The sequence below is a fragment of the Gastrolobium bilobum genome, unplaced genomic scaffold (assembly GCF_033153095.1).
Source record: "Gastrolobium bilobum isolate Gb01-03AN ecotype WA unplaced genomic scaffold, APGP_CSIRO_Gbil_v1 utg5155, whole genome shotgun sequence".
Lineage (NCBI taxonomy): Eukaryota > Viridiplantae > Streptophyta > Magnoliopsida > Fabales > Fabaceae > Gastrolobium > Gastrolobium bilobum.
Window position 1 is genome coordinate 384996 of NW_026899054.1, and position 60948 is coordinate 445943.

General features: G+C 34.3%; 6 protein-coding genes and 1 pseudogene across 6 annotated transcripts in view; 1 reads left to right on the forward strand and 6 right to left on the reverse strand.

Annotated features, from left to right (window-relative positions):
• LOC133286656 (protein REDUCED CHLOROPLAST COVERAGE 3) overlaps nucleotides 1-2768 on the reverse strand; it is a 15315-nt gene extending 12547 nt beyond the window's left edge. Inside the window, exons 1-6 of the mRNA XM_061484096.1 lie at nucleotides 2754-2768; nucleotides 2425-2511; nucleotides 2251-2315; nucleotides 2078-2170; nucleotides 1905-1977; nucleotides 1-248 (exon numbers count right to left, since the gene is read on the reverse strand). The exon at nucleotides 1-248 is cut by the window's left edge and continues 82 nt beyond it. Coding sequence (XP_061340080.1) covers nucleotides 1-248; nucleotides 1905-1977; nucleotides 2078-2170; nucleotides 2251-2315; nucleotides 2425-2511; nucleotide 2754 — 567 coding nt within the window. The 5' untranslated portion in view covers nucleotides 2755-2768. The remainder of the gene's footprint in view (nucleotides 249-1904; nucleotides 1978-2077; nucleotides 2171-2250; nucleotides 2316-2424; nucleotides 2512-2753) is intronic.
• A 7934-nt stretch (nucleotides 2769-10702) lies between these two features.
• Nucleotides 10703-15828, reverse strand: LOC133286639 (uncharacterized). The gene is made up of 11 exons (XM_061484076.1): nucleotides 15514-15828; nucleotides 15201-15276; nucleotides 15008-15093; nucleotides 14564-14657; nucleotides 14400-14476; nucleotides 14066-14193; nucleotides 13334-13405; nucleotides 12703-12773; nucleotides 11973-12048; nucleotides 11092-11235; nucleotides 10703-10996 (listed from the first exon to the last, which is right to left on the reverse strand). Exons 1-11 carry the CDS (start codon nucleotides 15766-15768, stop codon nucleotides 10957-10959), a joined length of 1119 nt encoding a protein of 372 aa, XP_061340060.1. The 5' UTR covers nucleotides 15769-15828; the 3' UTR covers nucleotides 10703-10956.
• Nucleotides 15829-16737: 909 nt separating this feature from the next.
• LOC133286613 (putative pentatricopeptide repeat-containing protein At3g15930) lies at nucleotides 16738-18909 on the reverse strand. Its single transcript, XM_061484046.1, has one exon. The coding sequence runs from the start codon at nucleotides 18907-18909 to the stop codon at nucleotides 16738-16740; it is 2172 nt and encodes a 723-aa protein (XP_061340030.1).
• A 2342-nt stretch (nucleotides 18910-21251) lies between these two features.
• LOC133286634 (uncharacterized) lies at nucleotides 21252-24878 on the forward strand. Its single transcript, XM_061484072.1, has one exon. The coding sequence runs from the start codon at nucleotides 21252-21254 to the stop codon at nucleotides 24876-24878; it is 3627 nt and encodes a 1208-aa protein (XP_061340056.1).
• Nucleotides 24879-31013: 6135 nt separating this feature from the next.
• LOC133286661 (zinc finger BED domain-containing protein DAYSLEEPER-like) lies at nucleotides 31014-34952 on the reverse strand. The gene is made up of 2 exons (XM_061484106.1): nucleotides 34764-34952; nucleotides 31014-33171 (listed from the first exon to the last, which is right to left on the reverse strand). The coding sequence occupies exon 2, from the start codon at nucleotides 33153-33155 to the stop codon at nucleotides 31119-31121; it is 2037 nt and encodes a 678-aa protein (XP_061340090.1). The 5' UTR covers nucleotides 33156-33171; nucleotides 34764-34952; the 3' UTR covers nucleotides 31014-31118.
• Nucleotides 34953-39413: 4461 nt separating this feature from the next.
• LOC133286652 (signal recognition particle subunit SRP54 2-like) lies at nucleotides 39414-47542 on the reverse strand (annotated as a pseudogene).
• A 9001-nt stretch (nucleotides 47543-56543) lies between these two features.
• Nucleotides 56544-60077, reverse strand: LOC133286655 (PTI1-like tyrosine-protein kinase At3g15890). The gene is made up of 4 exons (XM_061484095.1): nucleotides 59753-60077; nucleotides 59108-59255; nucleotides 57482-57744; nucleotides 56544-57406 (listed from the first exon to the last, which is right to left on the reverse strand). The coding sequence occupies exons 1-4, from the start codon at nucleotides 59788-59790 to the stop codon at nucleotides 56758-56760; spliced, it is 1098 nt and encodes a 365-aa protein (XP_061340079.1). The 5' UTR covers nucleotides 59791-60077; the 3' UTR covers nucleotides 56544-56757.
• Between the last annotated feature and the right edge of the window lie 871 nt (nucleotides 60078-60948).

The window sequence follows — 60948 nt, forward strand, 5'->3', positions numbered from 1 at the left end:
GCCCACGTTATCCGAGATCGGCGATGCAGGCGGCTCCGACGACGGTGACCCGACCCGGGATTCCCCATTGGGTGTTGCAGGTGGGCTCAAACTGGTCTTATTCTGATGTTGGGCCTTGCCGTTCTTCTTGGGCTTTGAGTCTGGGCTTGACAAGCCTCGTTTGGGCTTCCCGAACCTGGTTGTGCAGGCCACAATGTCCAAGAGCCTCCGCACGTGTGCCACTGCCTGGGCTTCCTCTGCGTAATCCTCTGTAATACAGTGCCATGAACAAAAGGCTCTTTAGTGTTATCAAAGAAAAATTTAAATGATGGTTTTTAATCATTGTATGCAATTTATTTTTCCAATCAATGATAATTTTATAATATTTTTTCAATGGCTAAATTAATTTATCGAAAGATTTCCCAAGATCAAAAGTCACTTAGCTAAAAAAAAAAATAAAGCTAAAAATATTGGATGGCGATGGGAAAAGAAAAGTGGGGTTTGGTATTCCACCGAGATTCAACTTGAATTTGAATAAATGACAACAATTATCGGCAAAACCAATGCGTGTATCCACACAAAATTAAAAATATCACCGACAATGAAAATGACAATAATATTTCTCTGTTTAAAATATTTCTAAGAATGGAAATATAAAAATAGTGTGAAAGAAATAATTATGGACGCAATATATGTTTTGATGCATTGTTGTTTTCGCTTGCATTAAACGCATACGAAAGGTATAAACATATTGGTAAAAACAGACACACGTTTTCTAATAAATGAAATATTTAAATCGAGATTTTGAGCATTAATTTTTTCTTTTCTTTTCCAAAGCATTTATTTGAACAATACATCAATGCTTTCTATGTGTTACTATAGGCCCCGCAAAAAAGTTAATTTTATTTGTCATAAGATCTTTTCTAAGGTACAACCGCGTTGTGTCTCCTCCAATGTGGTGGTTGGTATTAAAGAGCACCTCATAACCATAACTTCTATGTCAGGTTACTCACATGTCATTTTGCCAAATAGTAGTTACAATGACAAAATATTTAAAAAAATATATTTATTCTTTTAAATCACACAACTTGTTTCATTTCACTCCTATAAAATAACACACTTTTCCCAATATTTAAAAGAATGTATATATCTTTCAGTTTAAGGAACAATGCACAAATGACAAGTCAATAGAGGGTGTCAAAAGGATCAACATGACACGAATTTGACATGACATGAATACACGCAATACAAACAAAACACGAATTTTTATTCGTGTCAGAATCTTCGACACAAACACGACACACAAATTTTGGAGGTTGATACGACAAAACATGAATGATACACAAATTATAGGTCAAAACGATAATTGACAAACAAAAATTAAAAAAATGGGTCACAATAAAAAAAATATTCAAACCATTTTGACATTAGTGACCATGGACAAATAAAGTTTTACAGCATGAGAATCCACACAAATTTGTTGGTTTTCCGACCTAATGCCCTCTTGCATTCTACTACCTTTTTTTAATTTATTCATTTATTTGGTACTTCAAACTTCTAAAGATACCAAATATTTCAGCTGAAACGAGAGGGCAGCATTAACAACACAACCCAAATGATAAAACCCCATTACTACCCAGGACTAAAAACAAAATTTCATTATTTATATACATCCCCTCAGCTGTTCTGTTAGCCTTAAAAATAAAAACAATGGGTTTATTTTTCTTCAATGAATAATTTGTACTGCATCTGCACCCCCCTATAGGCCTATAAGCTTATTGTCCTTTTTGCTAAAATATAATAATATAAAGTACATTACAGTTGCCAAAATATACCTACAAATGGTAGATTCAACTAAATACACAAAAAAACGTGACACAAAATGGTAGTTGATGCTGGATGATAAGTATGCAGGATTCACCTACCTTCAACCATTCTCAGAAGACATGGCTTTAGGGTAACAACTTCCACTCTGTCATTTAATCTCTGACCTTTGGCCTAGAGGAAGAAAAACATTGAAATCAGTTGAGTAGCAGAATAGGTTGGCATATACGGAATAAATTATTGATATCAAATAATTAATCAAAAAAATGCAAACCTCATGAGATAAAGAATAATTTGTAAAATGGCATGTCTCTGCCTTCACAGCCAATAGTCTTCTTACATCAAGTATCTTATCAGTAGAGATACCCTTCAGAAAAATTCCATCAGAAACATAGTTAGTGATATGAAACCGCATTTTAGGAATGTGAAATACAGATATGCATGTACCTTCAAGACAATCTGCGAATCATAGGGAGTGAACACAGTGATGTCTACAAGAGTAGGCGCTGATGCTAAAAACACATAATAAACAAACGTAGGAGAAAAAGGCATTCTAGTCAGATTTTTTAGTGCAAAAAAAGGGAAGACAAGTAAATCAATATCTGATATTCTTTATCTGACCTTTTTCTTCCTTTTTCTTCTTCTCTGCCTTAGCTTTATTTGATTTCCCTTTCCCTGACCTTGGGGCCATTACTTTCCCTCTTGGCACTGCCACAGAACAAAAGGTAATTTTGGACAGAAAGTTCAGAAAAACCCACTTCAGAAAATCATCAACAATAATCCAAATTTTATTGCTGATAGAAGCACTAAAAGAAGAAAGCAATCACTGAGTGAATAATGGGGAAAAAGGGAGAAAGAAAATGAAAGGGAAAGACTATTATTATAAGTTAATATGAGTGTGAGAACTGAGAATTGAGAACAGAGAAATTTTATGTTGCTGAGAAGAGTACTGTTATATATATATGTAAATTGTGTATTGAAGAAGATAGGGATAAGGGTCTCTTCAAGTTTTAACCTTTTTCAAGATTTGAGAGCAATCCTGGCCTCACCTTGTTGCTAATAAGCTGATAACACACACACACACACTTACACACACACACTCTCTCTCTCTCTCTCTCTCTCTCTCTCTCTCTCTCTCTCTCTCTCTGTGTGTGTGAGTGGAACCATGTGAAGAGACTTATAAGGATGCAAGAGCGACCCATGCACTTAGGCTGAAGCAAAAGACAAAACAGGAAAGTTGTTGGGGGAAGCTGACCGTTGATTGTTTTCCACGTGGCAGAGAAATGAGTGGCAGATGGATTTCTGTTTTATCATATGTTTGGACCTTCAATTGTTCCTCCAGTGAGGAGTAATAATGGACCGTTGATTTGTTTGTTAGGGAAAAACACAAGAATCTCAGGGCCGAAGTCCCATTATTGAACCCACAACTAGCCCAACCTTGTCATCTTCTTCCCAATTGCTAGTACTTGTATTTTCTATTTAGTAAAAGTTTTGCATTTCGTATTTTTTTATTTTTTTTCTTCTTCTTAAAAGTAAAATATTAGTCAAATATATTTTTATAAAAGTTCTTATTATAATTTTCTTTTAACTATAAAGAAAAAAATTAAAAACTCTCGAGAGAGAAGTTTTTTTTTTTAAGATGTGTGCTAGCTTTTTTGACTCTCATATTAATTTTAGAATTACACCGTCATTCTAAACTTGTATTTGTAATTTTTATTCTTTATCATAATAATTTATTCTAATAATAAATTATTTTATTTTTCTTTCTTCAGAACCATCAAAATACCTTTATATAATTATTAAATAACTTTTTTTTTTATTTTTTATTTTTATTTTTTAAACATTAACTTAAAAATAACTTTTAGTTTAGAAAAAGAAAAGTGTCAAACATGCTCTTAGTCACTCGGTTGTGCTCCCGCCTATGTTTGGTGTCCTTTAGTCGAAAGAAAAAAGATACACTATAAGAAAACATGGAAAGATAAATAATGCCCATAAATTCTCTTAAGTTTCATTTAATATGCTAATCTTAATTGTTAGTAAATAAATCAAGACTAAAGAAAAAAAAAACATTAGAATTAAGAGACTTTCTCACTGAACACGATTACATTATATAAATACACTATAAAGATAAAAAAAGAAAGAGATTTTTCTTTAATTTGATTTGACTAAAAAAAAAGGCGTTTGAACAAAAAAATAAAATAAATGATAAGATTTACAAAAATAACTTTTTTATGTTAAAAGAGAGAACAAAAAATATAAGATTAATGTTATTAAAATGTTTCACTTTAGGGTGGATTTATTAACATTCCGATATATTTATTTAAACACTTTACTTTCAAGTCTTTTTTTTTAAATTTATCCTTATTTAAATTTTTAAAAAGTTATTTTTATCAATTATCTTATTATTGTTTCCATTTTTAAAATAATTTTATTTGCGAAATTCTTCTTTTATTACACACTGGAACTGTTCGTCGCTTTTCCAAGAACATTCATGTTTATGTCCTAAAATTTGGTTTAATTATTGGGTTCATTTTTCTACAGTTAATGTAGATAAGTTATTTACATTGAGCCTGAAATGATGTCATTTTAGGACAAAAATAAGATATTTTTGTAATTATAATTTATTTCAGGGTTATAATAGTCTTTTTCATTACAATTTTTTAATCTTTCAACCCAAAACGATACCATTTTGAGAATGAATATAGATAACTTCTCTACATTATAAATATTAAAGCCTTAATTATTTTTAGAAAACTAAACCAGCATGAAAAATGAACTAAATAGAAGTAATTTAGAGAAAAAAAAAATCAGAAGCAAATGAAGGATTATACCATAGTTGTAAAACCCGGCCCGACCCGGCTGAGTCGATCCGGAACTCGGTGAATCGGTCATCAGATCGGTTCGGGTTAAGCATTGGACCGATCATGTATCGATCCGTTCAAATCCAGTCAAAACTCGAACAAAATCGGCCAAACTAGGTGACCCAGTGACCCGGTCGGGTCATGCATTAAAAAAAAAAAACCAAAGAACCAAAATTGTTTCATCTTGTCAAAAAAAATGTAGAACTCATTTTAAAATATTTTGTAATTTTATTTGCTAGTATACTCTTCTACAATGATCTCAAATTTTATCTTCTAATACTGAAGCAATTTGTAAAATAATAAATTAAGAAAATATAACATGTCATTTTAATGTAGTTGAATTTAAAAAAATATGAGTTCAATGTCATTGAGAGGTATGTTTATGGGGATTCTGAGTTGCAATTTAAATTGACATAGTAATAACATGCATTTTTATTTATTTATGCTTCTTGTTTTTGGATTTATTTAATGAACCTTGTTTAATTCATTTTAGATATGAATGATATAATTGAATTTATATGTTCGTATTTATATATATTTTTATATATCTATATATATATCCGGGTCAACTGGTCCAACCAGTGACCCACCGGTCCGACTAGTAACCCAGTATCTCGACCGGATCGATGCCTGGATCGAATTTAATTGCACTGGATTATACTATGGGATAAAAGAAGAGATTTGGAAATAAATTCATTTTAAAAATATGATTAAATAATAGATTAATTAATAAAAAAGTTATCTTTTTTACAAAATAAATAAAAAAATACCATTAAAATTAGAAAAATGAGAAGTGTATTAAAACATCATCCCCTCAATCATTATTTCGGCGTTAAATGACATACCAAACGAAGCGTTAACCTCAACTTCACAGTCAAGTCTGATAGTGATGCTACTCATAGTAATTAAGGTTCATTTGACTTCAACGATTACCGTCCAAATGTTTCCAAAAAAAAAAAAAAAACGATTACCGTCCAAATTATTAATCAACGAAAATGTATTCGAAAAACGTACTGTCAAACAGAAACAAATAAGAAATAAACAATTAAAAAATTCCTATTATATATGTCAAATAAACAACTAAACATATATAAATTTCGACAACTACACTTTCACTGCATATATTATTTTGAATAATTAATTTTATTCAAGTTAATTAAAAAAATATAAAATAACCTAAATCATATATTTGTCAAGGTACTTTATGCATTAAATGAGATACAATTGACTACTTTACTTTGTTAGCATTTCTCTTAATATTTCTTTCAACCTTTGCCCCACTTTTGCTGGTGACTTTTTGGCAAAATGGGAGTAACACGAGCTCAAACATGTGTCGTTTTTTTTCTTTCGGTAAACGCTCAAACATGTCTCTATTGGAAGTGCAACACCTCCTACCTCATAGGTTTATGTTTGTGCCTTGTGTTAGATAACAATAACATCCCATTTTTTTTTTTTATTGTACCAGAAAAATATTTTCTAATTGTTGTGACACTATATAACCTGTCTATACTAATTAAGTAATTATAAATATTAATATCCGTTTTTTAGTTTCTTTTTACCAATTAGCCAAAATTCACTCTTTGTTAGTATGAGAACATCGTGCTGGTGAAAGGTAAATTAAATTATTAGTCAATTTTTTGACTTGTCTTTCTGTTTTCCCAGGAAAAGAAAATGACAAGGCAGATCACGTGTTTCTAATGTGTGAGAGAGCATGCCGTGTATCTCGTTAAAAACTTATAAAATATGGTTGTAAAATCCTACAAGATACCATATTAATTTTTAAATCTTATTTAAAATAAGAATTCTAATGAGATTCTAGTGCCGCAGATATAAAATAACATATAAGATAAAATATTCTTAAAATTATACAAAAATCAAGTTTTTTATTATATCTGAAACACATCATAATCCACTGAACTCCGTGCAATTTTCAAAGATTTTAATCAGTGATTTATCCTACTCCAATGCTACACATATTGTCATGCTTACTTTCTGGAAAAGTTAGCACAAAAACAAACACACGTAAGATAAATATCAATAATATTGAGATTTTTGAACTGTAACCAATCTAGTCACTTTAGTGAAAAATATCATTCTCTCAAATATGTTTGTAATAAGAAAATAATATCATGAATAATAAATATAAGCTCAGATTTTTGTGGGTTCTTCATGCAGACATACACAAACTTTGTGGGTTCTACCCAGTCATTTGTGGGTTCTACATACAAACACACCCAAACCTTTGTCGGTCTCTATTGGACGTTTACCATGACTTTAAAGACTTTTTTTTTAAAAAAAAATTTGCAATCAAAATTTAATAAGATTAGATTTTAAAGAATTTTAATATAATTTATAAGATTTAAAAAGACAATATGGATTTATAAAATTTTAAAAAATCATATGAATTTTTTTAACAAACATTTAAAATTACAAGAGTCAATAAAAAAATAACAAAAAATACAATGATACTAATAAAATAAAGTAAAAACTAATATGTTTTTCTTAATGAGTAAAACATAATATAGTTTTTAACAAACATTCAAAATTATTAAGCAACGGCTCTCCACATATCTAAAGCTATACTAGTCCTCCACGCATTATCATTTTCTCGTTTCTGCTCTTGGATTTGACCAATGTGTTGAAAATTATCTTCTTCATTTGGTAACAAAGCTATGCATATATGACTATAAGACCCAATTTTGTTTATTTATTAAAGTAATTCTAAATTTGGATATAAAACCTAAAGTTAATGATAAAATTTCGTTTGAAATTTTTTGTAATTAATCTTGGAAACGTTGAGGTTTTTGTTCTATGGGGTGAGAGTTTTTTTTTTTTTTTTTTGGCATGCTTTGTGAGAGTTTTCTAACCATATATCATGTACATGTTTTCATTGAGTATTCTAAGAAAATTTTGAATCTGAATTTCTGAATTTTATTACATGAAAGTTTAAAAAATTTCTCAAATTATTTTCAATTGAAATCTTAAATTGCTTTGGGGCTTTTAAAAAACAAGTTTTTAATTATCTATTGACACAAAAATTGTTTTAAATCGTTTCCTACAGCGAAGAAATTTTGTTCTTGAATATATTGTTACGAAATATAAGGTTCATATTATGAAAGTTTCAATTTTTCTTTAAATTGATATTGTTACATTGATGTAAAACGAAAATTGATTTGAGGGTTTTAGTTCCCCTGTTGTTTTCCCACTGTTTTATATTGCTTTTAATACAAAATCATAATACAAAATCATACATTCTTGTGCCAAGAAAAATTGCGACCTATATCTTGAAAAATTATTTTTTAAACTTTCAAAAGCTATTAAAAATCACTAAGAAATCTGTTGTTTTTGAGATAGATTATATTAAATTTTGTTGGTTTGTTGTTTCGGGGTTGTTTTGTGATAAAAATCGCTCAAAATTATATTGTTTTTGAGCTTTGACGAAGCTTCCGTTGCGAAATCTGATTTCAAGTGGGTCAAGGTCAAAAGGAAGAAAAAGACACTGCAATAGAAAATATCAAGAAATCCTAGGAATTAGGATGAGATTGTGAGAGAAGCATCATATTTATATTTCTCACTAAAAAGTCTCAAGAAATTCACACCAATAAAAAAGTCCATTAAAATCATCAGATTTTTGAATACCACAAGATTATTTTTTCTTTGTTTAAAATCCTGATTGAATACCAACGGATTTGGACAGACTCTAAAATAATCTTTTAAAATCCTAATCGAATATCACGTGACTTTTTTCAATCATCTAAAATTCTAATTGAATATCAATGGATTTTTTTGTCCAGAAATAATTCATTAAAATTCTTTGAAATCTCAATCCAATACACACCTCTAAATAACGATTACTTAGATAAAAATCTAGTAATTTGGGCTTGCATGATGTCTCCATAGTTACCACGTTACGCGTTACCGGCGCCATTATAGCGCTATATACCTCCGTCCTTTCTCTCTCCCTCTCTTTTTATGATTGTGGCGCTACTAGTGTCGGGCCAATTTTTTTTTTTTTTTTTTTCTGTTACGGCAAGAACTAAATTTGAATTTTACTTTCCATTTTTATGAAATAGAATCATTGATTAACTGAGTGGGTAAGTTTAATTATAACTTGTAACTAAAATTTTTTACTTTACTGAAAAATTCGTCAATATTTTTTCTTTACCATTAGTTTAATATATTGACTAGATTTTCTTTTGAAAATTTTTCTCATATTTTCCAGGCATGCTAGATAATAGCAAACCAGGCATCAATTTTTAATAAGACACGATAAATTCATGTTCGCATCGACTCAATTTTTAAATTTATATCGTGTTCTAATAACAAAAATTAACCAAAAAAATTATATCATTTTATGTATTAACCTGCAAATAAAATATTCAACTACTTTAATTTTTTTTTTTAAATTATTCGTATTGTGTCAACACAATTTTAATGTTAACTTACAAATTAAATAGCTCACTTTAGGTTGACAAGTCATTCAAAATAAACAATTTGTATTAAATTTTTTTGACATAAATCTTAATTCATATTGTGTTGGTATCAAATATATTCATTTTCATTTCCAATCTTGAGGTCAATATGAAGACGACGTGTTGATACAAATTGCCATGCCAATACCAACTATAAAACGTTATAGCCACCTCCTTTTTCTCTAGGGTGTCTCCCACTCTCACTTATAATTTATAGAAAAGTAAGAGATTTTTTATTTTTATTTTTTATAATAGGGAACAAAAGAAAACATGTACAATAGATAAAAAAACAAAACTAGCTATAGCTATAGGTTCTGAGGCAACACACGCCCACCACATCATTCATCACAAAAGGAATGCACTCCGAAGTGGGAGAGATATACTTCACAATCGCTGTGTCCTGAACACGAGCATGAGAACCAATATCTGTTATTTTGGTTCCTTTATCTTATCCTCATATTACCACTTTTTTCGCATTATGAATTCATTACCTTTTTAATTATTATTAGATTAATATCTTTTCTGTGAAAAGTTTCTAAAAAAAGAAAAAATAATAATTTTAATATTATAACTATAAATTTTCCAGAATATATAATTATAATAGATGATAATAAAAAAAAAGTGATAATATAGATATCCTACTTCTTAATTATAATAGATACGGACACCATATTTTTCATTAGCTTTTCTCCCTTTTTTTTTCCTCGCTCTATCGTTTACGAAAACCTTTCATTGACTTTATAGATTAACCCCTTTTCTTATGATGTCTTTTCATGAATATCTAAAGACTGTCTCGGATTGTTTTTTTTTCTTCTTCTTCTCATATTATGGAATTATGCATGCAAGTGTTAAATATAGAATTTAAATTTGACCCACTGTAAACGTAAAAGTTTTTACATTATTAATCGATGAGGTGTTGATACATCATTCAAAGAATTATATTTTCTAAATAAATATTGCAAATATCAAATTTCCGTAATCACTTGAAAAAAAATAATTGGATAATAGTACACGTAAGTTTTACTCTAATAATATATTAAAATTAAATCATAAAAAATATTACATGTATCACTAATCACTTAATAATAAAATTATTAAGATTTTTACAAAAAAAGAAACTATTAAAAGATTTAATATCTCCTTATTTTGTTTATATTTTAATTGAATACAGTGAACCAACCAACAGTTGATTGATTGATAGGTTAAAATTATAATAAAAAATACTATAAAAAAAAGTAATTGATTAATTGGCATGTCTCCATAATCTTTAACACTAGGTGACGTAAGGAAGTGAAAGAAATATTAATTTATCTTTTATTTCTTCTTTTCTTGTGCTACCTTCCTTTCATTTTTATTTTCTTGTGTTACCTTTCTTTCACCAAGTTCTTGCCACATTAAATTATCATCGCAACCATTACCCTGCAACCAACGTTCAATGTCATCTGATTCTTTGATGAAAATGGAAAGTGTGGAAATGGATGGTAGAATGTTTGGTTTGATTGGCAGGAGCATTACTTCTATCTCATCTCATAACTTCTATAATGAAATAGAAAGATAAGACTGGCATCTTCACTTGTCTACAACTTGTGTTTGTTTATACATTTCCTGATTATTATTTTTTAATGAAATAAAGGACAATAATAGTGGTCATTTCTGCTAAATGGAGAACATATTCATTTCAACAAAGCTAGAATTTTATTAGTTGACCATTGTAAAAAAAATGTAAGACATACTAAATTTAAAATGTAAGGAAAAACTAAGGAATGCCCTTCGAATCAAATAAGCATTTGGATGATTGTAGGGTCAGTTAGTTGTTGAAATCAGAAGAACATTCTCAAAGCATCAACAACTTTCTCAGGCCTGTCAGAAAGTACAAAGGGTAAAATTTTATAAGAGGTTGGATGAAACATTCTTCTATGCACTTAAATAATGCTACCTATGTTGAAGTTACTCACCAGTCCTCTTGTGGCATATGGCCAGCTCCTTCTACCAATTTAAGCTTGATGTGTGCTGGATTTCCTTTCTGAAATTCTTCTGCCACAGATTGGGGCAAGTACTTGTCTGATAATCCCCAAGCAAGTATTACTGGTTTGTCCCATCTGAAATACAAAATTCAAAACAACATTTATCAATTCAGGTTCAAGGTAGGATTTTGATTTTCTATCCCCTTCCCATAAATTGGAGTTGCACATTGAACACTGAATTCATGGCATAAAAAATGATGGAAAGTATGTTTATTCTACTAATCAAAATTCATGTTGCAAAAGCTTTATGCAACCAAGCCTATTAAGTTAGTATTAGTAACAGCAGGAACAGATGCAGGATTGTACCAGGGAAGGAAACCAAGGATTGAGGAACAGGAACATCATATACATTATTTTGCTTCATAACTAATAAATATCAAATCTTTAAAACAAGACTTCATCTCGAATAGATTAAAAAAATAATACTGGAAATGGATTCAGTAAGAGGTGAAATATACTGTATATGCTACTTATATTAAAAATATTCCAACTTCCAAACTTAAACTAACAGTAAACTTCATTATCGGGTAAGGGTCACTATTGCCATTTAAGTGTTGTGTTCCCCAGCCTTATCTATCAAGCTCAGCTTATCAATTTAAACCACTCCCCGTTAAACCCGACTAGCGATTGTGAGGTGGAGGTAATCCTTATACGCGGCCTTACCCTTGCATAATTGCAACGAATCCATGACCATTCGGTCATGAAAGAATAGTTTTACCACTGTTCTGGTTCGCCCCCTTTAAGCTTAGCTTATCAATTAAAAAAAAATAAAAAATCATGAACTTTTGAAGCCTCAAATTCAATAAATATACCTCTCAGTTGCAAATCCTTCCGCTATTTCACTGAAAGTACCTCTGAAATTAGCTTTTCTCGCAGCTTCAAGTAGAGCTGAAACCCAACATCAGAAACTTGATTATTACAAAGTCAGCAAAATTATTTTTACTAGCATTCATTACATAAATTTGTCGTGAATATTTTTACTAGCATTCATTACATAAACTAGAAACTGAACTGAATATATCAAATATGTTTTCATGGACACCGGCTGTTAGAGAATAATATAAACCATTAAAAATGCTCTCACCTAACACCTTCAGATTTTGGGTTGAAGTGGTTCTTTATATGGTATCATAGCTTCAGTGATCACAAGGTCACGATTTCGATCCTTACTACCCCACTTTCTAGTGGAATTAAAATAAGCGCAAGGTAAATAAAAAAATTGAGCCTGTGCAATATCCACACTTCAAACTCAAAGGACTCTTGTATGAGGGGGTGTATTAGAGAATAATATAAACCATTAAAAAGGCCCTCACTTAACACCTTAAGGTTTTGGGTTGAAGCAGTTCTTTATATGGTTCTTTACAGGAGAATTTAAGAATTGCAAAATCATTGACATAAATATGAATTTAGCACCAAGTATTTTTTTCCTCTATACCTCCACATAATACATATATATAGGTTCTATCAGCAATTTTTTTTTTAATTGTATTTTGAAAACGAATACATGAAGAAAATTGAAGCCATCAAAATGATGTCACTAACCAAATCCAGGTCCACCGCTTGACAAATAAGGTAGCCGGTACACATCAGCTTTTTCATTTTTCAGAACGTAACTGCAAAATAATGCATTTATAAGAGCAAGCCCCCCCAAAAAATTATAATCTGAGGAGGTAATTATATCCTGTCAATTCTTATTTTAATGCTTTAACATGAAAATTTGGGAGAGATTTTATTCCAATGGATTAGTGAAAACAACAATGAATATGGATGCTCTATGCTCCATGCTTCATGCTCTAAATTTGCAATATGACTTCCAAGTCTTGGATCAATGCTTTAATTGAAGGACCAGGACATTTGCAGATAGCTTATCACTTATCAGAAGTCTAGCCCTTACTACTGAACTGTTAACACAGTGCTAAAACCTAGTTTGAACTTGCCAAGGTTTACAGTATAGGAGCAACATGTTTCTGAAGTAAGACATAGGAAGGGCAACATAGAGATGCAAAATCTTTAATTTATATGCCTAAGCTATTTAAATTGTTTACTTTAATTTGAATTGCAAACCTACTCAAGAAATTTTTAGTGTGGTAGAAAAGGATATTATAAGTTGCAGGTTACAACTTCAACTCATAAAATTAAAGGCCAATAGTAAAGTACACTTTTGGATACATACGGGCTACCTGCTTGAATAAACCGCTCAGCAATAATAGCATTCTGGCATGTAAATTCACCATACAGAGGAATTCTAGAAAGAAAAGAAAAGGCATCAAGGGAGTTAATATAATATAAGAATCAAGATTAAACAACCAACATATCTAAAAGACAAATTAAGCTGCTTAGTGACATGTAGAACATAATTATGACCACTCATCATTTAACAGCAAAAATTCATAGCTAAAAATATTATAGAACATTCTTATACTTATTCACTTATACTATCACACTCCCATTTCTAATACATCATATATCAGGAATATGATCACATCAAAAATCCATCAGGGGTGCTGAAACTATCAGCTTTATGTAGATTGCGTTCAGCAGGAATCCAGAGACCACATTTCTGGAGAGTAATTCTGCACAGAAATTGACTAAACTAAAATTTTCAGGATCCATAAAGTTTAGTGACTCTTGTCATTAAGAGAGAACAGGATAGCAGAGGTGTGGCAAAGGTGATAGATCTATACAGAATGCAACTGAGAATCCATGTTCACTCTCATTTAACTTCTTTTAAAGATTTCTATAGTTAATTTAATGCAATAGGAAGGTGTTCTTAAGTTGGAGGAGGGACTATTCAGTTACTGAACTCATGTTATACTCTTCAAGTGATTAAAATAAACAAATATATTTAGGAAACTATGGTACAGAATTTTTGGCCATGAATTCATTGGTACTATAAGAACCAAACCTTAGCTGCTGAAAAAGTCCAGGAATGACAGATGAAACTGTTAACGGACTGTTTAGTATTGCTAGTTTTGATATCCTGCTTGAGTTCTTCAGGGCCCAAGTTATTCCATATGAACCTACAAGAAATCCCTTAAGAAGAAGTGTGACCATGTGTTAGTATTTAGTAAGGAGTTCACAAAAACTTAAAATGCAACTAGAGTATACACTTGTCTGTTAAGTGGTGCATACCACTACCAGTGATGTGTATGTGAATGTATTGCATTATTTCACTCAATTCAATGAACTTTCAATACGAGAAATGCTAGCATAGGTTGGATTCTTCATTCTTTAGATACCTGAACAACTAGGAAAAAGGGAGATTTGACCCCCAACACCTCAAGCAGTTTATCCAATGCGTCATGGAACTCCTTTTCTATAAGAATTGAAAGAACAACATCTATAAGTCTGAGGTTTCTGCAGAAAAAAATTGATCATGATATAAGGTCATTCCTAATAAGACCTGTGTAATCAAAACCATATCCTGGCTGTGGTTTGTCACTGAAACCAAATCCTATCCAGTCAGGTGCAAAGCAGTGGAACCCTGCATCTGCCAACTGTTTGGAGGAAGAAAATTAAAATAAATGTTAATAACTAATGAGCAGATGTAGAATAAAAATTGAAATAATAAATACAGAAAAGATGTAGCACCAACTATTAGATGTTACATGACATGTAATGAAGGTAAAGTCACAACATAAAAGCCAGAACAAAAAATGTTAAAATTCATTAGAGAAACAAATTTTGGCCAGCTAATGATCTGAAGAAAGAAGGGAACAATAAGTCCTCTAAGATTGCTTTGAGTTGCTTAAGCAAATAGGTAGGCTTTCTAGTCAGCATCAACAAAAGATCATCATTGGTTACCAATGAGTTTAAGGGCTTTCAGAATTGGCTTTAGCAAGATAACCTGAGACATAACAACTCGATAGCTAAAAGATTGCATTGGTGCCCCGTGAAGGAAGACAATTGTTCCTCGTCTGCTTTGTGCTGATCCTGCAAAAAAAAAAGAGGGAAAAAAAAAAAAGCATATATTTTTCTAACCATTTTTTAAACTTGAAAATGAAAACATAGAAAGTATTTTCTTAGAAAAGAAATATTACCAGTTTCCCTCACAAACCATCTTAACTTCTCAGATTTAACGTATGACCCGAATTCCTTGCCCATGTCTTCTATCCTCTAGGAACACACAAATCACAAAACTATTACTAATCTCCAAATTAATGAATAGCATCATGTCATCACTATTCAGAATCAGACATAATTCGTTGTGGCATTATACAATTGCACAAACAAACATATATAGTTGCAGAACTATAAAGCATAAACAAAAGAAACTCTTAATATCAAGACTCAAAAGAACAACCCCAGGTGAAAAAAACAAGAAAACAATAATCACAAACAAAAAAAGTTTACATAAAGCATTTGTCCAACGTTGCCATCCTCAGCAGGGTTTTGAGGTAGTTGAATAGCACTGCGGCTTGAAGGGTTATCAGTGACGAAGCCAAAAGGGTTGAATGCTGGTTCATCTTTGTCATTGGATTCACCCTTCTCTGTGGAGCTAGCTCTTACTACCACACTGGTTGTGGTTGATGGTCTTCTTCTATAAAAGTACGTAGTTGAAGAAATGCCAAGGTTGAGAGTGGGAGAGAACATAGCAGAAAAAGCCATGTTTTCAACACAAAGAGCTTCAACGGTTCGAGTTGAACATAACCAACAAAACTAGTAAGTAGTAGCCACTGTTTTTTTTTTTTTCTACATTTTTTGTTGCTTCATAAATTGTGGTTGATGTCCCTACTTCAACGCAGTCCTCATATTTTTCCACATAAGACATGGCATATAACTAATATCTTTTACTCCATCATTTGTTTTTTAATTTAAAATAAAAAACTTTTGCTCTCTCATCTCATTTCTTGCTCTCTCTTATCTCCAAATTGTCTTTCCTGAAACATTTTTAAATACAAATTACTTTTTTATAAATCAAAGTGAGAAATAGACTATGAAAATAAATTAACAAAATGATGAAAAAAGGAAATAAATTAAGGAATTTTATTAAGTATCTTTTTGAAGAATAAATTTAAATCAATCAGCTTTGCAATTGCAATGCAGGCTTCCTGTACTTGACCAATGTTCTTTTTGAATTTCGAACCTTTTTCACATTTTTCAGGCTGTAATTGTAAATTCTATTGTTTTTCCCAAGCTTAGAGATTAAATATAATGTGTATCACAATTGCTGGAATAAGCTCTTATGCACATACATTCAACATTTATGGTTCTGCATTGCACATGAAATATTTATGTGATAATAAATAGAAGAATTCTGGTTATCTTTAATTTTATTTTATTTTTTACACTTACCTTTGATTTCTTAACTTAATCTGGCATGTAATTCAATTCAAGAGTGGAACAACATGTTTATGTACATTAGTATTAAAGATTAAAGCCCTTCAAACTTGGCAATGGAACCTCGGTTATTGTTTTATAGACCAGCTCCATCAAGATTAACATGTTTCTTGACCTTAGCAAGTAACAAAATGAATATAATACAAAATATTTCAATTTCTATAATGTATATTTCAATGTATGTTAGAACTTTGCTACTTGTAGCTATTCTTCTCGATCTTTTTATATGTTAAAGTTTTACCAAAAATTATTACAAGAACAAGAACCATGCCTGAAATGATGGAATCTAGTTCTATCCCTAATTATTAGTTCTCTACTGTAAGCCTCTGAGACCAGCTTTGCCATTTGGTGACAATCAACACACATTCTAAGGTTCTTCACTATTCTTATGGTAACTCCAGGTCCTGAACTAATAAGGGCATAGGCAATAGCCAACTTCTCGCTATGCCTGTAAAGTGAAGTCTCCTTATCCTCTTCCCCTATATCAAGGAAAACCTCTGATGTATCAGGTGAATACCCTGCATATATCAAGTCTTGCATCATGTTTTCCAACTTTGCATATATCTCTTTAGATTGAGGATGCGACTGGTCCCCAGCAACAAATTCATAGACAATGCCATTCAACTCCATCAAGCTGCAACCTGGTGTTTTCTTAATTCCCCTCTCCATCATCATTTTCCTGACTTCACGCAAGTTTTCCCATCTCTTGCAGGCAGCATATATATTACATAACAAGACATAAACAGCCCCATTTTCAGGCTCTAACTCAAGAATTTGTTTAGCTGCCATTTCTGCCAGCTCCACATTTTTGTGAACCCTACAAGCACCAAGAAGCGATCCCCAAACAATTGAATTTGGTTTTACAGGCATTTTCTTAATGACTTCTAGGGCTTCTTTTAAACGCCCAGCTCGACCAAGGAGATCAACCATGCATCCATAATGTGTCACATTAGGCTTAATTCCATGTTGGATGGTCATGCTACTAAAAATCTTTCTTCCTTTCTCTACCATTCCTGCGTGTGTACATGCACACAAGACACCAATATAGGTTATCTCATCTGGTGTAACTGAAGCTTGTGTCATATTTGAAAACATTGTAAGGGCTTCTTCACCATGGCCATTAATGGCAAGACCAACTATCATTGCTGTCCAGGTAAATTTGTCTTTCTGATGCATTTCCTTAAATATTTTTCTTGCTTTCTCAACATTCCCACATTTAAAGTACATGTCTATTAGAGCATTCCCAACGAAAGTATCATTTCTAATACTGTTTTTGTCAATGTAAGCCTTTACCCACTCCCCTAGTTCAAGTGCTCCCAGATGCGCACAGGCTGTTAGAATACTAACCATGGTGAATTCATCAGGTTTTACATTTGACATTTGCATCTCACGGAAAAGAGCCAAAGCTTCTTTGAAACGGTTCATTCTAAGGTAGACATCAATCATAGCAGTCCATGAAACATAATCTCTTTCAGGCATTTGATCAAAATACTTCTGAGCTAAGTCAATTTGACCGGTATTGGCAAACCCAGTGACAATGGAAGTCCAAGAAATTACATCTCGAGTCTTCATACCATCAAAAACACCTCGTGCAGCATCCATTACTCCACAAGCTGCAAACATATCAATTAAGGCATTTTCCAATATGAGATTAGGTTCAACATTACCTTCTTTGATATACTTATAAATGTACTTGCCCCCATCTAAATCCTTCAACTTGGAGCATGCTGAAAGCATCAAAACTAGAGTAACTGAATTGGGTGATACTTCTTTCTTCTCCATCTCAATAAAAAGCTTCTTTGATTTCTCAAATTGCTTAACTCTGTTGTACCCAGATAGCATTACATTCCAGGAAACCACCTCCCATGGATCACCCATATCAAAAACCTTTTGAGCTAAATCCACTAGCCCGCACAAGGAAAACATATGTATGAAAGCCTTTTGAACAAACAAATTAGAACCAACCCCATGTTTCACTGCATGGCTAAGTAACACTTTCCCATACTGCAAAGCCATATCACTGGTAAATCCCTTCAACAAGAATGGAAATGTAAAACTATCAGGCTTGACGTCATTGGCCAGCATTTGTAGATACATAGAAACTCCATTCCCAGGACAGTTTATCCTAGAATAGCCCTTGATCATGGTATTCCAAATGAACACACTTGGGTGTGACATTGTGTCAAACAATTGACGAGCATAGTAAACATCCCCTGATTCCTGGGTACAACAGAAGGTGATAACACCATTTCGAAATATGGGGTCTGAAGAGAGACCCATTTTGATTGTCTGCGAGTGAATTTGCTTTAGCTGGTACATGGACTTGCACCTTTCAAGCAAAGAGGTTGGAGATTCAACAAAGCAGTGTGAAGAACACTTGACAGTAGTAGCAGGAGCGTTAGAGATCATTCTCTTGAGGAACCAGGAAAGTTCAAGTGTCAATCTTGCAAGGGAAAAAGACAAGGGAGTTGGGAAACAAAACAAGGAGAACATGTCACCTCACCTATACCACTAACGTAAGAATCATATGTAACTGTAAGGTCAATGTCGCAACTACCCTTCTATGATTTGTGCTCCTTCATGATTCTACCTCAATCCAACAAGACACGACAACCATAGTTTCAATCCAACAACATTTGAAAAAACAAAAAAAACAGCAGAGCGGAGGGGGAAAACAAAAAAACTGGTTCCTTAAACGGTTTTCAAGGCAAAAAAAAAAATTGGACTATACATGATATGCATTTGTATACTTTATTATACAAAATAACACACATTTTTTTATGTTTATTTATATATATTGGTTATACTGCTGTTCTGGATGGCCCAAGTACTGGAGTGGCCCAATTACTCGGGCCCAACCCTCAGCTGGCCCAGTTACTCAAGCCCAACCCCCAGCCTTGTTCCGCGTCAGCCCTTAGGGCTGATGTAGACCTTCACGATCTCCAAGACTGCAGCACGTCCAAGAGATACACCAAAATGTCCCACTTCGGGACATTAACCGCTAAAGGCAGTCGCCATAAGCACTGCAAAGGAACCTGCCCCTTTGTTCAGCGCTGACATCGCCGGGTGCAGTGGTTGCAGCACTGCCATTGTGGCAGCGCCAACCACGCCTAACACTGCCATCATGGGTGTGCACCCCAAGAAGGGTTGACCCCCACCTCACCAACCCGCATCATCTTCCTTATAAATAGCCCTTAGGGGGCACACCACCAGATATCTTTTATGTACTGTTGTTATGCTCATTTACTTCCAAGTCATACTCTTGTTATTTATCTGCCATTGATATCAACTTGCTACCTCTTGGAACTATACCTTCTAGCCTGGTCTTTACCTCAGCTAGTGGTGTAATCCATATAATAACATTACCCTCAAGGGTACATAGTGGGCTCACAGAACTGAACGGTACATTGGCGTCGTCTGTGGGAAACTATAAACTTCTAGTCCCATTCTCCTACCAAAGATCCACAAGACGTGTGTTACGTTTTGATAACAAACATGGTTGTCACAACCAGAAGAGCGGAACAAACCAGGGTCGTCACTCCTGACGGTCATGTACAAACAGTACGTTCAAATTCCCCGCCATCGATGCATTCAGCCCCAGCCGAGAGACCCCCCGGCGAGATGCTCCAACCTGTATTACAATCCGTCGGTCCACAAATGCAAGCAGTCGAACCAGGATAGCACAGTTGAATTATCGCGCACCTATGCGTGAAATGCAAGGGGAAAACCTGGTACAAGACCAACCCCCGCCACCAGGAGTTCGTTTTAGAATGCCTTTCCACACTATTGCCCCACCAGTCATTCCCGTCCCGCGAGCCCATCGCCCACAACCAGCCCAAAGTCTACCAGTAGCCATGCACAACGATTACCGAGCACCAATGGTCACCCCGTTCCCTATGGGACCATACCCCCATTTCCCTCAACTTTACCCAACTGGTTTTCCTTTCCATGGTTATGCTGCCCAACCGCAGAATCCGGCCATCCCGCTGCACCAAGTGTCCTATCAAAACCAGGGTCAACAACCGTATGTCGCCCAACAGCCTTTCAATCACGCCCCGACCCTCTCCTACTCTGTTGAAGCCCCTCAACCACAAATAGACCGTCCCACCCGAAACAACAATATACGAGTCACGCCAACCCATACGTCGGGGCGCAACAAACCCCTGACTGATATCCTCCGGTTAACACCCATACCCCTTGGTTTTAAAGGACCCTCCAATATCGCCACATATGTTGGAGATGCCGATCCTTTTGAATGGATCCAGAAATTTGAGGCAGCAATGACTCTCCATGGTGAAACAGACCTCCTCATGTGCAGGACTTTCCCCACGCTACTTGGGGGGCGAGCTTTAACATGGTACACAACCCTACCAACTGGTAGTATCGCTTCATGGGACGAGTTGGCAAGCAAGTTTCAGTCTCACTTTGCCACAAGTCGCCTTGTGCCAAAATCTGTCCACTCTCTAGAAAAAATACGCCAGCAGCCGGGCGAGTCCCTCAGGTCCTTTTTAGACCGCTTTGATAAGGAGGCCCTACAGGTACAAGGCCTGGACCCCAAAGTACAGGTACATATACTTCTTTCGGGCTTGCGACAGGGTGCGTTCGCGTACGAGCTCGCCCGCCATGAGATCACTGACCTGGAAGAAGTCAAGAAGGTGGCCCAGGAGTACATGTGAATCGAAGAGTACAAAGGAAGCCGAGTTGACGACGCCCACAGTCAGGAAAAGGCAGTCAGTAAACAGAAGAACCAAATGGAAGAAAGTAAGAAAGGAAACAAATCGGCCAAATATTCAAACCGCCCTTCTGGGCGCGACACATCAGGTCGTCAGACACATGCCGTCCTACAAACGGAATATAAGGAAGAATCCAAGAGCACCCAGCAGCCTCAGAACCCGCCTAAAGAAAACATCATGTACTGCAAGTTCCATCGCAGCAACGGTCATAACACTGAGCAATGCAGGCACCTCAAAGACGAAATTGATGAACTCATCAAAGGCGGAGCACAGAGGCGAGGAGGAGACAGCACACGCCCTTCTGGAACAGGAAGGCGATATCGTGAGCGCAGCAAATCGCCTGAAAGAAGAAGAACGAATCAATCTGGCTCTAGACCCTCCTACAACCGTGATAGGAGAGAGGATTCCCCCAGGAATCGCAGAGCGCGAGCAAGTCCAAACCGCAGAGGGAGGCGTGAAGAAGTGGACGAAGACTCAGCCGCGGTGAAGCACGGAGTGATAAACATGATTTCAGGTGGACTGAGCAGAGGCGGAGAGATGGCGAACGCCAAAAAGAAACATTTGAAGCAGTGTCTGGCGGTCGCTGGCAAAGTCATTGGAAAAGCAAAGAACAACCCTGGTCCAACCAGACCTCAAATTGTTTGGGACAACAGCGATTTTGACGATATCCTCCCTGGACACGACGATCCACTCGTCATTCAAGCTATAATCGCCAACTTCGGCGTTAATCGCGTTTTTATTGACCACGGTAGCTCAGCCGACATTTTGTTTTTACCATGCTTTAAAGCGTTAGGATTTACTGTTGATAGTTTAACTCCTGTTACAGGTGAACTCTCAGGTTTCAACGCTACCACCACAAAGCCACTGGGAGTGATTACCTTGCGACTTTCCCTTGGAACGCCGCCCACCTCACGATCCGCAGACATCCAATTTTTGGTGCTCGACACCTCATCAGCTTACAACGCCATTCTTGGTAGAAGGATGTTCGCCGCCTTCGAGGCAAGCATCTCACACCCCCACTTGGCAATGAAGTTCGTTGCCCGTGACCACAAAGTCGCCACGGTGCGAGGAGACCAGACGATAGCCCGAAGCTGCTACAACATATCCTTGCGGCCAATGGCCAAAGCTAGTTTTAATGATGAAAGGCCACCCAAACAGAGGGTGACCTCGCCAGCCGAAAGAAATCCAGGCGAGGAGACAAAGGAGCATGACCAATGTTTTTTGGTAGAATTTGATGCCAGAGATGATCCGCGCGTGGAACATGACAGACCCACGCCTGATGGGGCGTTGGAACATGTTGTATTAGGAGATGCGGATCATCAAACAACAACCATCGGGGCCACCATCGACCCCGAAATGAAATGCAAGTTAATCAAGTTGTTCAAAGATAACAAAGATTTGTTCGCATGGAAGCCTTCCGACATGCCGGGTATCAATCCAGACGTTTGCTGCCACCGTTTGTCGGTGGATCCCAAAGCCAAGCCAGTCGCCCAGAAAAAGAGGAAATTCGGTCCCGACCGCCAGAGGGTGATTGATGAAGAAGTCAAAAGGCTCCACGCCGCCGGGTTCATAAGGGAAATCAAGTACACAACTTGGTTATCCAACCCAGTATTGGTTAAAAAACCAAACGGCGCATGGAGAATGTGCGTTGACTACACCGACCTAAACAAGGTCTGTCCAAAGGATGCTTACCATTTTCCTAGCATTGATCAGTTGGTCGACAACGCGTCCGGATTCAAAATACTGTCATTCATGGACGCATATTCAGGTTACAATCAGATTCCGCTTCTTGAAGAAGACCAAGATAAAACGGCGTTCATCACTCAGAACGCCAATTACTGTTATACAATGATGCCCTTCGGTCTAAAGAATGCTGGGGCCACTTACCAAAGGATGATGAATGAAGTATTCAGAGACCTGATTGGCAATTGCATCGAAGGATACATCGATGACATGATCACTAAATCAAGAACGTCCGAACAACATTTGACTGACCTACAAGGAGTATTTGAAAGACTCAGAAAATTCAACATGCGTTTGAATCCCAGCAAGTGCGCCTTCGGAGTTCTTGCGGGCAAATTCCTAGGATTTATGCTCACTGAGCGAGGCATTGAGGTCAATCCTGATAAGTGCAAGGCGGTGATTGAAATGCGAAGCCCACAAACAATTAAGGAAGTTCAGCAACTAACAGGAAGGTTAGTAGCTCTCACTCATTTTTTGGCCAATTCGGCTCACAAATCGCTCCCTCTCTTTGGCTTACTCAAAAAAGGAACCGTCTTTCGGTGGTCAGAAGAATGTGAGAACGCCTTCCAGGAATTCAAAAGGGCGCTCTCTTGCCCACCGGTACTCGCCAAACCAGACAACAGAGAAATGCTGTATTTATATCTTGCCGTAGGTACCAAGGCGATCAGTGCAGCCCTTGTCAAAGAAATAAAGGAAGGACAAAAGCCTGTTTATTTCATCAGTAAGGTTCTACAAGGTGCAGAGCTTCGATACCAACAGGTGGAAAAGGTAGCTTTAACGCTTATCTTTGCCGCGCGGCGTTTAAGACCGTACTTCCAGTGCCATCCAATCACCATCAGGACCAACCAACCAATTCGCCAAGTCCTGCACAAACCTGACATGGCTGGAAGGATGATGTCGTGGGCGATCGAGCTGTCCGAGTATCAGATCACCTATGAGCCTAGGACCGCCATCAAAGCCCAAGCACTCACTGACTTCATTGCAGAAATGACGCAACTTTCCCCGCCCAAGAACCAAGCCATGGGAACGCCATTATCAGAAGTATGGAAACTATATGTAGATGGCTCGTCAAAGGCCAAAGGCTCCGGTGCAGGGATGATAATAGAAAATCCAGATGGCGTGGCTATCGAACATTCTTTATCATTTGATTTCAACACCACTAATAACCAGGCGGAATATGAGGCCATGATAGCTGGTCTGATCCAAGCAAAGGAAATGGGGGCCCAACGCCTCAAAGTCTTTAGTGACTCCCAGCTGGTGACATTTCAGATCTCCGGCGAGTACCAAGCCAAAGGAGCACTGATGTGCAAACACTTAGAAAAAGTCAGAGAGCTAATTGGAGGTTTTGAAAGTGTCGAGGTGGAACATATCCGACGTACTGAAAATACCCGGGCGGACATTTTGTCCAAGCTAGCAAGCACTAAAAGCCCAGGCAACAACCGTTCTATAGTCCAGCAGAGTATGCCAAACTCGTGCATAGTCATGAGTATCTCAGAGACAGCCCCTGGAGCTACTGAAGAAACCTGGATCACGCCCATTGCCAATTATTTAGCTGAAGGGGCCTTGCCTCCTAACCAGAAAGATGCTAGAAAGATAATTCGTAGAAGCGCCCACTTCTGCATAGTACAAGGGCGGTTGTACAAGCGTGGACTTTCAACCCCACTCCTGAAATGTTTGAATCCCACTGATGTTCCATACGTGTTAGAAGAAATCCATGAAGGAATCAACGGCCATCACATGGGCGGTCACTCACTAGCAAAGAAGGCGTTGAGAGCCGGATTTTATTGGTCAACCATGGAACGTGACGCCCATGAACACGTCAAAAAGTGCGAAAAATGTCAGAGGTTCGCCGACATACATAGAGCACCGCCAGAAGAGTTAACATCAATCACCTCACCATGACCCTTCTACAAGTGGGGCATCGACATTCTGGGTCCTTTCCCTATGGCAGCTGGGCGAGTGCAATGGCTGATGGTCGCTATCGACTATTTTACCAAGTGGGTAGAAGCAGAACCCTTGGCGACTATAACCTCTCAAAAAGCAAGAAGGTTCTTCTGGAGAAGCATCATTTACCGTTTTGGCATTCCCGGGGAAGTTATCACGGATAACGGCACTCAATTCACCGATGCCAAGTTCCGCGAATTAATGAGCAGCCTGCACATACGACACCACTTTGCTGCCGTAGAACACCCACAATCCAACGGTTTGGTAGAATCAGCCAACAAAATGTTGGGAAAAGGAATTAAAAAGAAGCTTGAAGCACACAAAGGGGCATGGATTGACAATCTTGACAACGTCCTATGGGGGTACAGAACGACCGCCCAGTTCCAAGATCAGAACGCCGTAAAACGCGACGACGTGAAGTGACTCTCTGCCTCCTCGAGGCGGCAGGCGAACGCCCACCAGATCTGGAGTTTTTCTCACCAACTAAATCGTGGCGCCCTCTGCGGCGCCCGCTACGGGGAATTGAACATGACGCATCACCAGCATAGGGAGGACAGGCCCTAAAGCTCTCTCAGGAAGGAGATTTTGAATCTCCTTTTCGCTAAAACCCAGAAGTTCGGGTACTTTCCCGTGGGGAAACTTCTCAACCCCAGGAACTAAGGAACGACTTGGGGCGCAACTAGCAAGATACTCTCGCATCGCTGGCCCCACCGCACTGTTCCCCAATGCCTCAAAGGCCTCGTCAAACTCCTCTTCCTTGATTTCTACTTCTAATTCAGGGAGTATGAGGCCTAGGATAGGTTCTGTAAACCTAACCATTGATACAGCAGAAAAGAAAGTAGAAGACAACCAGAAATGAGAATAGAAACGACAAGAGAAGAATGACTATACCTGAGAATCGCAGAAAAGGAGAGAAAGAAGACCGGCAATATCACACCTAACTGAGGATAGGGAACAAAGGCTTTGACCAAAGCGTAAGAGTGTAGGTTCGCGTAAGAAAGAGCCCCAACAAAGGGGCTCCCCCCCTTTTATAAAAAAAAGGGGGGGAAGAGAGAAGTCTCACACAAGTCTCTCACAGACACGTGTAAAGAAAGAGAGAGGTTTCACACGGACACGTGTAAATCCTCCTCACTTAACCGTACGATGACATGCTCATCGTGTGATAAGCGGTTAAGGAGAGGGGGCAAAGTGATCACTTCAAAGGGATAAGTCACCAGTCGCGGAGCATTAATACGCCGAACCCTATGACGCTTGGATGCCTGCAATAAACAGTAATGATGGGATAACTCATCATTACGGCTCCTCGGAAACCGAAAAGCCTCTCTAAAGTGTCTTTAAGAGGCAGCCTTTCAGTTCCGTCACCTACCAATCCCCGTCATCAATGACCTTATTACAGCTATCACCAAAAGCAATCGCCCATGCTCAAGCGTTTCACATCGCCAAACAATGCGTCGCCAAATCCTATCTACCAAGGCGCCGACTTATGATTATAACCAGGTTCGGGTTCATAGCGCCACGGCGATACGAGGCTTTGTAGTCATTTCCCTCTTGAAGGACGCCCCATAGAGCGTCAGTAACTCCCTCTCGAAGGACGCACACCGCCCTGACAAGAACGATCAAAGTCTTTAACTTGGCACCATCCCACGGTTGCTACCAAGCTGGGGGGCTCCTGTTCTGGATGGCCCAAGTACTGGAGTGGCCCAATTACTCGGGCCCAACCCTCAGCTGGCCCAATTACTCAAGCCCAACCCCCAGCCTTGTTCCGCGTCAGCCCTTAGGGCTGATGTAGACCCTCACGATCTCCAAGACTGCAGCACGTCCAAGAGATACACCAAAATGTCCAACTTCGGGACATTAACCGCTAAAGGCAGTCGCCATAAGCACTGCAAAGGAACCTGCCCCTTTGTTCAGCGCTGACATTGCCGGGTGCAGTGGTTGCAGCACTGCCATTGTGGCAGCGCCAACCACGCCTAACACTGCCATCATGGGTGTGCACCCCAAGAAGGGTTGACCCCCACCTCACCAACCCGCATCATCTTCCTTATAAATAGCCCTTAGGGGGCACACCACCAGATATCTTTTATGTACTGTTGTTATGCCCATTTACTTCCAAGTCATACTCTTGTTATTTATCTGCCATTGATATCAACTTGCTACCTCTTGGAACTATACCTTCTAGCCTAGTCTTTACCTCAGCTAGTGGTGTAATTCATATAATAACATTACCCTCAAGGGTACATAGTGGGCTCACAGAACTGAACGGTACACTTGCTATGATTCTTTCTTATCACCTCTTATTATCAATTTTGTTATCGTTGCATTAAAATCAAATCAAAGATTATAAAATAACATCAAGTGAGGGCTATAGATTTGATTTTGATCCAATAATAACAAAATTAATAATAAGAGGTGATAAAAAAAAAGTGGTCAGTATAACTGTTCCCTATTTCTATTAATAAGTATTTTAAAAAGCCTATTTTGGTTATAAGTTTTAAGAGAAATATTTGTCTCATGTCATTGGAGATAGTTATCTTATGTTATACACTTATCAAATTTTGTGTCAGTTTTTTTTTTTTTAATTATAGACACTATATATTTGTCTCACCTATATGAGAGAACTATCTCAAATAACATGAGATTAGTAACTCCCAAGTTTTAATTAAAATATAGAGAAAATTAGATTCGTGAGATTTTAATGACATTTCCATCGTATGGCCAAAATTACTCTCCACAATCCACATCCTATGTTTGGTTTATCTTCTTTCTTTCTTTTTTAGTTCCCTCAACTGATTCATCCTCCATACTAGTCCGGTTCAAGCATTGTCAGATCTTATAAAGGGGCGACTCTCCCAAACTATTTCTTTATTTTCAGGAACAGGAGACCACTAATTAAGAGATACAAGCTCCTTACCACTTGTACCAATGGTGTTTGGTTTATCTCTTCTGTCTAAATATATTACAATGAAATGGAATATTATACACAGTTCTATTAATTATTTATGATTTGCTTAAATTGCCTTAGAACTTTCGTAAGACCATGGCAATGTATAAATTATTCCTAAAAACATATTGCTCATGATTGATGACGACAATCCTATGACTTTATGGTAGAATAGTGAATATTATTTCAGCTAGAGATTTTCCAAAGTGTTAAGTAATAGACAAAAATGCAACTTTAAATTAAGGGTTTTATAAGAGTTATGTTGTAGGAAAAGTGATTGTGTAATGTTATAGAGATTCGTTTTGTGAGCCATAGTTTTTTTTTTTTGTTTCAAAAAATGTGGATCCCACAAAATATTGTGTGTGTAAGAAACTTTTTTGTGTCATGTTAAATGATAAATGTAAACTCCTTAATTTAAATACTAGAATCAATATGCTAATAAGATCTGGTGCTTCATCATCCTCATTCGCAAAGTTTAAGATCATGACTCATAATGCTGTGACCCAATATTCATTCCATCATTTCGACGTGCAACAATTACAAGATTTATTGTTAACGGGAACATGATTTATTTTCACATAATCACTTAAAAGTTTTTAATCATCATTCACAAATTAATGGTCAATAACTAAATGATAAGTTTTACTTTTTCATTGTACGAATTTCTCCATTAATATTATGATCCTTGATCTGTTAAGGAATGAATGAGATCTTCCACATGATATGATCGTACCAAAACACTTTAGATTTTATTATTGATCAGACCAAATAGAGTACGGACAGGCCAATGTGTACTGGGCCTAATCACACACAGTTGAAGTGACAAGGTTGCTCTGCTTCTTGGGCTGAAGGTTGTTGAAGATGATGTGAAACCTCTAGTCCTTTGTTGGCGCGATGGTTGAAACTGGAAGGGATACATGCAATGACATTTCGATGCTTAAGTCAGTATTAGTTGCAGGTGTATGTGTATTCTTACTGAATTAGATTATTATACCTGAGCATGTACCCTCTGCTTATATAGCAGTTCTAATGCCGCCTTCAGAAGGCGGTATGACCTCTGATTGGCCATTCATGGGCTGCAGGTTTGGCTATAGCCTTATCTCTTAATGCCAGGCTATTTTGATAGAGTAGCGGCAAGCTGGTGTTGTCCTCTGTTTATTAGTACAAAGGCGCAGTGAGTTTGTATTAGCTCTTGAGATAGCTTTCTTGCCTCTAAAGTTATGCTAAAAGGCGGTTTCATACGCGATGGAGGCATCACGTCATGTTATGCGCGATGGGGGTCATCGCGCCTAACTCTGGGCCTTCGTGAGATTGGGCTTCGTTCGTATGTTTTTGGACTTCTAGCTGGCCTACTATATTTTATCCAGATCAATTTCAAATCATATTGTTCTTAATTGTTGATATTGAGGAGAACATCTTGTACAAATATGTTAGTTATTGAGAATGGATGTAATTTTGTAAAACTTCAATATAATTAATATTTTTTTAGAGTGTTCCTTACTTAATCGGTGAGAGTTGTGAACAGAGGTGTGCAAAAGAACCACAAAACTGAACTGAACTATAAATTAAACTGAACTGCACTATAAATTAAACTGAACTGCACTTAAAATAAATGATTTTAAAGAATCGATTCATTAATTGGTTTTTAAGAACCAATTCAAGAACCAAACTGGTTTCTAAGAATAAGTTCAAGAACCGAATCGATTTTCAATGACATAAAAATGTCATTCTAATGAGTGATTGGGCTAAGAAGATTAAGGATACTTGAAAAAGTGAGATAGAGACATCATCATATGCTGGGCAAAGTTTATGATAATCCAAGTTTATGCTGATCGCAGATGAAGAGAGAATGAAGAGGAGAGAAAAAAGGTGTGGGAGGAAGTGAGAAGAAAGAGAAAAAAAGATTTTTTTATATCACAAATATCGACCGTTGAATGAGATTGTAATATAACAGTATTAAAATGGATAGGTAAAATAACATATCGCAAAAATAAATATCTAGTTACATCTTTTAAAAAAGTTATTTTATATTTACTGAATTTGAAACGTTTTTAGATGAAGGACAAATTTACTAACGTACAAGAAAAGAGAAAGTGAATTATACATACAAATTAATATTTTTTAAAATTAGACTGAATCGATCAATTCAATCAGTCATACTGCAAATTAATTATGTCTCCAACCTGACTACTTTTTTTTTTTAATAGGTTTGACTGAACCTTCAAGTAAATTTTAGTTTAAAGGTAACTTAAAAATTCAAATATCATTTCAAGTAACGTTAATAAAATCTTAAAAAAAAAAAAAATTAGGAGTTTTTGATTTTTTTTATTCTCTTTTTTTCAATATTAAATATCTGTTTGACCTAACTTTTACTTATAAGGAAAAGAGAAGCTAAAAAAAAGAAATTCTAAACCCAAAATCCTAAAACTATAATTCAAAAATTTCGTGCTTCAATTTTCAATTAGATATTTAAAATATGGGTTAAGTTTTTCTTCTATTATTGGAGAAAAAAGCTTAACTTCCTGTAGACTCAGAAAATAGGTGAGAAAAAAGAAACGGAGATGAGGAGGGGGAAAATCTTGTGAAAACCATATAAAAAATGTGAGTGGAGGAAGGGAGAATAGTTCATAAGCTATTCTCCCTTAAAATATTGATACAAATACGTGAAACACACATAACAGAGTAACTGATCCACAAATATGAAGCACTTCCATATACATTATCAATTCTAGGGCTGAATTGCCCCAATTTAGGTTTCACTAAAATTCTTACAACTTGCCATCATATTCCATCACTTAAAACATCATAAAACCATCTTAATTTCATGATACACCTAGGCAATACATCATCGAACCATCTACCAAGCACACACAAATCAAATCAGTAGAAAATAAATAGGCCGAAGCCTTTGCCAGAGGAATAAAAATCTTCCATTTTACCCGCAGGAAAAGAAAAATAAAAAATTTCAAAGTTTTTCATTGAATGTTTGAAACTACGAATCTTTCAGGTATTTCATTGAAATAATGAAAGAAAGATTATAATCGTTTTTTTTTCTTTTTCTTTTTGGTACAAAATGGTTATTTTGGCCAAAAGATGAAGTTTGAACAGAATCAATCTTTATAGTTTATACTATAAACATATACAATGAAAAATCGGACAATTAATCACACAAATTAATTGACCTGAATCACGGTTTCAAGACTTAAAATATACCTAAGATCTACTTGAGAATCTATCCCTACATGAAGAAGCTATACCTAAAATTCCATTTTCACAAGTGCATTTGAAACATCTATAGGTATGGATTCATATTTGAACCAGTCCTTGGCACAAATAAGGGCCTCAAGAGTCAGGGAGCCTAACGAGCTCCGGTGGTTATCCATTTTTCTAATTTCTGTGTTAAAAACAGAATCCGCAGACAGTGTGGATACTGGTATAGACAAAACATCAGATGCAATTCTAGACAATGTTGGGTACTTAAATCCATTTACTTTCCACCAGCTCAGAATATCAAATTCTTGTACTCTGGGCTGCAGAGGTTCTTCCAAATACTCATCCAGTTCTGACTTAAATTGCTGGTTACCAGTAAAATCAGATATGTAAAATTCATAGTCGGAAAATCCATCTTCATCAACAAAAATAGAACCATCAAGTGACCCTTCTTGACATGGATCTGTCTTTATGGTAAACTCATCCCCTTCGTCACCATTTGTTGCTGTAAAAGGAAGCATTAGGGTGTTATATTCAATGAATAGTTCACGAAGACCATCCTCGACTATTCTTATCCATGGCTCAGCATTCTTGCCAAATATCTTAGCAAAGGTGAATTCCACAAGTTTCATTTTATGTCTTGGGTCCATGGCTACAGCAATTGCCAAGACAAGGCAACTTTCTCTCCAATATTGATCAAACTTCTCGTGCAAAGGCAAAATCAAACTACTAAGGAAAGGATCCTGGCTTAAGGCAGCATGAGTCAACTCCACCTGAAGTTTTGACACTTCATGAAAAAATAAGTTTGCAGTCGGGAATGGTTGAGCAGTTAAAATTGTAGCTGCATCATACAAATACTTCAAACATGTGCAGAGAATTTCAACCCGCTTCCACTCATCCATAGTTAGAGCCATTCTGTAATCAGGATCGGTGGTATCAAAGCAAGCAAAGACTTCCTTTAATTCACAGGCAGCTACTAGCATACGGTAAGTTGTGTCCCATTTACTCTGGTCATCAATTAAAAGGTCCATCATACTTGGTACCTGTAGTTGTTGCTTCAGCTTCATAAACTTCTCTTCGTGAGACTCTGAAGATTTCACATACTTCACACTCTCACGAACTTTGCCAACAGTTCCTCTCATTGCCTGCAGTGCATCTACTGCAAGGCGACTAAGAACACGAGCATAACAGTTCTGGTTTAATAACTGACCATTGAGGACCCCAGGGTTCTTAACAGTGAGAAGACCTCTCAGATTTCCCATCACAGTCTCACTAGAGAAGGATTTATGGAGTGCAAGGGTAAATAGCTGACCCTCCAAATGCCAATCAGATAAGCAGGTCATTATAGTTTGACTGAAGGAATCATCCAAATCAGGAAATGGTACCATAACAACATTGAGAAGAGGATGATGTAAGTTCCAATCACAATCAATGAAGTGTCCTCGAATAAAAACATAGCTCATTGCCCGGTTTGAAGTCCAAAAGTCCAATGTCAGGTTGACTTGTCCAGTAATCCCATTAATAAGATTCAACAGGTTTTGCTTCTCTCTGAGATACATAGCAACACAATCCTGTTCAACAGAATTAAAACATGGAGGATTGAACTGGGGTTGAAGAGTACGCACAAAATCATTGAAACCCTGGTCTTCCACAATATTAAGAGGATAATCATGTAAAATTATCATTTTAGCAATGTCAAGGTTACAACGCTCTTGATTAAATGAGTTACCATTACCAGCAAACCCAGGTGTTGCTCTTGGTCGTTTCTTAGGTTGATTGTTAGTGTCTTGAGAACCACCAATTTTGGGATATGGGCTTTGTTGATTTTTCTGCCGAATTACTTGACAGATTCCCAAAGAAATGTGTCTTTTCAGATGACTTGTGCCAGCTAACTTTGAATCAGTTATATAAGAAAATGATTTTTTGCACTGTTTACAGTAAGCCCTGGTACATCCAGCTCCAACAGTTTCCACTGTGAAATATTCCCACACAATAGACTTCTTTCTCTTACGCTTATTGGGTTGTGTTCCTGAATCGTTGTTCTCATTGTTATTAACAGGGGTAACACGAGTATCAAACTCCATGAACGCAGGTGTAATCCTAGAAAACAAAAAGAATGGAACATTAGCAGTGCATCAATAAGTGGCTGAATACATATATTAACAAGGCAAGCTAAGAATTATATTTTATACAAAACATTAATACTAAACTGATCAAGCAAGAGTAAGAATTTAAAAAACCATAGAACTTCATCCACTAAGGACTTAGTCTGATAAACAATAGATAAGTAACAAGGAAAATATATAGTAACCTCTAAATTTGTGGGACGGTCTTGAGTTTCAGATAAAGGTTCAACCTCATCAAGTAAAATGAAAATCATAATGTGCAAAATCCACTAATACTACTAAAATAAAACAGTTCATTACGGAAATGATTTCGATTGAATTCCACCTTGTTTGTTTTAGCACTTCCTCTGAATCAAAGTCAAATCACATTTAATAATCAATTTGAAAATGGCCATCCTCTCTCTTACTTTCAGTCCTTCCTTCACATCCTTTTTTATGTTACTACATTGCATTCGAAAAACAAAGTTTTTAAGCACAACTTTTAACCCTAAGTTAATTTTAAAAAAGGACTAACCAAAAATGAATTAGCATACAATTAACAACAACCAACAAAAGCCCCTTCCCATTGGGTCGGTTAACTGTATCAAACGATGACATTGTGTTCTGTCAAAAACCAATTAACATGGTAGCATACAACTGTAATAGTCTTAAAATCAATCCACTCATCCATACTTTAATTATCTATTTCAGAGTCAGCATGTTTCCTGACAGAGGTGACCTCCTCTTGCAAGATATACCCACTTAAAACCAAGCCTATGAGTAACCAAATAACTTGGTAACATTTTTCCCTATTATCTCAACAGTCATACTGATATGATAGGATATTGTTACTATCAAATAATGTTACTACCAAATCTTAATGGTTGATTTCCGTCAATCAACGGTTATTATTTATTGCAAATTAATAATTAATTAATGAGTTTGATTTGTGGAAATAATAACCGTTGATTTCCGCCAATCAACGGTTAAGATATGGTAGTAACATTGGTAGCAACATTATTACATTATTTATTAGTAACAATATCTTATCTCCTCCATACTACTGATATACCCATGAAATAAAAGTAATCATTCACATTCTTTCTTTATAATATCTACAAATAAACCAATATAGCTAGATAGAAAAAACCTCTGAATTACAACTCCCCAAACATAAATTGGCACCGTATACAGAGCAAACAATACCAAATTCAAGAAGGAAAAAAAAAACATGATTTGGTTATTCTTTTCAAGAATATAACATGAATTATATTCTAATTCACGTAATTAACATCACAGTGACTATGCATGCTGTAGACAAAGACAATCACAAAAATTAGAAATCAATTTTAAATAAAACAGAGATATAGTTAAAATCATAAATAGGGTTTGCTTCTTCTTCTACTTCTTTTTTAATTGGTTTAGGGATCAAACACAAATAACGACGATAAGCAACGCAAAGCAGTGAGTAAAAGTATACAACCATACAAAAAAGAAAACTTGAATCAGTTATCAAATAACACTGCATTTGAACAACGAATGAATAGAGAGAACGTTGAGAAAAGTGAGAGTTCTAAGAGCACATACCACCAACACACGGCGGCGGAAGAGAAAAAACGGCGTCGCAGTGCAGTGAGTACAGAACGAAGAGAAGCGTGCGCGTGTGTATGTATATATATATATATATAGAGAGAGAGAGAGAGAGAGAAAGACAGAGCGAGACACACACAGAGAGAGAGAGAGAATGGTCTGCAACGATCGACGTTGGAAACGAAACGACAGTATGTCCGTGCGGCCGAAGGAAAGAGGCAACCGAGGGTTCAAACTCTTTGCAACTTCAAACACTACTGTTCACGATTTGTATTTTCAACCCAAAATAACATTACTAATAAATAGGGTTCCTATAATGTACATATATGATTTGATATGACATGGCATGAGATGTCATATATATCTATCAAGAATAAAAATTGGGTTATAATCTTATAGGATAAGTTATTCTGTTTACTATTTTTTTTTGTTTATCTTTATTTATCACTCTTCAATATTGTTAGATCAGAATTTACAGAGGAGCGAGAGAGAAAAAAAATATTAATTAAGATTCTGATCGAATGGTTTTTAGAGTGGTAGACAAAGATAGGCAGAAAAAATGGTAGGTAGGAAGAAAAAAAAATGTTATTATCAAATAATATTATTATCAATGTTATTATTATATCTTAACTACTGATTTTCGGCAATTAACAGTTATTATTAGAAAAAGTGTTTGTCATTTTAAATAAAGCTATGTCATTTTAAGAGAGAGACAGACGTAGAAAAAAAAATTATTTGAATTTTAAATTAAAAAAATCACCCACTTTCTCTCTCTCATGATTTTCGTTTTTCTGTATTTATCTCTCTTCTAGAATGACATAACTTATGTAATTTAAAATGACAAACATCAAACCCGTTATTATTTTCACAAATCAAACTCATTAATTAATTATTAATTCATAATAAATAATAACAGTTGATCGGCGAAAATCAACAATTAAGATATGATAGTAACATTATATTAACATTATTTGATAATGACAATCTCTCATCCATGTTATATAGCTTAACCTAATCCACGTTTTGTTTTTTGAAAAAATAGTAAAGATAAAGATAAAAGACTAATCATAATCGGCGTTTGAAAACAATTTAAATTTTGAGTAATAAATGTTCATAATTTTTTACGTTTATATTTAGATGAGAAACAATGTATTTTGACAAAAGAATTTAAATATTGATAGAAATTCTTTTGTAATAGTTAATCTATTTTGATCAGCATTAATGTTAATTTTACAAGTTTTCCTTTTTATTTATAAAAAAAATTAAACTTGTCTTGTACCCGTCAATTGTGACTTGATTTGTGTGCAGTGTGTGTCTTCTCTTAATTTATTTATTTTTTTAAATAATAATTTGAATTTTAAGTGATTCCAGAAGTATGCATGTATTTGAATCCAATTATGCTTATTTGATGTGATGTATAAGACCTGATAATATAAGTTTATATTATATGTTATGATATTTTTAGTTGTTTGGTATGACTAATATACAATATAAATTTATACAACAGAATCTCTTAGAGGTTATTTGATAGGAGAAATTTTTTGAAATTTCTAGGAAAGTGATAGAAGTAAACCTATTTACTCACATTTAGTTATATGTTTCTGAAAATTTTCATGGGAATCTGATTTTCCCAAGATTTTATTTTGTGTACAAATTTTATTTCAAAATGACATCCAAGAATATTACTAAAGAGTATTAAGGAGTGGTATTCTTGAAATCCCAAGTGTTGGAAAAAATTTACACTTTTTTTTGAACAAAATCCCGATAATATTTTAGTATAACAAACAGTTTTTTTGTAACATTTTCGAAAAAAATAATTTTCTCACCATATTCATTGAAACCATGATTGCTGGATATAAAAAAATTTATCCTCTATCAAACGCCCCCTTAATACATTAAAATGATCTATAACTTAACCAGGTGGTGGAATAGCTTGATAAGGGTTGATGTATAACATCATTTACCATTGCAATTTTCAAGAATTAATATATTATTTTAATATTCATAAATTAAAAAAAATAATTTTTCATATATGTTAATTTTTCAAATATTGGAATTTTTTATTTTTATAAAAATTAATATATTTTTGGACACTCTGATCAATAGATTTTTATAAAAATTAATATCATATGACATATTTGAAAAAAATATATAAATTCTTTATTAAAGGATATTTTTGTCAAACATATTTATTTTTATTCTCTTTTTTTTTTTGGTAAGCTATTTTTATCCTCTCAAATATTATAAATGCATTATCAAATATTAATTTTTTATAAAAATATTAGATAATGTTATCTTATATAATATTATGCCAAACATTAGATAATATTAAAATCTAATCAGGTCTTATACAATCAGACTTTATACTATCAGATTTTATATTATCAGATTTTATCCTATAGTGTGCACCTCATATGCACGGACACACATAAATTTGATTTTTTAAAATTTGCGTGTCGGACACATGTCCAACACAGACACGCATCCGACACGCGGTCAACATTTGGGGACACGCTCGGACACGGTGGGACACTTTTTTTTTTTAAATCTTAATTTTATTTTATTAACTAAATATAAAGAAATAATTTATAAATTAATTTTTTTCTGTTATGAAATTTGACATTAAAAATTAACAAAATACGAAAAATTACTTATATTTATGTTATGAAATTTAAATATTTGATTGGTTATATTACTTATTATGGACTTTTATATGTATTAAATATAAATTATATTATATATATTAAATTTTTTATTTAATATCAAAACGTGTCCCAACGTGTCGAAATATGATATTTTTTAGAATTAATGTGTCGGCGTTTGGTGTCGTGTCCCGTGCATCATAGGTGTGCACCAATCTTAATCAGCATCCTATTAGTGAGTTTATTTATTTTGAACCGAGATCACCATTTTTAGGTAAAATAGGAGGGTAAAATTGGAAAAGAAAAAAAATAACAGGGATAAAGAAAAAAACAAAAAATCAATTATGTGAGAAGGATCACCAAAAGATTCAGTGATCCTGGACCATATTAAATATTTCCCCTATCAGTGCGATTAAATTTCTTCCCTGTCATCTTTTTGTGTAAAAAGAATATTCAATTTTATCATATTATATTCATTTTTCAATCTTTACGTGAGTAGTTGATAATAATAATTAATTTTGAAAATAATAATAATACTAAAATTTCTTTGTGTTATTACCTCATCACATTAATTTATTACGTACACACAATAAGTTATGAATGTATTAGAGAATACCTATCACATTACAAGGAATTAAACATGGGAAAAAAATATTAAAAACACTCGTTTAATGTAAATTTGTTCTAATGTGGAAAAATAAGAGTACAGTACAGTCACCATCATTCAATGCGTTAAAATCACAAATTCACAACGCACTTTACATTAATTAAAAAATAAATATACCGTTACTTATTTTAGGTTCAATTTAAAAGAAGAATTTCTAAAAAGGATAAGAGGTGTAAAATTTTTATAATCCCGTCTTAAATTTGTGTAAGGACCTGTTTGGTGTGATGTATAAAACCTGATAGTATAAGCTTATACTATATGTTATGACATTTTCAATTATTTGGTGTGACCATCGTATAATATAAACTTATATAGCAGGATCCCTTTATACATCAAAATGATGTATAACTGAATCAGCCATAGGAGTGGTGGATTAAGCCTGATAAAGAATTGATGTATTAATATTACTTACAAGTACAATTCCCAAGAACTAATATGTCATTTTAATATTTATATATTAAAATAATTTTTTTTTAATATATTAATTTTTAAAATATTGAAGAATATTATCTTATATAATACCATACCATACCAAACGCTGGATTGTGTAAGTGGTATTAGGAAAATTCTGAATTTTGGGTGAAAATAATAATAATATATGAGGTGAGTACGAAAGAACTATAAATTAAAAAAAAAATCATATTTTTATAATGTTAGCGGGTTGACACTTGACATAAAGGGATGGGTTGCCTTATTTTAAAGTGAGTTGGAATAACTTACTCCCTTTGCCATTTTATTTTTTTGTTGGGATGTATCGCATCAAGATTCACAATGTTCGTTGCACATCAAATGTGTCTCACAACTCTCACATCATTATGAAGTGAGACAATCAAAATGGAAGTTTACAAAAAAAATTGGGTGAACCAACTCGGATAAAAACTCTATAGACACGAGACAATAGGTACGTGTGTACAAGTATCATTATTCATCTCGTTCAAGTAGTTCAAAAAAGCTGTGAAATACACCAGAACATGTAAGCTGTGATAAGGTTGAGGCGAACTCAATCATGAAAGCATGAAAGCTGAAGCGGACAGACAGCAAAATATTATAGGAGACTAAAATATTTTCAGTACTCCAACAGTGCCTCGTACTTAGTACATCATTTACTAAATGGGTTTTATTGGCGTTTGGTACAAGAGAAATTTTTATTTGTCCGGGAATCTCGATTTTTAAAAATATGATTTTTACATCCAGTTTATGATGATATCCAAAAATTTAAAATTTTAAAAAAATCAATTTCCCAGGAATCCTAAAATTATCCACGTACCAAACGGCCCCAAGAGTTATGTTGTAGGAAAAATGATTGTGTAATGTTATAGAGATTCGTTTTGCGTGCCATAATTTTTTTTTTTTCTTCAAAAAGTGTGAGCTCTACAAAATGTTGTGTATGTAAGAAAGTTTGTTGTGTCATGTTAAATGACAAATGCAAATCCCTTACTAAATATGACAAAATAATATTTTTATACTACCACCTCCAAACATTCCCATCATATAGCAGATCCCATCTGCCTCATCAAGCTTTGTAACCCACCAATCCTCCAATTTGATTTAGCATCTGCGGTGCGAGGCATCTATTCATATTTCGGGATAAGGCACTCATGTCTCCCTTCTTTGGTATTTTAAGCCCTTTCCTTTTGCTCCATATCTTTGCAAGACGTTTATACTCTTCCAACATCTCCATTACTTCCCTAATTTGACAACCAGAACCTCGAGCTATTCGCATCATACGGGACTCATTCATGAGCTTTGGGTTTGAACTATCCAACTCTGAAACATACAAGTAATTAAAGGTTAGCAGGTGAAGGAATGCCATTTCAATACCAACAATGAATTTCGTATTTATAAAGTTGACGTTCTAAAAGAGCCAAAACATAAAAATAAAACAAATTCCAATGCTTGCCTTCATTTGGCATTGAGTCCATCATTGTCATGTAACGTTTAATTTTTGCCTGGCTTTCCTTCTCACCGCCTTTCGGCATTAATTCAGCACTAAGTCCTGATAGCATAGAAGATACCTACATAAACCAACCAAGAAACAAAAAATCAGCCCATTGTTACACAGGTACCAAGCAGTTATTAGTATCTGCTTAGTGCATCAAATGTAAATTTATGAAATTTTAGAGTATATATAATAAATTCAATCAAACTTAATAGAGAGGTAACCTGGCCGATAGGACCCATTTTAAGTCTGACCTGAAACAGCTCATACCAAATCCTCAAGGTGAAGCTTCCTTCGGACAGCTTTTGAAACAGTTCATGCTGTTGATCCATAGGAACAACTTCTTGAAATTTGTCCATGAACCCAGACAAGTCTCCCATGCCTAGTTCAAAAGTCATTAGACATGACTAAAGATTACTTTTTAAGGGAACTGGCACATAACATATAGTTCAAAAAGTGAGGCAAAATTTAAAACACATGTCAAGACAAAAACCATAAAGTACACACCTAATAGACGACTAACAAAAGGTTTAACATCAAAAACTTCAAAGTCATCCATGTGTTCTCCCGTTCCAATGAATATCACAGGACTCTTCGTTGCTGCAACACTGAACATACAAAATTAATAAGACTAGATTCACAAAAAAATATAATAATAATAATAATAAGACTTGGTATTCAAACCACAACACATACACACATACATCATATTTACAAAAGTTGATATTAAATCATATAAATATAATACAATTATTCTGGTAAGTGGTAACACTTACGCACTAATAGCACCTCCACCCTTTGCATGGCCATCCATTTTAGTGACAATGACAGCTCCAACTGCGACACTCTATTTAAATGCTTGAGCTTGATCAAAAGCAGCCTGACCAATACTGCTATCCATAACAAATATAACAAGATCTGGTTTCTGAACAATGCAAAGAAAATATATTAAAAATTATTAGCTTTTGGAAACAGACATTAATGCATACAGTATCCACAGAAAATACCGTTGCTTCTGCAACTTGGCGCATTTCTTCAAAAAGAGCAGCTTCTTGTTTGTGTCGCCCACTGGTGTCAACAATAATAAGATCACAATTTTCTTCCTTGAATCTTTCAACACCTTCCACGGCAATTTTCACGGGATCTGACTCCATATAGCTGCAGAGCAATGGGGCATGGCAACCAAACAATTACTTAAGCATTAAGATCATAGGCAATGAAATGCAAATGATATAAAAGCAAAGAGTGGTAAAGATAATAGAAATGACAGAAAGCAAACATAATCATAAGATATATGCAAATAGATCCTTGGGAGAAAGAAAAAAAGATAAAACTTTGTTAATTATTGGTTTCCCGTTTGTTTTACATTGGTAATACAATATCTTCAAAAGGAACAACAATGGAGCATGTCTATGAGAAAGATTGTAATCACTCACCAGCCCACAATGTTTTTAATTGGCTATCAATTTTCTTTTTCCTAAGTTTCTTTTTCCCTCTTTTTCCTTAGCAATCTTATGCTTCATTTAGGGAGAAAGAACAAAAGAAAGTGAAAACTAAAGAACAAGGGTATGCCTTTTGCAGGCATTGGAATCTGAACAATGAAATTTAGTAGTTGGATTAGAGAGTGTACAAGTTAGAACATTTGAAAAAGAGAATAAAAACAGCCAAATATAGGCCTCAATCTCAGCAATTGTTAAATGTAAACATCACCAATCTCACCCTTGTCCTCAGTTAATGCTTACTTGAAGTCAAATAATATCCCAAAACAAGCTTGAGAGGTCATTACTCGCCAGAAGGCCAAATTCTTCGGAAAAAACAAAGTTACTAAATTCTAAGAAAACCTAACATTATAGACAATGACACAAATCCAATCCCTAGCAACTATACACCATTCTTCTAGAAGCAAATCTTCAGATTGTGTCTCCAACGAGAATTGGCCAGTTCTTTGGAATATTATTCATCTCATAGTTTCAACATCTACATTAAAAATATGATCAGCCAAGACACGAGCCCAATAGGAATATAATTGATCGTGCCTCATTAACATTTACAACCTTGACTTTGTTATCAACAGGCATGTATGCAGCATGTCTAACAATATAACATTAATCTGCAGTTTACATACAATATTATCTGCAGTTTCCATCATTGCATTTCTCATGAGCCATGAATAAGGCAAAAATACTAGTAATAGTGTAGAAAATTAGAATTCAAACATGTTTCCGTTTTTATTTCCTATTAATTAGGATTGATTATGATTGATTAGGATTGATTATGATTGATTAGGATTAATTGTGATTGATGAGAATTGATTGTGATTAGGATTGTGATAGGATTGATTAGTCATCGCTTAGTCATTCTTAGCGATTCTTTCTTGTATAAATACTCACTCATGTAATTTATTCAATATCAATATACAAAAACTTCTTTTCAATATGGTATCAGAGCGGGTTTGTTCCTACCCTAATTCAAATCTGAAATAACCATCCAAACACTTCCATCACCGTCAAACACCTCCTAAACACCGCCTTGAATCTGTCCAACACAGAAACCTAGTTTACTGACCTCCGATCAAAAAAGTGAGGTGACCATTCGACTCAGAAGGATCCAACGAGTCGACCGCCGCTGGACCCATCGCCGTCAGCCGCTGCACGCGCCACCACGCGCCGCCTTCCAGACGTTTTTTTTCCGTCGCGACTTGCACAGACCTTCTCGCCGGCTTCTCCCCTTCCTGTTCCAGAGGTCAGATCAAAAGTTTACAAAACTTGATTTTTCATCAACGGTCAACCCTTCTCTTTTTATTCATGGCTTCCTCAAAACACTCTTTTTATTACCACGAGCAACCTCCTAAGGCCACTAGTCATGTGGTCCAGCAAGGTACAACTTTCCATGTTGATAGTCAAAATCATTGGATCCTTGATTCTGGAGCCTCTGATCATATGACAGGTAATCTTGGCTTGTTTTGTTCATACACTCCATATTCTGAACCTTCTCGGGTCAAGATCGCCGATGGCAGTTTTTCCCAGATTGCGGGACACGGAACCATTAAACTTTCTGAGCTGATTACTTTGACATCAGTTCTTTATGTTCCTTCTCTGACTTGTAATCTCATTTCCATTAGCAAGCTCACCTCTGAGTTGCATTGCTTTGCTAAATTCTTTCCACATGGTTGTGTTTTTCAGGAACAGGACTCAGAGAGGATGATTGGCAGTGCTAGAAAGGATGGTGGACTTTACTACTTTGAGGAGGATGTGACTCATGAAGCTGTTTTCGTAGAAAAAAACTCTATGTTTCCTTTTGATTCATGTAATGATGTTATGCTGTGGCATCGTAGGCTAGGCCATCCAAATTTTATTTATCTTCAGAAGTTGTTGCCAAACTTATTTATTAATAAAAGTCCAAGTTTGTTTTCTTGTGATATTTGTCAACTTGCCAAGCATACTCGTGCTCATTATCCTTCTAAAGTTCACCATGACTCTTCCCCATTTTCCTTAATTCATAGCGACATATGGGGTCCAGCCCGTGCTAAAAATATTTCAGGTACTCGATGGTTCATTACCTTCATTGATGACCATTCTCGAGTTTGTTGGGTGTATCTTCTAAAGGATAAGTCCGATGCTGCATCCGTGTTTAAAAAATTTCATGCCATGGTTCAAACCCAATTCCAAGTTGCTATACAAATTCTTCGTACAGATAATGGCAAAGAGTATTTTAACTCTATTCTTGGAGAATATCTTTCCCAACATGGCATCCTTCACCAAAGCTCGTGTCCTGACACACCCCAACAAAACGGAGTTGCGGAAAGAAAAAACCGACATCTCCTTGAAGTTGCTCGGGCTCTTATGTTTACCACGAGTGTTCCTAAATATCTTTGGGGAGAGGCAGTTCTCACTGCCTCGTATCTGATAAATCGAATGCCATCTCGCATTCTGAAATTTCAGTCTCCTCTTTCTAGTCTTGTTCGTATCTTCCCTTCCTTCCGAGGTGTCTCCTCCTTACCTCTCAAGTTATTTGGTTGTGTTGTATTTGTCCATATTCCCTCCCATCAACGGTCCAAGCTTGATCCTATGTCTCTCCAGTGTGTCTTTATTGGTTATTCTCCTACTCAACGTGGCTATAAGTGTTATTCACCCTCTCTTCGTAAGGTCTTTGTCTCTATGGATGTCACTTTTTCTGAGAATGACCCTTTCTTCCCCTCGACTTCTCTTCAGGGGGAGTCTATAGGAGTAGATGAAGATCAGTCATGGGAACCTATTAATGCCACAGTATTACCTCTACTTTTGGAAACAGGGGGAGCTACAGAATCCTCACCATCAGGAGCCTCCTCAAAATGGGGACAAGTTTATAGCAGGCGAAAGCCTCCTCAAAGTGTGAATAACCCAGAGCCTCTACACTGCCAGGATTCTGAACCATGTTCTAGTTCTAGCACCCCAATACTTGAGTGTCATGGTGAAAATGATCTACACTTGCCCATTGCTCTCAGAAAAGGTACTCGATCTTGTACTACTTATCCTATTTCTAATCATATTTCATATGGAAAGTTGTCCCCAGGGTTTCGTGCTTTCAATACTATGTTGGATAGTACAAAGATACCGAGAAATATACATGAGGCTCTCAATGATAAAAAATGGAGGGATGCTGTCTTTGAAGAAATGAATGCTTTAGAAAGAAATGGAACTTGGGAGATAGTGACCCTACCCAAAGGAAAAAAGGCAGTAGGATGCAAATGGGTGTTTACAATAAAATTCAATGCAGATAATAGCATCAACAGATACAAGGCAAGATTGGTTGCAAAGGGTTTCACTCAGACTCATGGGATAGATTATCATGAGACTTTTGCTCCGGTTGCTAAAGTCAATACCATCCGAGTTCTCTTATCTCTTGCTGCCAATCTAGATTGGCCTCTGCAACAGTTAGATGTGAAGAATGCATTCCTAAATGGTGACTTACATGAAGAAGTCTATATGGATCCTCCACCTGGTTTTGAAAAGGGAAATGGATCAGTGTGTAAACTAAAAAAGTCTCTATATGGATTGAAACAGTCTCCCAGAGAATGGTTCGACAAATTCACACAAGCAGTCAAAAGAAGAGGCTTCATTCAAGCACAGACTGATCATACTCTCTTCCACAAACACTCTAAGGATGGTAAAATTGCTATTCTTATTGTATATGTAGATGATATAATTCTTACAGGTGATGATATTGAGGAATTGAACACCTTGAAGAAATTTCTAGCAGCTCAATTTGAACTCAAAGACCTTGGCACTCTCAAATATTTCCTTGGTATGGAAGTTGCTAGGAGCAAAACAGGCATCACTCTAACACAAAAGAAATATGTTCTAGATCTTTTGTTGGAAACAGGAATGTTAGGGTGTAAACCTGCTGAGACACCTGTGGAACCTAATACCAAGTTAGGTATTGAAGATGGGAATGAGGTGGATAAAGAACAATATCAGCGATTGGTTGGTAAACTAATCTACTTATCTCATACGCGTCCTGACATTGCCTTTGCGGTGAGTATGATTAGTCAATTCATGCACTCACCCAAGGAGAAGCATCTTACTGCAGTCTATAGGGTGCTTAGATACCTCAAGAATACTCCAGGAAGAGGATTATTCTTTAAAAAGGGGTATAAAAGGACAATTGAAATCTACACTAATGCAGATTGGGCAGGCTCATCAGTAGACAGAAGATCTACCTCAGGCTATTGCACCTATGTGTGGGGAAATCTTGTTACTTGGAGAAGCAAAAAGCAAACAGTGGTTGCAAGAAGTAGTGCTGAAGCAGAATTTCGAGCTTTAGCTCATGGAGTTTGTGAAGGAATCTGGTTGAGAAGACTTCTTCAAGAGTTGAAGATTTCATATTCCCTACCAATAAAACTATATTGTGACAACAAGGCAGCTGTTAGCATTGCTCAAAATCCTGTGCATCATGGTCGAACAAAGCACGTGGAAGTTGATCGTCACTTCATCAAAGAAAAATTAGATGATGGAAGTGTGCATTTGATATATGTTCCAACCAAAGAGCAAACGGTAGATGTCCTTACCAAGGGCCTACACCGTCCAGCATTCGAAGACTTGATTGGCAAGTTGGGAATGATCAATATTTACCTCCCAACTTGAGGGGGAGTGTAGAAAATTAGAATTCAAACATGTTTCCGTTTTTATTTCCTATTAATTAGGATTGATTATGATTGATTAGGATTGATTATGATTGATTAGGATTAATTGTGATTGATTAGAATTGATTGTGATTAGGATTGTGATAGGATTGATTAGTCATCGCTTAGTCATTCTTAGCGATTCGCTTAGTCATTCTTAGCGAATCTTTCTTGTATAAATACTCACTCATGTAATTTATTCAATATCAATATACAAAAACTTCTTTTCAATAAATAGATTCAGAGTTTACATACAATATTAACTGTAACAAATGCCAATGAGTACCTTCCATAGAAAGGAATCTTAGCTTTAGTGGCATTTTGCTTCAACTGATCAAATGCACCAGCTCTGAATGTATCTGCACATACTAGACCTGGCTTCCAGCCTTTCTTTTGATGATAATATGCATATTTAGTACAAGTTGTGGTTTTTCCAGATCCTGAATTCATTTAAAAAATATATAGGCATACATAAACAAGTGCATTTTTCTTTGAAAATAAGTGGACAAACAATAAAGGATAAGGAAAGTCACATATTGCTTGGTGTAATGTATAAATCGTAAGTACAAAACTTAGTAAGCATGCTTTGGGATGGTTAGTTGACATACCAGTGCGGTTTGTGTCAATTGAATATAAAAGCAAAATATAAACAAACAGCAGGTAAACTTATTTAATAGGCAACAAACCTTGTAAACCAAAAACATGACAACACTTGTTTTTCCTTTTTTGAGAGTGAAAGAGGGCTTTCCAGGATCCAGGATTTTGCAGAGTTCATTGAACACAGCCTAGAATAAAAAAGAGTCCATAAATGATAACAGGGAATATAATAAGAAGCCATGACAAATGTTGGATTTTGAATTGCTACTCATAAGCCTCTTATGCAGACTAAGACAATACACTTCGTTTCTAAGATCCAATCTAAAAAATAGGTAATTGAGTATAGTATTTCCAATGGGAAAAAAAAAATTCAAAACCTTGCTACGATATCTATTTAAATAAACACAAAAACAAAAACAAAAAAACAAAAAAGGGGTTACCTGCTGGATGATCCTGCGTTTGTTGTGACCAGCAGCGAGATCATCGAGATTGACAATCTTCTTAATGTTGGTTTGCATGTCACGGACAAGCTTGAATTGAACATCGGCTTGGAGAAGAGCTCGAGTGATCTCGTTGAGGCAATCGTTGAGGACCTTCTCGTCGATGATGGTGGCATTGCTCATCTGCTGTAGAGCACGTGAAATGCTCCCACCTAACTGTGCTAGAACCATCTTGCCTCCAAATTTCTTTGATCAAATTCTGAAAACTTCCAAATTCTGAAATTAGGGTTTGTAGGATGAAGCTTCTTCCTTCGCCGCCGGGGACACAAAAGCGGGGGGGTTCTGGGATGTGGCAAAAAAATATCCTGTTTGGTTAGAGTTTAACTTAAATACGTCAGGCATCATGTATATTTAAAAAATAAAAAATTTGATCTAAGCTTGTTGGATTTTAGCATATTTAATTTTATTAGACATTTAATAATTAAAATAACATTAATTTATTATTCATAATCATTAAAATAATAATTTATTTATTTTTTTAAAAATAAATGATATGATATCGGCTCGACATGTAAAAGAAAACATACGACATGCTTTCTAAATATGTTTTTTCCAAAGTCTAAGTCTGGTTTATTTGCTTATATATAACAGGTCAAGTCTGATATGATATAAGCCGAGTCGTAGGTCCCGTTAAGCTAACTGACCCATTAACACCTCGTGTTCTAACTATACATAACTTATTATTAGTTCTTAAAATGTTTATTAGTTATCGGTGACATTTGTAAATTTTAATATTTATTATAAAAAGTAAAAAAAAAAGGTTTGATGATTTATAGGTGCTTCAAAGGTAGAAATTTTTTGTTTGTCTCGTAAAGAAAAAATGGAGTGGGAACCATAATATTTATGGTTTTTCTCACCTTTTTTTTCTCTGCCTTTGAAGTATAAATTATTTTCCCATAATTTATTTAGGGCATCGTTGAAATAAAATTTACATATATATAAGAAAAAGTATTTGTCATTTTAAATGATATAAAATTATATCATTTAAAATAACAAATACTTTTCACACATATATATATATATATATATATATTATGGAAAAAGATTCGTTTATAATTTTTTTTACAAATTATACTAAGTATGATCGGTCATACACTCTCGATTAAAGTATGACCGATCAGACATAGAGATATAAACATTATTTGTATAATTTAGCTTGTAAATAAAAATTTTTAAATTGAGAATATAGAGATGCCTCTTTATAGTATGACCGATCACACATATATAAAATTTTTGTAAGAGTTTGTAAACAAAAAATTTGTAAATATAAATATTATCCACTTCTCGTTTCATTATTTAAATTGGGAATATAGAGATACCTCTTTTAGTTTATGAATAAATAAATTAATATAAAGAAAGATACCGTCGTTATTTGGATTCAAATATTAGACTAATATTTACGAAAATTAACTTAAAAAAAAAACACGGAGGAGGCATGCTTACTTGAATTCTTAAAATTGTTTAATAAGAATTTATTTTCAATTTATGTACGTTCAAGTGAAAATACATAAATAGATGATGATGTTTTCGAGTCTCCTTTCAGGCAATTCGATAATTGTTGAAGATAGTTCTTTTGTGTAATGTTAATAAAATCGTGATAGCTCGGCCGCGGGTTGCCTCGGGAATCTGTTAATCGGTTTAAGTAAAGTAATGGATTAGTCATGCATCATAATTAGTGTAATTTGGCCGATTTTAGTGAAAATCAGTGATCCGACCAGATTTCAAAAAACAAAATTTCAAAAAAAATAAAATCATAATGGACATATTTGAGTATTTTTTGTTTATTAACTTACATAGGTTATATACGTATAACACTAATATTATCTCAATTATGCACTATGGGAGAAAATTTGATTTGATTTATAGTTAGAGATGTTTATTGAACCTGAAATCATGTATCGTGATCGTTATATTTTTGTTTGATCCTTTATTAGATAATAATGTGTGATTTATTATTTTTTATATTAAAATATTTGAAATTTTTATTATTTTTTTATATATTTAAATATGTTTATAATTTTTTAATATAAATTATAGAATTATATATAATTATCGGGTTATGTGGTTCAACCAGTGATTTATTGATTAAATCAGTGATTCCGTAATTCAGTACCTCAACCGAATAATAAGTAGGCCAATTTTAATAACTTTGCTTCCTTGCGATCTTGTAGAATAAAAGTTAAAAGTGGAGTAAGCAATATGAACAAATGCATGACAAAGGTTGAGCCTATGAACTCTAAGAAGAGAGAAAATACCGATAATTTAGCTTTTATATTTGGATTTTATAAAAGTTATGTTGTAAGAAAAATGATTGTGTTATGTTATAGAGATTCGTTTTGCGTGCCGTATTTTTTTTTTTTTTTGCTCCAAAAAATGCTGACCCCACCAAATTCTGTGTGTGTAGGAAATTTTTTCTTGTCATGTTAAATGAGGAATGCAAATTCCTTTATATTTATAGAAGACAGGAGATAAAGAAAGTTATTCATGGGAGATTCCGATGCCGTGGAATAATAAATATTGAAATAGGATTATCCATGGATATAAGATCTATATGTGGGGTAAAATGGAAATTTTGATAAAAAAGCAAGAAACACCATGATTTTTTTAAATGGTCCCCGAACATTTAAAAAATCCCGCGTAGAAGGTCCAGAATATCGATCCAAAATAATATAAAAATTATCCTTATTATTTCAGAGTTTTATAAGAGTTATGTTATACGAAAAGTGATTATTTCATATTACTGAGATTCATTTTTTGTGTCTTAGTTTTTTCTTTTTGCTTCAAAAAATATAGGCTCCAAAAATATTATGTGTAGAAAACTTTACCATATCATATTAAAAGACAAACGAAAATCTATTATTTCAAATAAGAAAAGTATTTATGTTTTTTATGTTTCCAAAATATTAAGTACAGCTACTTTTATAATTAATTTTTTTATTAAATACTAAGAGAATATGGCATTACACTTATTAAAAAAAAACAAACAAACACACACGCACACACAAATTCTAATTCAACACTATCAATTAATAGAAAGACGTTGGCATCGGGCTTTTTAAAGTGGATGTTATTTTAGGAAGTAAATGCTCCGGTCTTTCTATTAATTGATAGGTCCTTTTAGTTAGGTTGACGCATTTTTTTTTAATCTGAGGTTGTACACGTATCATACAAGAAGGACAATGTCTACATAATTTTAAGGCATCAATTAGGGCTCCTGATTGAGATGTCAATGTAGTTATCAGACACGACAAAATATATTGATCATGCAAACATTAACATCAAACTTTGTCATATTCACGTGATTTTTTAGGCACTTATTTAATAATTAATTATCGATTGACATTGATTATAAATTATTTTAAAAATTTAATCTCTTCAAAAAATATACATTAATATGTCCTTGTTTGACAGTTGACCATCAAGTTTACCCGGATATTTTTTAAAAATTTTACCCTATCCGAATAAAGAAGGAGATACCCAGATATATTTCAAAAAACTGAAAAATGCTTGAATTATTTACCCTAAGAAAGCGGCTACCCGAGTAAATATGCATGGTCCTATAAAAACGCAAATGAGAAACAAAAATTCAAATTTACATCTCCCCCGCATGGTGGTTATAATTTAACAAACAATCGGTAGAGAATCGGTATACTTTCACTCAAATTACTAAATAATCATTGGTTAAGTAGCAGGTCGTTTACATAGTCAATATCCTTGCAACTACTAATAAAAAGGCAAGTAACTCATTCAACTCATTAAATCTCATCCTTTATCATTCAAACAGAGAGTTTACAAGTTGCAGAGCGCCTTGTGCACAAAGATAAATCTTTTACCGTCAATGACACTTGTGCAGGGCGCCTTGTGCATAAGGATAAATCTTTTGCAGAAATGTCATCTTTATAATTATCAAGGCTCTGAGGGTGAGTTTCGATTTGTAAGATTTATCTTGCAAAATGCAAGGCTTTTATAGTCAATGACACTTCTCAACTTCACCACAAATCAAGATGCAAAGCTCAAAATGATAAAAGATTTATCCTTGCGCACAAGGTGCTCTGCAACTTGTAAACTTCACCACTCTTCTCAACTTGCAATTTTTGTTTCTCATTTGCGTTTTTATAGGACCACGCATATTTACCAGTGTAGCCGCCTCCCTACTCGGGTAAATAATTCAAACATTTTCCAATTCTTTGAAATATACCCGGGTATCTCCCTCCCTAAAATTTTCAAAAAATACCCGAGTAGGGTGAGGGATACCCGCGTAAGCGTGATGGTCAACGGTCAAACAGGGACAAATTGATGTTATATTTTCTGAAGTGGTTAAATTTTTGAAATAATTTATAATCAAGGTTAATTTAATAATTAATTATTAAATAAAAGCTACAGTGGTCAAAAAGCCTATTCACGTCTTTTAGTTTCGCCAAGCCACCCAATTATATAGTGATCTACACAAGATACAAACCATTTGAAGTAAATTCTATACCGGCCTATATCAAAAAAACAAAGCCAGGTACTATGATAAAGGATAATATCAGCTAGGCAAATAATAGAGAACAATTTGTATAGAATTGATATTTGTGATAAAGGAAATTATGAATAGAAAATTTCACCTAAATCAAACGTTAGGATTCCCTTCATAACAACTAACTTTCGATAACTCACTGAAATTGAGCTTAAACTTTCCTATCAGTTAAGTACTAGAGCTTTTTCTAGCACAACATGGGATATAAGATATTATTATTATTAAATAATATTATTATCAATGATATTATTATATCTGAATCGTTAATTTTCAGCAATCAACGGTTATTATTTCAACAAATTAATTAATAAAATTAATTATTAATTCACAATAAATAATAACAGTTTATTGACGAAAATCAACAGTTAAGATATAATAGTAAGATTAGTATTAATAATTATGGGTAAAGGATGTCTCGAGTCAACGAAAATAAGTTATATCCGGTGAGCCCAAAACGACGTCATTTTAAGACGAAAATCAAGGTGTTTTTGCAATTCTAATATATTATAGGGTTATATTAGTCTTTATCATTATAGTTTTTTAATCTTATAACCTCAAAAGGACATCGTTTTGAGTTCACTGCAGATAACTTTATCTCCATGGAGAAATACTTTTCCTAATATTATTTGATAATAACAATATCCGACGTTATATAGCTTAACCTAATCCACGTTTTGTTTTTTGAAAAAATAGTAAAGATAATGATAAAAGAACAATCATAATGCGTCGTTTGAAAACAATTTAAATTTTGAGTAATAAATGTTTATAATTTTGTGTGATTATATTTATATCTACATTAATATATTTAAAAAAGAGTTTAACATTAATTAATGGTAAATATCTGCATTAATATCTCACTTCTTTTTTCCCGTACATCGCACAAGTAATGTCCTAATATATATATATATAGTGACACGTTCTTTCTTTTAGAGATTAATAAACGACAATCGCTTACAAAATTTTTGATCTTTTTCTTTCGTGCATCGCACAAGTAATGTACTAGTTTGATTTTTATTTTTTTTTGATAAGCTGAATTTTAAACATGATATAAGTGAGAAAAGAGTTTAACATTATTCAGTGACAAACAACTGTATTAATATCCCACTGCTTTTTGCAATGATAATTATTAAATACGAATTTTTTCCCTCTTTTTGAATTATTTTTTTAAGTTTAATTTTTTAATTTAAACTTAAAAAAATGAGATTTTTAAAAAAATACCAATGAAAAAATGATGGATAGGTTGAGAAAAAAATACCATTTAATTATTTTTCTTCAACTCATTGAAAAAAAAATACCATTGGTAGGTTGAGATTTTTTTTAGCCTGCTGTAATTCAAAATGAGAATGATGGATAAAAAACTATTCTGAGATTATTCCTGGTTTTACTCATACGAAATATGATAGAAATAAATAAATCACCCCACTTTTTAAATATTTCTCCCAAAAAAAAAAACTCATATTCGATATCTTCCAACTGCTACTTCAATAATCCCTAGCTAGCCAATATACAATTATGTTGCTCATCACAAAGGACAACCTCAGGTTGACGTGCAAGACATAAGGCAGTGTTTGGTTCAGGAGAAATTTTTTTTTACTAGGAAAATGTAATTGATAGAGAAATGGTTGAAAAATAAATTTGGTAGAAAAATGTAAAAATAGTTGTTTGGTTGACCCAAATATTACCAGAGAAATTTATTTAAATATGCAAAATCTATGTTCGGGAGAAACTTTGCACTTGTTTTTTCACTTCTCCAGTTATCTCAAAATACCATATCTCAAGTGGTATTCTGTAACAGTGAATTTCATCCAAAAATCAACACAAAAGTCATTTTCCCATCTATCCTATTTACCTGGTATTTTTTGAAAAAACCTGAACCAAACGTGCTATTTTCCAATATTCACTTACACTTTCCCATCAATCCCAAAATAAACCTTCAACTAAACACTACACGAGAGTTTGGAAGATTACGTGAATCTTCAATGATTCTAGCATACATACTTTTTATATAAATTCTCCAGCATTCTAGTAGCAAGGGTGGTCAACACTAGTAGCAATAATTATTTCTCTAACAAAAAGATAGTAGGAATTAAAATAGAATTGTTTGGAATAGAATTTTTTTTTTTTAAGATTATCATCATATCCAAATTTTAAACCTTTTTTTTTTTGTGAAACAAACTCCAAAGACTTAGAACCAATGTAAATTACATAATAAATTAGTTAGTATTTATTTCATTATCTTTATAATTGATATGTAAATCTGAAATAATATGAAATTATATAAATAAACAAAGGGAAAAATATTTCCGCAGTTAATGCAGAGAAGTTATCTGCATTTATTCCAAAACGACGTCGTTTTGGTATTAAAATCTTAAAAAATTATAAATATAAAGACTATTATAACCCTAAAATAAATTAAAATTACAAAAACATCATGATTTGCGTCCCAAAACGATGTCGTATTGGCTTACTGCAGATAACTTATTTGCAGTAACTGCATAAAAAGCGAACCCATAAACAAATATATAAGGGTACTAGAGTTGTTAACGGGCCGAGTCGAGCCGAGCTTTGATCTTAAAAGGTTAAGTCTGTGATTAAATGTGTCGGCCTTACCAAGCCTGTTACCTGTTACGAATATAATTATCGATCTATGGTCTGTCTTATTTACAAAAAATAAAAGCCTGATTTGGCCTGTTAGCCTATTAGAAAAAAATAAGACAATAAAATTTTATCCAAACATAATATATAATCAAAAACACTAATAATTCCATAAATATTCATAAATTCAATGTATATCGAAACAACATAATATAGAATAAAATCATTCAAAAAGTCTGTTTAACTAATAAAATAGAGGTGAAATGGATTAAGAGGAGAGAGAGAGGGCTAATACAAATAGTATAAAAAATATAAATAAAAATAAAAATTTATATACTAGGCCAGCCTGAGAGACTCCAAGGCCGAGCTTTTGAATTGGAGTCTGAGACTTTTTACTAAACGAGCTTTTATATAAGTCCAAGTCTAGTTCCAACAACCAATATTAGGCATGTAAGCCTGAGCCTTCACGAGCCGAGCCAAAGCCCCTGAAAGGCCCATGACTCGTTTATCACTCCTAGGTACAACGTAAACATTAATGTATTGTATTTTGTAAATAATTTTCTCAATTTTTTTTTGGAAAATATGTTTCTCATGTTACATGAGACAAATTATCTCATGCAACACACAAAAAAGTAGATGAGATCCATCTTTTTCCTTTCTCTCTCTTCTTTAAAGTGGGTCCTACTCACTTTTTTGTGTGTTATATGAGATAAATTATCTCATACAACATGAGAAAAATCAAAACTTTTTGTTTTTATAAATTAGGAATGTAAAAAACAAAAACAAAACTAACTAGAAACCAGTCTGATACACGTCATTATGAACTAACGCTATGCAGTCGTCTGGGGCATAAGTGAACTTCTGAAGGCTTCAGTCACGAGTGTAAGAGACTGGACAACTCTGCGGTGCCTGTTAAGAGATTTCAAAAGGGCGATTTGGTTTCTGTACACTATACATATTATATTATGAAAAAAACTATTTTACGCTGTGATAACTTTTTTTCCTACGCACCTTTTCTTTTTTATAACTGTGTCACTTTTTTTTAGGTGATGAAATCCATAAATTTATCTCCTATGACATGAGATAACTTATTTCCTTTAACATGAGATTAATAAAATTAATAAAACCTTTATATTATATGAGTTTTATAAAAGTTATGTTGTAAGAAAAGTGATTGTGTTATGTTATAGAGATTCATTTTTCGTGCCGTAATTTTTTTTTTGTTTCAAAAAATACGGGCCCCATAAAATATTGTGTGTGTAAAAAAAAAATTATGAACATGTTACGTGATAAATACAAACCCCGTATTATATACACAAAACACATAACTTTACAGTACACAAAACACATAACTCGTTGGTCACATTTTTTTAGGCGTGGGTGATGCCTAATTTGCGCGAGATAACTCACGTTTAATTTGGGAGTGTTTCATCGGCAACGGCACCTTATTTAGAGGGAAGTAGTCACGCCCATTTTAACATGATTGGATGGAATAAATATGTAAATTAATTTTAAAATATTATGTTTAATTTCATAAATTTTTATTTAAATAGTAATATTTTAAGGATTCGCTTTATCTGCAGTTACTGCAGATAAATTATCTACAATAAGTTCAATAAGACATTATTTTGGGACGAAAATCATGGTATTTTTGTAATTTTAATTTATTTCAAGATTATTATAATTTTTATAATTATAATTTTCTAGTCTTTCAATCCTAAAACGACGTCGTTTTGAAAGTAAATACAGATAACTTATCTATATTAACTGTAATAATATTTTTCTGATATTTTAATTATTATTTTTTCCAAAATTCATTTGTTTTACTTATTTTTTTTATGATGAATTAATAAATGAGACACCGGATCAAGAGTAATAAACTCCTTAGCACTTTGAATTATTGGTTATAGCATCACCCTGTTGATTAGTAGAGTAAAAACTAACAAAGTAATCTTAATGGAGCTAGAGCTTGTGAGAAAAGTAAAATTGAAGCTTTTGCAAGTAAAATTATAGCATCACACTGCTTAGCATCACCCTGTTGGTTATAGCATAACCCAAGTTTAAAAGCATAGAAATTCCCTTATTTCCAAAAAAAATAGCATAGTAACAAAGGTGAAACAAGAATACAAGATGCAGATCTCAAATTGATAACCCCAAGGGGAATAAAACAGTATACAAATAGACAAACCCCAAGCACTCATAAATCCATGCAAGTGGGAAACATGTCCATGCTGATATGATAAATGGTCACCCAGTGTCACCTTGCCAATTGCAATAATAACAAACTATAGTTATACCTGAAAACTTCACAACCTGTATTTTAAGATATCAAGTTCATAGTTTGTTTGTTTCTTTGTTTTTTTGGGTATCATTCATAGCTCAGTATTCTCTTTCAACTCATGTTTTAATTCTTTTTCTTCATATATAAAGTCCAAACTGTCTTCAGCTGCTAATGTCCCATCATCATTGTATTCTACAGCTAGAGGGCTTCTAAACATTTCACTATTCTCTATAAGAGAAAGTTTATCTTTAGATTCTCCCTTCAATAGCTCTACCACATCAAGCATGGTGGGTCTCTTGTCAGGTAGATTCTGAGCACACACCAATGCAACAAAAATAACTCTTTTAAGCTCTTCCTCCACATAGTTACCATTTAGTCTGGGATCAGCAATTTCACTGAATTTCTTCTCACAAACCAATGGAAATGCCCAATCAACTATTGATCGCCTCACCGTGGAACTAATCTTTTCAACTGGTTTTCTGCCACTGGCGAGTTCTAGAAGGAGAATACCAAAACTGTAGACATCACAACTCTCGTTCGCTTTACCTAACATAGCATATTCTGGTGCAAGGTAGCCCAGGGTACCCTTAACTTTTGTAGTCACATGAGTTGCCCCATCAGGGATCAATTTAGCAAACCCAAAATCAGCAACCCGGGCTTGGAAATCTGAATCCAACAACACATTGCTTGCTTTAATATCCCTGTGGATGACATGTGGTGTTGCTTGATGGTGAAGATATCTGAAAGTAATAAAATTTGAGATTAATGTAATGATAGTGCCAGAAGCTCATAGGGAGAGTCAGGCTAGTACTCACACAATTCCCTCAGCAGACCCAATAGCAATATTCATTCGCCGATTCCAATCTAGAAGGCTTTCCGCTGAGTGCTGTCCATGAAGATGTGAGAGAAGGCTCAAATTTGGCATATATTCATATACAATTAACCGTTCCTGTCCTTCAGCACAATAGCCACGTAGACTAAGAAGATTCTTGTGTCGTACTCTTGCCAGTATTTCAACTTCAACAGCAAATTCCATATCTGCTTTGTTGCTCCAAACTTTCAATCTTTTCACTGCAATCTGCATGTGTAGATCAAAATGCCATCTACTTTACAGGGATCGTACACAAATATGGAATGGAAAGATTTTTGAAACAGGAAAATGGTAATGCAGTTAATATATTTGTCAGTCATCAACATATTTTCAATAGCTTCAATTCATGAGCGCTAGCTAAAATGTTTTGAACAGAGGTTTTCGCAGTATTAGCAACTGAAACTTCTGATCATATTCTTTAGAAATCATACTACAAGGTCATATCAAAACCTACGAGTTTAAAGAACCATCCATTGAGGAACACAAATCAAACACATTCTCTTCTATAATACAATCGACAGCTATTTTACTCCAATCTTAGAACGAAGACTGAATCATAAAAATGCTTATCAACAGCAAGGCATCATATTATTTAGGCTCACTCACAAATCATGATAAGAAAACTGGTGCACTCATATTGAAGGATTGTTGCAACAGAAAATAGACGACACGGGGGGATGGTGGATTCAGTTTCTACTTCCCTCCCATTCAACCCCCAATTCGATAAAGAAAATATTCTTCTACACAGATCCCTCTCAAGCTCATCCTTTGCAGCACCAATGAAAGAATCATCATTACTAATTATCAAGTAAGATTGAGAAAGATATAGGATCCTTTATGAAATGATTCAAACTATCAAAGCAGACCCCACAAAGCCATTAAGAATGTGAAATGGCCCATAATATTTGACAAAGAGAAAGCGGTTTTATATAACCTTTTCCCAGTGTCATCTACAAATGATACCATTTATGTACTCTACTCTGTTCCAGAATATCTAAGTAAGCCGCAAATTCATTGTGCTGAAGTACAAATGTTTTATAGTATATCCTTTATACTTTGTCAGACCATACATGCATTATAAATCATGATTGCTTAACAATGACACAGATTGTTAAGTAATAATACTTTCAATATGAAAGAGGGTAAAACAAGAAGATATTGCTTCCTTAAAGTAGATAAAAGGAAATGATAGTGTGAGGGGAGTAATACTTTGATGGTGTGGATATCAAATCAATTTCGATCTTCAATTCTTGGCAAGGATGGAGATTGGAGATAAATTAATAAGGAATGAAAATAATCATGTGATGGACTAGATGTGTCTGTGTCATTACGGAACAGCACCCGTATATGAGAAAACTCACTTATATGGTTCGTCATTTCCAAAATATGCAGTTAAAGGAAAAATAAAAAGGCTGTCCAAATATATTTTTAAAGTAAATGTTACGCTAGATAACCCCCTCCCGCAAAGAATTAGCAACCACAACTAAATGATCAAGAATAACCATAAAGGCATAGACTGCGGTGATTTGATTCGATAAAAAATAACAATAATAATAAAGTGTAGTCATACTTGTGATCCATCCCAAAGTTGACCCCAGTACACACTGCCAAAGCTCCCTTCTCCAAGCTTGTTATCATAGTTGAAATTATTTGTAGCAGAGTGTAATTCCTTCAAAGAAAACACTCGCCATGTAGGTTGTTCTTTCCCTCGTTTTTTGCTGCATGAATAAACACTCTAATATCAATTATCCATTGGGTTAAAAGGGATAAAATAAAATGAATAGTTTAGGCAAAAGTTTGAACATAAAAAATGTACTTTAAGAAGTCTCCAGGTATTATAGTATCAAAGAAACAGGCACCTTAGTACGCCCAGAACAGTTAAACCATGCATAAGTTGTCAATTAAGTCATAATGTACACTCAAATCTTCTCTCTTTATTTTGCCTCTAGAGACCTACAAAACTAACCCAATAGATTCTTTTTACTCATGACTATTTTTGCTAATCCCAAGAATCTGAGCTAAACCCAGAATATAAAGCCCTCTCTAATATTCATTTTCTTCAAAAAAAATAAATAAAAAATAAATAAAAAGAAAAGAAAACACAACCTTATAGTCATACTACACAAATGTCTGATCCAAAACAACAACAATAAAGCAAGAGAAATAGATAATAATGAACAGTTACTTTCAACTTTTTGTTAATGAATTGTAATACCGATCCGAAGCACTTCCGCAACAAAACCAAAAAGCCATAACCTTCCACCAATCAGCCCCACCTTCTCCTCTCTCTCTCTTCTCTGTACCTTGTTAATCAATCCTAGAAAGATGAACAAAATCAAAACTTGAAATTGACCCACGAAACCAAATCAGGTGTGTTCTTGTTGTTTGTCCAATCCGGAAGTTGTTTCTCTTGTTTCAGCGTGAAGTCAAATGAACAGAACAGGCGTGGCAGTAAAAATGACAGGGCGGATGATGAGATGCCAAATGAAAGTATGAATTCGAAAAAATTGATGTTATGGGAACGTTGTTTGGTCTGGGAAAACCCGAAAACAGAGGTTAGAGAGATTTTGTTTGATGTTGCATATTTAAGAAGATTCTGCAAGCTAAACCTCCTTTTTACTAGTCAAACTGGAAAAAGTTCTTCTGCTACGGATGCAGTTAGTTTAGTGTGCACTTTCACTCGCAACCGACACCTACATGTTAAATTATTAATAAATAATATTTTTTTTGGATGAAATTATTAATAAATAATTTATTTTAAAATTAAGTGATATAGTGATTTAATAAAGAGTTTTATAAGAGTTATGTTGTAGGAAAAATGATTGTGTAATGTTATAGAGATTCGTTTTGCATGCCGTAATTTTTTTTTTCTTTTTTCATCAAAAAGTGTGGGCCTCACAAAATGTTATGTGTGTAGAAAAGTTTATTGTGTCATGTTAAATAACAAATGCAAATTTCTTTAATAAAAAAATAAGATACGTATCATCTAATATTCTAAAAGAAACCCATGCTTTGACAAGTTTGTTGATGTGTCGCTTTCTCCTTAACTTTCAGTTTTGTATTCACTCTACAAGATATTTAAAACCTTTTCTTCTTTGGTAAAAAAGAATAAAAAAAATATATATTAAACAAAATCAAATTTCTAATTAAATTCAATTGAGAAAATATGTTAACAATTGCTAGTGGCGGACAACTCATTTAATGTCCACTACTTTATGAAATCTTGATTTTCAATTTTTAATTTGAATTTTTAATTTTTAATTTTAATTTGAATTTGAATTTTTAATTTTTAATTTGAATTCGAACTTTTAATTTTGAATTTAAATTTTAAAGGGTGGGAAAACATATAAACAATTGTTGGTGACAGACAACTAATTTATTATCCATTACAAAAAATGAAAATATTTTGTA

Bases quoted from the DNA above. Each gene is read 5' to 3' on its own strand.
- LOC133286634 (XM_061484072.1), top strand. From the start codon at position 21,252: ATGGAAGAAAGTAAGAAAGGAAACAAATCGGCCAAATATTCAAACCGC.
- LOC133286655 (XM_061484095.1), bottom strand. From the start codon at position 59,790: ATGGCTTTTTGGTTTTGTTGCGGAAGTGCTTCGGATCG. The intron at 57,745-59,107 runs GTATGACTACAC...CTACACATGCAG, and splicing joins AACTTTGGGATGGATCACAA to ATTGCAGTGAAAAGATTGAA. The intron at 57,407-57,481 runs GTGAGTACTAGC...TATTACTTTCAG, and splicing joins GGGTCTGCTGAGGGAATTGT to ATATCTTCACCATCAAGCAA.
- LOC133286661 (XM_061484106.1), bottom strand. From the start codon at position 33,155: ATGGAGTTTGATACTCGTGTTACCCCTGTTAATAACAATGAGAACAAC.
- LOC133286639 (XM_061484076.1), bottom strand. From the start codon at position 15,768: ATGGCTTTTTCTGCTATGTTCTCTCCCACTCTCAACCTTGGCATTTCT. The intron at 11,236-11,972 runs GTATATTTATTG...TTTGTATTTCAG, and splicing joins GAAGGATTTGCAACTGAGAG to ATGGGACAAACCAGTAATAC. The intron at 10,997-11,091 runs GTGAGTAACTTC...ACTTTCTGACAG, and splicing joins CATATGCCACAAGAGGACTG to GCCTGAGAAAGTTGTTGATG.
- LOC133286613 (XM_061484046.1), bottom strand. From the start codon at position 18,909: ATGATCTCTAACGCTCCTGCTACTACTGTCAAGTGTTCTTCACACTGC.